Below are 68,068 nucleotides of genomic sequence, written 5' to 3'. Positions count from 1 at the left end.
ACAGGAAGAGACTGAAGTCTCCTGGGGAAGACATTCCCATAGGCCCTTTATGGCATTCAGGGATTCTGAGCCCCTATGGGCCTTTTACTCCCTGATAAGGCAACATTATCTGTAGTGTAAGAGATTCATAAATAGCTCTCCACAAAAATGCTTTACATCAACAGCCTGCTGCAAGATATCTATTAGAAAGGTTTATTAAAAAAGAAAAGCCATCTTCTATAGAAGCAGCCAATCTGAGCACGGCACACTGGATGCAAACACATGGTGTTTGCTTCCATACAGTCTGTTTTGTGTTTATATATCCTCTATAAAACCAAGCATAAAATTTGGCATCTTTAGCCTTTTTACAGTAGCTTCAGAAAAAAATACGGAGAGTTTTTCTTTTTTTCAAATTCTTTGTATTTCATTGGGCCCTTGTTAGCTGAGCAGGATGGGGTGGGTCACGTAGGAAGTTTGTTTTCTCTCGAAGACGCTTTGAAATTCAATCCAAAAAGAGCATTTGTTCAGTACATCTCATCTGAGGGCACAGTGTTTCCACACAGTCTGCTTGTCCCTTGATGGGCACAAGGTGCTGCTGAGCTTTAAGCATAGAATTCATTTGTAGGGGCTTTCTTGTAGATCGGTTTCTTCCCAAGGTCGTAACTGCCTTCGTCCTTTTTCTTCATGCGATAGACTAAGAGGAGGATCAGGAAGACAGCAAACAGGAGGCCCACTGCTCCTCTGCAATGAGAGCTGGGGGGGGGGGGGGGGGGGGGGGGAGAAAAGAGCATGGAATAAGTCTAAACTCCTGGACAACTCCAAACCATCAGCTACATCTCAAAATCTGCTTCAAGAGTACCAGCCCCCAGAACTGCCTCCAGTGTCGGTGCTGTCCATGTGCCTGTCACCGTACGTGCTGGCATCTTCAGCCAAAGTAGATGTTATTGGTAAACGCCATAAATTGCTTTTCATCCAACCACAGAATAATCACATGTTCCACATTAACCAGTTCGTGTTAATATACCAGTTTAGTGCAAGAAAGTTTTGACGGAAAGACATCCTCCCCGCATGGAGACAAAACAGCAACGATAACAAAAAAAACACCTGAAAAAGCGCCACCACAACCCACAAAGAGTATCAACTCCAGGAAAAGGTATAGCTCTGATATGAATGCTTTGTTAACCACCTGTGTAAGCACACTCCGAGGACTCTATTTCAACTAAACAGCAACATCCCACTACCACCACCACATCCCTCCAAAGAACACCCCAACAACCATAAACCACAAACCCACAAAAAGACACCAAGATTTTTTTTCTCTCCTCACGCCAAGGGTGGCCACAAGGCTTCAGTGAAGTTTATCCTTTGCTGTGACACCCATTCACTGCACTACATCAGGTTCTTTGTTAGGTGGCTTTGCAACCCACTCTTCCAGCTGGAAGGATGGCTGCAGATCAGCGAGATGTGCTGAGGTTTGTACTCAGACCATCAGGCCAAGTGCTTGATGAAGAGTGCCTCAAGACAGATCTATCCCACATGCTGAGGGGAAGCCAGTCACTTGGTTTTGTTCTAAACAGAGCTACTTAGAGTTGACTGGACATTCAAATCCCTCAGAGGAATTGTTTGGTTCCTGGCAAGGCTCAGAAAAGGCAGGACTTGGGCAGAGGTTTGAAAGAAAATACCTGCATTTGATAGGAAAGTCTATGATGTCATTCATTTATGGCTATGTACACCTCTCCTCGAGGTAGTATCTGAGTGCAGAACAGCTGCTACGTGACTTACGTGGCGCTTAAGGCAACAGTCAGCTGGCAGGCTCAAAACTAGGCTGTTTACCCCAGCAAGGCAAACAGTAGGCTCTTCTGCTGTTTAAGGACTGGATGGCAGAAGTGACCCTGCTATAGGCGGTCCCAGAGGTAACGCATCTCACACCCCTTGTCAGCAGGGAACTGCTCCCCAGAGAAACAGAGAACAATAGAAGCCATTTTGATTTACAATATTAATGATTTACCAGGACAAGGTGGAGTATTACCTGTAAGGACTTCTGTTCTTTCAAAGATGCTGCTGTTGGCTGTGCTTGCCATGGAGATCTTGTTGGACAGGTCCTCTTCGACAGGTACAGCTTTGTCTGCAATGATTTCATTGTCCACCATTGTGTTTTTCTTCTCACCTTCTATCTTTCTCTCAGTATCTCCAGGGATATAGTTGTCAGATATCTACAGAATATAGACAAACCACACCCATCAGTAAGCAGCACCCAGCCTACCTACAATTGAAAGCAGGAGGGTGTGCAGGGAAAAGAAAGTTTGCTTAGTGCATTACAAGTACACTGTTCCTGCTCATGCAGGTAGAGTCATCTTGATGCCATGTCTTGCAGGGGGAAGGGTATTCAGAAAGCTTCACAGACAGAGCAGGGTAGCTACGTGTTGCTTAAAACATGCAGAGGCGATACCTACCACAGGAGTATCCACAGTGGTTAGATATATGGCATCTTCAGAGTCTGGGTAGTCTGCAGAGGGTGGGGGAAATAAACAAAATAAAAAAAAAAAAGGACACTAAATTTTTCTCTCATTATATGCCATTTTTCCAGAATTCATACACTTCCTGCAATATCAGCAGCTGCAGACAAACTTGGACTCTTGTTCTCTGCTGACTACAATTCCCTCATATCTAAAAGTACTTTCGCCACTGAATGGCTTTGATTGCACAAGACCCTGAGATGTAATCTTAAGATCAACACCTTGGGAAGGATCTTCAGCTGGATCCATTGGCTCCTGCTGCAGATTATCAGGAGCTGCCCTGCAAAGCAGGTCTGCTATAGCTTGCTAAACTAATGCCAGTCGAGGGCAATGCTCTCACCACCCATTCCTAGAGGATAGTTCGCCAACCCTCTAGTTACCAGATCTGCCCCAACATGTCAGGCACTGATTTCAGCACTTCTTTCCCTTTCAGGGAACAAATGTTCACATAAAGGGGGACACGGAGCTACAGAAACTCGTTTGGGCAGGGAGCTTTGCATGTCACAGAGAGTCCACCTGAGCTTCAGTTAGTCCTTTACCTTGTTTGGCCTCAGCTGAGACACTAACTTTAAGCCTTTTAACACTGCCTCAACAATAGTTGGAGGTTTTTTTTAATTTTTGGTTGGATTTTGGTTGGTTGGTTTTGTTTGTTTGTTTTTAAGTTTCTCAGAAGTTCTTTGGCATTCAACAGGAAAGAGATCCAGCCAGTGCAACGCCTTTTCACTTGCAGTAAGACAAGATTGGCTGGACTCCACCTGTCCTCCCCAAGTGATTCAACATCACGGTACAACCACTTTCACTGTTCTCATCTGTGAGTGCCTACGATTCATACGGCTTTCTCATCTCCACCTGACCCTACAGTTCCCCTCCAGAGCTCTGGTCATGTACTTAGCCCATCACTCATGACTGGCAGCACTGGGAAGAATTTCACAGTGTCAAGTGAGGGAGATCCATTTCCCCACTTACCTCCAGACCCAGATGCACCATCTATATCTAACCAGTCAGAAGTTAAGTGAGGCCTGAAATCACCGATGTCTTCATCATCTGGCAAGTCTCCGGAGGCAGGGTAGTCAAGCCATCGGGGGTCCATGGTCTCGGTTTCTCTCACCTGAAAACAGAGGTGGAGAAGTGTTAAGTATCAGGCAACTACTCAGAAGCATTTCACGAAAGGTCAGGAGTTCAGAGCTTGTGCTGAGCACATCACTTTCAACAGAAGAACATTAAATGCCAAACTTCCTCTCCTTCAATAGCATTATCTTCATCAGCCTTGAAATAGCTGAATTCCCCTACATCTTCTCAGAACAGAAGTGAGAGCCTGCCTGGGAGGGGAATTTCCTGAGGGCTACAGATTCAGGAGGTTCATTTGAACCCACAGGGTGAAAAATAACACAACAGGATCTTGGTCAGGAGTTCGTAGCAAAAGCATTTGGAAAAGCAATGCCTTCAGTTTGTGATAAGGGGGGATGATTTGGAAGGACTTGTTATTTCCAGAGAAAAAGCCTGGCACCTATAGGTCAGGTTTTTGCATAGCACTGACATCTCACACCAAGACAATTTGTTGCTTCTTGTATTGAGAAAAAAAAAAAAATATTTTATCAGCCAAGGGTTAAAAACTGATCTGTTAGTTCAGCTGAATTGCCGTGTAATATAGTGTGTAATATAGTGTGACGTTCAAGAGCACTTGCCGTCAATAATGAGTTGCCTGAAGGAAGAGCTTCCCCTGCCTCACCTCTTAAAATGCAGGTAAACAAACAAGTCTGTAAAATGAAGTCCGGGATCCTATGGCCGGATGACTGCAGCTACAGACACCTGTTAGCAAAAACAGCAGGACAGCCTCCCAGAGAATCAGCTGCTTGGCCATAATGGCAATTTACCCACCAGAGATCATTTGCACTTGGACCTTCAGGAAGCCACAAGCCCAAACCTCCTGCCCTCACCAAGGTTATGCAATCTCCCCGGAACTATTTCTCCTCACCCCACAGCCCCGGGGCCAGCCCCAGTGAGGGTACCGCAGGTATGAGCTCTCGCATTGCTCAACACCGTCTCGCAGATTCCAGCAGCTCCAGATGCTTCCACAGCCATGAAGTCATCTCTGTGGTGGGGGACTCAACTCCTTCCCCCACAGTGAGACGCACGACGCAGATGGATAGATCCCATAGCTAGGGGCTAAGCTGTCAATGTTTTTTCCTGCTGTCCCTACAGAAAGACTGAGAACATGTTCCCTGGATGTCTCCTAGAACTTAAGCCCAAGTCCTGAAGGTTTAACTACCCAGGAAAGCATTTTTAATGCACTCCACAGTCCTGCACATCTGAAAGCTCTTCTTAATGTACAGGTTTACCACGAGCTATAGCCTCACAGCGGGTGAGGATCAGGGACTCACAGGGACAGTTCAAGCTGGGTGGCACCACCCAAGTGCCAGCACTTGCTGCTTCATCAGGGCAGCGGTTAGACCCTGAGCATGAGGTAAGGGGTTTTGCAGCTCCATTGGCCAGGATCAGCCTTCCTGCTCACCTGGCCATGTGTGGCCCATCCTACTGCCCAGCAGTGACACCGACTGATGAATCACATCCACCATCGATCTTAGAAATGAAGGCCAACAATTAGCCACAAGCCATGTGTCAGCTCTGTCTGCCCACAGCTCCAGCCCTGCTTCCAGCCCAGATTTCCCTGCCCATTAGCATACTGGTTTTGCCACAAACAAGGTCTTGTGGTCAGGACAAGATGTTTCTTATTTTGCATAAGGAGCAGTGGCTACTAGATGTGCTTTTCGTTAGCTTATTGAGGCATCTTTGGTTTCCCCAGCAACTCTGCTAGAGGGTAACCAAATTAACAGCCTGGAGGGCATGATGTGGTGAGACCAGCTCTCCTCCTAGACCCCCTGTCCCTGTTCTGCCAGAGTCTGGCACTAGATGACGGGAAGGGGACTGGGGAGGAAGGCCAGCTGGGAAGAAATCCCCTCGCAGCCTGGAACCAAGCATTCCACTTGCTCTAAAGCAAATTTATTTTAAGATATGCAACACCCAGCCAAAGCGAGACCTGCAATGGAAACTGCTGCCAGCACGCAGTAGCCGTTCCCATGAGAGCTTCTGGCCACTTCATCAAGGGGCAGGAAGAGCCCAATTCCTGCCTGCCTGAGCTAGGGCACCGGGGCTGGGCAGCAGGTTTGCTGCAGATCCGCATGACCCAGCTGCTGCGCCAGGAAAGACCAATGTTGGCAAGAGCGCCGTGCCAAGCCGCACCCCTGTGCCAGCTCACACTGCCGTACTTCATTATGAATCATGGCTAGCTAATGTCCTAACAAGGGTGGCTCAAGAAAACCCATGTTTAGGCCACCGAGCGGCTGGACAGCAGGCTGGCCTTATCAGATGAGGCCAGCCGTGAGCAAAGCAGTGGCAGACAGCCACGGTGATTAGTACGTACTGCGGAACGCACCAGGTTCAGCTATCAGAAAACCCTATTCAAATCAGGACAGACAGTGTTTACAAGCCAGAGGACATAACAAGGAAATTACTGACTCACAAGCATAAATAAGATTATACGGGAGTGTTCCCTGAACTCACTCTTCCCTGTCCTTGCTCAAGAGTACGATGAAGTTCCTGGAAGCCACGAGGGCTTCTCAAACTGTATTGGAAACTTTTCTTGTTGGCAGTGAGCCTCATCTTACAAATTCATCTGTCAGGAAGTTAGAGGGCTGCTGGGCACCTCCATACTTACCCTCCAGGTTTCCAGCCATGCTCGCCTAGGGAGCAGGCTCCTCCTGGGAGCTGGGGCATGGGCAGCCCAGGAAGAGTTAACACTGGAGTGCTGTGCTGGAAGGGCAGGTCTGGAACAGGCACATTCCTCACATACACACCTTCCAGAGGGCACACAGGCACTTTCACAGACTCAGAACAAGGGCTGTGGCCTTCCCAAGTGCCACAGAAAGAGCTCCCTGGAGAACTGCTTAAAAAGTTCATCCCTTTCCAAGAGGATTCAGTCCCGCGTACAGCTCTGCTACTAGGTGAAGAGGCACCATGGAAGGTGTCCGTGCTTCCTCTGAGCTGGTGAGCTGCAGCCAAGAGGAAAAAGCTAGGAGACTGCCGCGGGACGATGGCGAACCCTTGCCAAGTTGTCTCTGGCCACATTCAGCTTAACACCTTCTGCACTCACCAGCTGGAGAAGGGCACCAGCACTGCTCAGAGCCTGCTTTCCACCACCTGTTATCCAGCACTGGAGCTGGGCCAGGGACTTGCTGGGAGAGTTGGACTGGGCAGCTGCACAGCCCCACCTCGCCCCAGCAGCTGAAGTCGAGCCCTACTATTAATATGCTCCTCTCTAGGAGGCATCTGTACCTTTTCTGCAGAAAGAAAAAGAAATCAACCTTTTCTGCAGGAGTCTAGTTCCAGGATTTCTTCCTCATGTTAAGCAGCTTTAAGCTGTAAGCTTAAAGGATGCAGTAAGCACCAAGGGGGATTAACCAATGTGCTGGGGAGCAGAAGCTTTTCCTGCCTGCCAGTGGCAAAGGAAAAAAAAAAAAGTTTATTCCCTGCCAGACAACCAGCACGTCAGGCACGTGAACTATGAGCGTCATTCCTGGAAAAGCTGGGCACAGAGGTCTCATGTTTGAGCCCGAGACAGGCTGCACTACTGCATGAAGCCAGACACTGTTTGCTCAGTTCAGGCACAAGAATTACACCCCTGGCACCCCAGGCAGGGCTTACAGCCTTGTTGTGCTCCATCCTGAGCCCACCCCACTCCATTTTGTGCTCCTGGAGCCTTCCCTTACAGCCCCAGCATACTATGAGCTTCTTCTCAAAGCAAGAACATGTATTTATTGAAGCAGCAAAGTTTCTGTCCGACATGTTAACTTCCCCAGCCGCTGGCTATTTCTGGGAAATAACAAACCCAGGCAGCTCGCCTGCCCCAGCCCACACATCCTCACCACAGCCTCTGCAAACTCTTTCAAAAAAACTCAACTGATGTTTTGGGGTAGAGACAAAGTTTTCCAGACATGGAACTGGCTTTTATGGCTGGCCCTTGTCTCTGATCAAATACATCAGAGTTCATTAAAAGTTTCTTTGAAGGGTCACAGCCAGCAAGCTGCAAAGGGAGTCAGAGCTGCAGAGTCTTGGGCATCCGAAGCGCAAGGAGCTCTTTATCAAGTTTATAACTTTGGCGTGGAGACCCGGCACTCGCTCCTGCGTCTCCCTCCCCAGCACTGTGTACACAAGTCTAGGAGTAAACAGGGGCAAGGTGAAAGTCAACCTTTCCCAGACAAAAGCACATGGAGCTGGGCCAGCCTGGGAGGTGGCAGAGGAGGGGGCAGAGGTGCAGATCTGTTAACTCTTTCCAGGCTGCAGGGACAGATAAATGCAAGCAGCTCCTGAGGCTTTTGTCAGGGGCTCTGCGCTAGGGGACAGTTGCATGGATCATCTCGCGGGCAGCATTATACAAAACATCTTTCCCAGACCTGTGCTGTCACAGGCAGATGTCACACCACCACAATGCACATCCAGATCAACTTAACAAGAAAAGGCTCCTGGACGACAGGAGCAGCTGCCTGCACGGCCCAGCCTCCAAGCCTGCTTATTAGAAGATGGTTCTCGCAAAGCCACCACCATGGCCCTCATGCTGCGACATGAGCCAAAGAGCAACGAATCCAGCAGGGCCTTTCCACCGCAAGGACGCAAAGCCCTGTAAACTACCAAGCCCCAGAGAGGGGATTTCCACACAGTTCACTTCCACCAAGCTCCTGTAGGAACACACAAACCGCGAAGTTTTCAAGCTCACGCAAAGTGTGCAAAGGAGCAGGGATGAGGAGCTGAGCTGAGCTCACCCCCTCGAAGCACGCCAGCCCCCCAAAGCCAGGAAAGTGGAGGAGCCATGCAGCACTGGAAATTGGGCATCTCAGATCGGCGTGGGTCAGCCAAACAGAGTGACCACCAAGGAGGGAAGCACACAGCAAGGTAACAGGCAAAGGCAGCTCTATCTTCCCGTCTTAATAAGCATTAAAAGAAAATTATTAGAAGTGACATGAGCTTCCAGCAGAGGCGGCTCCTGCCGGACTAGTAAGGAAAGGGTCTATGTTTCCCCCTCAAACCACCCTTTACTCTCTCCCCTCCCTCCCACTGTGTGTGTGTGGGGGAACCACACAAAAGTCACTTTTGTCCTGAGAGCAAAGCAAATATCAATATTTCAATCTAGGTCGCACCTAACTCCTTCAACACATCAGCTACGATAACAAATCCACTTGTGCTAGCTCCTCATGCCCATGCTTGGAGGGCACCATTTTAACTCTCGTTCCTGGTCAGTCTGTCCCACTTTCGCAGAACACACAGTCTGCACTGGCCTCTGTGCCAAGGGACGGAAGTTAATCAGCTTCTATCTAGGTACATGTGTGTGTTTAGTTGCATGACAGGCTCACCCCAAGGCTTCCAGACACAGCTAAAACTACTGTGTCTTTGCTCAATGCTCTTCAAGCAGTCCTAGAGCAGGACCACAGGCACAGTGGCTTTGGGCAAAGCCAGCCTTGCCCATCTCCTCTCTGACAGCCGCTGTACAGGTGCACTCCCATCACAGTGAGCTGCAAAGGTAAATCCCTAACACCTCTGAGGACTAAGTGGGAAATCGGAGACAGAAGCACAGACCAGGGCTTGCAGGCAGGTCCTGGCTGGCAGCAGGGAACAGCACTGCGTCTCCAGTACCCCAGGAGCAGTTATTGCATGCTATCTCTTTGTGCCTCTTACCAAAGAGGGGAAAAATAGATTTGTTTATTGAATTGTGCTCCAAAATGCAGGTAAGGAGCAGGGTCTTGCTTAATAAGATAGAGCAAGAGCAACACGCAGGCTGATGAACTGTTTGGCTGGTAAAAGCATCACTCATTCAAAGTGACTTAAGAGAAGCCTCCCCAGTCCCTGTCCAACCAGGCATCCGTCTCCCTGCAGCCACATCACCAGTCCTGTGTGCTCAGACTTGGCAGCCCACGTGCTACGCGGGGCAGGTGCAGTAATGCACGTCCAGCACTAACACAGCCTCAGCCTGGGTCACTCCCCCACTCGCCCCCACTCCCTGTGTGATTCTTTAAGCTGTGTTGTGGCAAGCAGCTCTCCTGGGGGCTCATGCGGCAGCAAAGGCATAATCCCCATGACAATTACTCCGTAATCCCAGGCTCTGGAGAGCGACTCGCTGTCATGGGTGCCTCCTCTGAAGCAGGGATGAATCCTCCCGGGCTCTGCTTGCTGAAAATAGGCTTCCTTGCACTTACAAAGTCAAACCTCATCTACCTTTTAACTTGCGTGTATTTGCTTACGCACAGCCTGCTCTCTTCAGACCACACCGTATGTGCGTGCCTCTCGGGCTATGCCATAGTAGAAGCAAGCAGGAGGACGGAGAGATTACAAAGGAATGAATTCTTGTTTAACTGCTCTTGCCTGATTATCAACCAAGAGCAAAGCCATAAAGATTGAGTCTTTTGCCAGACAAGCACATGCTGGGATCTGTTTACTCCAACAGTGGCAAAATAACTATTCCAAATACTGAATGCCCAGCTCCAGAGACTGAGCGGGAAGGGAAGGAGATGACTGCATCCCCCCTCCAGCTAGACAGATAAAGCTCAGCAGGCAGTTGCAGATGGCTGTGTGTCAATCACTTGCCCTGAAGCAAATAAAGATAAGGTTCAGAGGAAAACTGCAGGAGGGAAAAGCAGAAGCTTTCATGCTTTCATGTGACTCAGAAGGAAAACAACTGCAGCAGAGCCATTCTGCACCCCTGAAAGGTTCTCCAGCTCACAGGCAGCAAAACACATCTAGTTTATAAAGAAATTATATTTTTTATGGTAATTGCAAACCCAATCGTAGGTATTTCATACACTTCACTAGCCAGGGCTCAGCTCTGAAGTTGGAGAAATCTATTGAAGGTTAAAAAAAAAAAAAAAGGGATTCAGTTTTTCCAGCTCACAACTCACTTTGAGTTGCCTTACTCTGTACCAGGAGGCTCCTATTACATCCCTGTCTGTGGAAGAAAAAAAGGACAGAAAGGCCCCAGCAAGGCAGCTTTTTCATCAAGGATGATTTCTCATGCTGATACTTCATGCTTGGGATATTTCATATCCTATTTCCCCCTAATGCTGGGGAGAGGCCTGCCCTCACTGCCCTTTCCTAGTATACAGCTACACCCCAATATTTCCCTGAACACATACAAGAGCAAGAACTTCCACTTGGCAAGAAACTCGTGTCCTGCATTTTGGAGATCTTCATGCTACTTCATACCAGAGCGTTAGCAAAATTAAGCCAGACAGACACCACACTTCAAAGGGTGCCTTTCCTAGCTGGCTCCCCATACAGCTAATCTCAGCTTGTTTGTACAACCAAGATTCCCAATGCTGTGCCCTACAAACGCTTCGCCTCCCACAATCCATTTTAATCTAATCAGAAGTAGTAGCCCAAAGATTTAGGCTTAGCCCAGGCCGTTGAGCTCTGCCAGCACAGTTACGCTATTTAGAGTTGTGCTCTGTTGGCAAAGCAACCAGTAAAAAATTGTAGCAGAGGAAGTTATCAGCACAAAAGCACTCAAGACAGAGTATCTGTACGACTCCACTATCAGGCCGTACTTGTGTAAGCGTTTATACAAACAAACATTTCAACAGCAGGGATTTTCCTAGTCAGCCACAGCAGCAGAGGCTGGGGTTTTGGGGGGGTGTGTGTCAGGGGTTTGTTCTGTTTTTTAACAGAGACATTCCTGACTTGTGCAGAGGTTGCCTTGGGCTCAGAGAGCAGCAGACACAGCATGTGCTACTGGGGATAACACAGCTGTACTTTGGGAAACCTGTCACTCCTGGGAGCATTGTCCTCTTCTTGCAGAGGTGTGGACTCTCAGCCAGGCTTCCTCCCCACTCCAAGCCAGGGGCGAGCAGCTGGCAGCAGTTTTCCAGTCCTCCCGGACCACATCTCTGCACCCTCACTGTCACAGCCAGGAGCAGAGGAACCCAGCTCTTGTTTTGGTCACTCCTTCCCCGGCTCTGCAAAGCCTGCGCTCGGCTGGACTAGCAAGTAGTTTAGTAAGCAACGCGCAGGACCAGCTCCTCATATTCAGCCTCAGGAAATTTAGAATCAGCGCCAAGAACAGCCCACACATAAAAACAGTCTCTTGCAAGATCCTGGCTCCAGAGTCTGCTCCACGGCACGCTGTGGATTTGCAATAAATATTTACCTCGCTGGGGAACAGAGTCTTCCAAGAAAAAGCTCCTGACATCAGTAAGGACTATATTTCCATTTGGTGGAGAGACCACTAGAAGCTTCTGTTTCTAAAAGGGGACATTTGCCCACGAAAGAAGCTTCTGCCACCCTCCTAGCATCATGCTGGCCAGGATACATCCCTCTACTTATGGGTCCCACTCCTCTCCAGGCCAGCACAGCAACACCCCAGCACAGGAGATGTCCTCCCTCCCCCTCAGTTACCTTGCCTTATGTGCCGAGATTTCTGGCTACTGTGCCATGCAGGTCATTTGGGTACAAGTCCAAGGCACACAATTTCACAATCATTAATGCATGTTTTTATGGCTATAGTTTGACCGTAATGGCTGCTAAAGGGCAGAAGGCAGGGCTGGCCTCGCAGCAAGGCAAACAGGGCAAGGCCACGGCGCTTTGTATCCGAGCTTTGCAGCAAACAGCAGCACAGTTTTAGTTGTACTGTGGTGGGGACACCTCTTCCCCTTGTGCTGGTTTTGGCTGGGATAGAGTGAATTTTCTTCACAGTAGCTAGCATGAGGCTACATTTCGGATTTGTGCTGGGAACAGTGTTGATAACACAGGGATGTTTTCATTCTTGCTGAGCGGTGCTTACACAGCATTGAAGCCTTTTCTGCTTCTCACCCCACCAGCGAGTGGGCTGGGGGGGGCACAAGAAGCTGGGGAAGGGGGGACATTAACAGTGGTGACATTTGCCTTCCCAAGTAACCATTACGTGTGATGGAGCTCTGCTTTCCTGGAGATGGCTGAACCCTGCCTGCTGATGGGAAGGAGTGAACGAATTCCTTGTTTTGCTTTGCTTGTGCATGTGGCTTTTGCTTTACCTGTCAACCTGTCCTTACCTCAACTCATGAGTTTTCTTCTCACTTTTACCCTTTCGAATCTCTCTCCCTTGACATGGCACTAGCTGCTTGGGTAACAGTGCTATGGGTCTCCCAGTCTCCTTCCCACCCCAAGGAGTGTCTGAAATTTTAATTAACTGCTTCGATTTTTAAGTTATCCCAATGATTTGTCTAACAAGAACCACTCGGCATTTTATAAGCAGAGTCTCAGCCTCAAAGGATTTAACGATAAAACTGATGAGAGTGCATATTTCCAGAAAAAATAAGACTTTAGCAAGAAGCGTATTTCTGAAGTCAGCCAGCCTTCAGAAATTGAGGACATAGCTACATCTTGCGTGTTTTCCCCTCCTACGCCGACATTTTCTCCAGATTCAGGATTAAGTACTTAACCCCCTCTTTTGAGACTTTCCACTCCTTTAGCTTGCTTTGAACACTTTCAGTCATTTCAGATAATACCGCTGCTTTCCTCTCTCGCCCATGCAACTCTTGTTTCCAGCTGTATCTGTCTGAAAACACAACCACCACAGAGCTGCCAGTGCAAGTTAGTGGGTGCTCGAGACAAGGCCATTTTCTGATCTGCCTTTGCCAACACCAACTCAGCTACTGGCAGTAATCATGTATCGGAGGCTCGTAGGTTTTTGCCCACCCTAGCCACAGCCCATGGCAGATTAGGCAACAGGCAGCAGTGAAGGCACTCGGTGCCAAGGGCAGCACAGACCGTCTGCCAAGCAGCACTGGTTTTGCTTGTCACTCCTTTTCTAACCTCATAAGAAGAGATCCACCTCTGTGCTGCAATGCCTCAGAAGTCTGAGTCATTGCTTTAGGTAAGGGGCCAGGGCAGTTACTCAGAGGGTGACAGCAGAGTCTCCGGGGGCTGTGAGCCCAGGCAAGTGCCAGAAACCCTGAGTCAGTGCATGACTGCTCCGAGTCGGGGCTGACGGTGACACACAGCAGAGCTGGTCAGAGGCAGCAGCAGTTACTGGACACCATTCAGGCACCATTCAGTGTTTGTCCCCACCGTTTTTTTAGTGCTTCAACCGCATTAGCTTCTAGTTTGAGGCCGCAAAAGCAGCGCAACCCTGCTATTACAGGGCACAGAGGAACAAGCTGTACTGAGTGCAGGGGGAGAATGGAGCTGCAAGGACCTAAGAGCAGGCTGAAGAGCATATTAACTCAAGAGCAAATAAGTGTTTTGAAGGATGGACACTCCGTTTTGTCTAGGCAAGGCGATAGCTGGGGAGTTCTGCGGGATGAGGAAGCCACAATAACTTAATCAAGCAATCTTATGAGTCAGCTTTAGTAATTTACATTGCAGACTGTAGAACCACAGCTATCATGCCTCCTTTATTGGTACAGTTACCATCATTGAATTAAGAAAAAAAAAAAAAGATGGTTTTAAAGACAAAGTCTATCAATCCAACCATTTGAGGCAGAAAAACTTAACGCAGATAAAATGCAACACAACCTACTGTTAACTTATAGCCAAGTGGATCCAAGCAGCCAGCACATTTTCAACAGAGCATTTACCAGCAGCAGGAGTCAGAGGGAAAGGAAAAGCAGCTGCAGGAGTTATGCTGAAGTCTGCATGCTGAGCAGCCAGCCGGAGTCCCTCCTCTTCATCATCACTCTGAAAGTCAAGTTAACAGCTTCCAGCTAGTGGCAGATGCTATACAAGCGTATCAAGACGGCCGTAAGCCATCACAGGAGAACCACGGCAAGGTCATTTTAGGCTCCACTTCAGGCATTTGAGAGCAGCAAATGGCCTCCCCACCCCAACCATTCGGATAGCTCAAGGCAACAGTAAAGCCATTAACAGAGGCTTGGAGGGGAGGGGGGAAAACACACAGGAAAAAAAAAAAAAAACATTTTCACTGTTGTTGGACTGGATACAGGCCCCTCGAAGTGCCAAGGCATTGGGACACAACAACAGGAGGGGCAAGAAAGAGAACAATCCCGTTGGCTAACAGCCTTAACCTTCTAGAGCAAGTAAGTCTGTGGTATCAGGAGTCTGAGAAGTACCAAGTTCAGCCCCGATTTGCCTCTTGTGTAAGCTGTTCCGAAAAGTGAACCACAAGAAAGTGCTCTCCAGCATGGGAGAACTGGGCAGTAGCACTCTTTCCCTGACTGTGCCCCAAAGACTGAAGGGGAGACTGCTCCCACCATGTGGGTACCTCCGTGTCTAGTACGGGCAGGGTTCTGGGCTGCAGCGGGACCATGTACCCCTGAACTCCCACCCCATGAGTTGCACATGCAGTTTGACAAGGTACAAGGTGCTAGAGAGGCTATTTCTTTCTACACATTACAGGTGTTTAATCTTGACAGCTCTAGGTGCAGCACCAGAAGTCATGGGCTCCTTCCCTTCAGGACTAAAGGGATGTCTTAGATGCTGTCGTTTTGCTCCTCTGTGTTTCAGAAAGGCTGAAGCAAAACAAGGATTTGCTCTACATGTTCAGCTGCCCCATGAATTTGCCAAGTCAGAAGGTAAAATAAAGTAAAACGTGCAGATAGCAATGTCTTGATTTGATTGGGAGGGACAAATGAGAAACTGGGCAAAGAGCAGAAAGAACAGGCCTCAGGGATCAATGGCAGCAGGACAAGCCAAACCGGTTTTAACATTAATAATGCTGCACTACTTTCCAAACACAGCTATCATCAACAAGACACCAGCTTTGCCAATCAAGAGGCCTCCAAGCATGATTGCTTTAAACCAGCAAACAGAGCCCACAAACAGCACACAGCCTCCCCCCTCTCCCCGAGCAATCCTCCGCCAGCACATTCTGGGTTGGATTTCTGCTTGCCTGTACTCCTAGGGACGCACAAACACGACACTGCTGCACAGAGACTTTTCCTGCATGCTTCAAGGCAGAAAAGGAGGACAGCTGCAACAAGCTTGCAGCCCATTAGCACCACTACGGCCCTGCTGAGCCTGGGCACTCATCACAGCCCTCCTGCAGCTCAGACAAATGCAGGAACAGCCCAAGCCTGCAGCAGCCAGACACTTCTGCTGCAGGGAAATACCCCTGGCTTCCCTCCTGTGCTGCCAGGGGCACTTTTAGATGCTAAAAGAACAGGGAGAGCTCAACAACGCTACTCTGCCCAGGGCAGGCAGACCTCAAGTCCTTCGTCAACTCCACTGATGCCATGTCTTGGCCGCACTGGTGGCTTTATGCCTATCCCCAGCTGCAGGCCTCTAAAGCATCTTCTGCAAGAACCCCATCCTTGCACAGCACAGGCAGAGGGGAGGACCAGCGGGAGACATCAGCCTTCAGCTCCAATCTCCCCCCACCCCACAGGAACAAGAGGATGTTCTCACAGAAAGCTGCTGGGCTGTTGTAACACAACCCACCCACAGCCTCAGCACCAACGTCACACTTCGGCACTTCAGTAATATTCCCCACCCTTTTACACATCCAAGATTGCTTCACACAGAGAAATCCCATCTACACCAGAAAGCCAGGCAAAGGGAAAGGAGCCAAGGCATTTTTGTTTGTACAGGCTTGGGGAAATATTCAAGCACGGAATCACTCTCAAAAGCCGTGCTCTTACATAAGCACAAGAAATACAATCCCTGTCTTGTTAAGAAACAGCTACCTGTCTTCACCCTGCCTGCACGGAAAAACTAAGAGCCGCATGCTGTGCAGCCCTGCACGTTTTGGCAGAGCTATTAAAAAAATAATAATAATAATATGGGAGGAGCGCCAGCAGAGCTCTCTCAAACAGTGTGTCATCCTCACCTCCCCAGCAGCCCGTAACCCAAACAATTTGTTTGGATAAGGCTTTATAGTAGGCCAGTGTTACTTGTCAAGCATACACACTCCATCTTAGGTAGCTTAAAAGATACAGATAAATACTCCGTACAAGTTCTATATATGGATTTCCAGAACACATCTGTGCAAAATTTGTTGTCTTTGCAGAAATCCGACGCTTGCAGACCACTCAACTCCCCAGGGACACCGAGTTGCATTTCATACCAAACATGGTCAATGCAACTTCCAGATGCTGTCTGCCCCAAAGGTTTGCCCTACTAGTTTGGGCCAGTTCTCAAACGAGCTATTCACGTGCTTAATGGCAGGGATAAAGACACCAGATTAGTATAAAGTGGAATTGGGCTGGTTGGTCTTAGCAGAAAGTAGCTGACAATTACTACTGATGCTCTCTGTGGGAGTTTCCTACTCTACAAGTAAACCCCCAACCCCGTGTCCCTATTAGAGAGCAATGGAGCAGCAGAGCCTTATCAGTTCCGATCTGCCCACCCAGCCTTCAGTCCAGAAGGAAGCTATGTGGATGATTAAACCTAGTTTGGAGAACTCTTGATCTTCTGCAGTTACCTTAATCTCAGCAGCTCTTTCAGACTAGCAGAGGAATCTGCCCTGACTGCACTATCAGCAAGATGGACACATACAAAACCAAACAAACAGCAGGAAAGGCAGAATCCCAAAATCGCTGCTTCACCACAAAGATCCCACGTGTGTCCCGGCTTGAAGCATCCAAATTGTTTCACCTCGTTATATATTGAGGACACTCTTAAACCTTCATGGTAACGCATCGTTTTTCACTCCTACGTGGAAGCGAGGAAGGTTCAATACACACAGAAAGACACCAGGTACCAGCACGACCAAGCTCAGGTGACTGGAAAGCCTACCCAGGCACATATCTAACCCATCACACACTGACAATAAAAGAGGGATTAAAGGACTGAAGTCCCTGACCAGCAGTTAAGAGATCAAAGCTGTAATGGAGAGCAGTTCGTTTCTATGGCGTACCCTGTACTGCTCTAATTCCGCCAGCCCTGATCACAGAAAAGCAAGACGGGGCTCAGCAGTGCTCTGGGGGAGGAAGGGACCTGTGCGGAGCGGCACAGCGGCCGGGGCAGCGAGAGACGGGGCACGAGTCCACCCGGGGCACGACAGGGCCAGGACAACGCTGCTTGGGCATCAGACGGAGGAAGCAGCGGGCACGCCAGGAAGGAGGCCGGAGAACCGGAGGAAGGAATGGGAACTGCCCTATTGTCATTAACCCATTTTGCCCCCCCTTCTCCGGAGAAGGACAAACGGCTGGGGGGGCAGAACCCCGGGCGGGCAGCGGCGGCATTAGCTCTCAGGCTACCGGCGAGCGGAACCCACCGCAAGCAGCCCGGCACGGCGGGGAGCAGCCGGGTCACCCACCCACCCCGGCACCGGGAGCACCTTTCCCTACCGGGACACGCAGGCGCGGGGGGGGGGGGGGGCGGGCCGGGAAGACCCTCTCCCACGGCCCCGCGGGACTCACCGACTCGGCGGCGGCGGCTTGCAGGAGGCCGAGGAGCAGGGCGGCGCGGAGCACCGGCGGGACGCGGGGCAGCGGCATGGCTGGGCGAGGCGGACCCGACCGGAGGGACACTGCGAACGCCGGAGCAGGCTCTGGCCGCCTCCCCCCGCCGCCGCGGCTCTTATAGGGACGGGGCAGCCCCCGCGGGGGCGGAGCGCCGCCGCCGCCCGCCCCGCCGGGAAATCCCGCGGCCCCCGCCCCGCAAGGCCGGCACCGCGGCGGGACGCCGAGGGGGCTGCGAGCTGCCCCGCACCGGCACCCCTGGCCGGGCGGCGCCGGTCTCACCGCGGGGAGCCCGGGCGCCGGGCGGCTCGGCTGGCACAGGGACCTGGGGACACTGTCGGGCTGATTTCCGAAGCACTTCAGGCCTCCCGTGAAACTCGGGAGGGCCCGGGCCCGGCTCTGCCCGTGCGGCCATGGCCACAGCCACTAACCCGGGGAAAGGGGGGAGGAAAGGGGGGGGGGGGGGGGGGGGGGGAGGGAAAAGGGGGAGCAAAGGGAAAGGGGGGGAAAGGGGGGAAAGGGAAACAGCATCCACTTTCACAGCATTTCATGAGTGACAGTCTCACATTTACAGAAAACCGAGAATAATAACGCCGTGTGGCTCACAGCATGTCATCGCTGTGGTTATCAGGTGGGGTGTTACATCACACAGTTCTTGTCGGAGATGGAAAACGAAACTGCTCCGTCTGTTTTCTCTTTAAGTGGCAACTGCAAAAAAACCACGCAGATAAAGAAGGGGAAAAGCCCAACAGCACATTTTAACTATTTCAGTTTTTCTTCTCTCATTAATAACTTTGCCTGACCATGAGAATTTGCTTGAAAACATCCATTTCAGCCCTTTAACAACCTCAGGTGCACCTGAACTACCATACCAGCACATCCTCTGTGTCAGTCCCTTGTTCACACTGCAGTCACATCAGTTTGCACTTGGGCTCAGAGAATAAAATATTTTCTTAACAGGGAAGCAACATGGAGACTATGAAGCCCATGTGCCATGATCCCGTCTGCCAGGTTCGGATGCAAACTCTGCTAGAGCTGGTTCTCAGCCTGCTCCAGCACTACAAAGCTATGCGGAGAGACCTTGTAGCCTTCTGGCTGTGCCATCTTAGCACGCCAACTCTCCAACCAAACAGATCCCTAGGGTGAAGCAGCCGTCCTAACTGTCTACTCCTTTGGGAATAAATAGGTATAGAGGGTGCAAGCTGAGGTCAAGAGGTCTCTGCAATGTTTGTTAGGACTGCACCTGCACACACGACTGCTGACAGGAAAATCCCCTGACAGCACCATGCTGAACTGGCTGTGGAGCTGGTTGGCATGATGTGAAGTGACAAGGAGCACTGCTCGGAGTTTAAAAAAAATAAAATAAGATCTGAAGACAGTGTACATCCAGGTAAGGGTAGGAACCAGTCTGGAAGAGGCTGTGGTAGAGTTTTCTGTAGCACATGACCCTCTGTGCTCAGGACAGCAAGGTATCACTAACCCTCTAGTTCATCTCAGCATCCAAGGCCACGAGGGAGGGATCTGTGCCGTGGGCTGTGTTACTACCCTTCCTTATTACCCTCACTTCATCACATAGAGGAGCTGATGAAAGTCACTCCTGGTGCAGCTGGGGAGCTCAGCTCCAGTGAGTCTCCAGCTCTACACACCCAGCAGAGGTGGACAGCAGGAGATGGAGAAGAACAGGAGCACATAGGCTGGGTCGAACATGCAAAGACTGGTCCATATCATGACAAAATCTGCCAGACAGGACACAGCCTCAGCAACAGAAGGTGGCCAGAAGCACTCCACTCCTCCCTAACCCTCCAAATGGCACCTTCATTTGTGTGTATGTGGCCACCACCCCTGTACATCTCCTTCCAGGTAAAGCAGCCACCACAAAGACACTTTCAAAATCAGCTGTCTGTATTGTGGCTACAAACACTACTAACTCACCTGTTAACTTCCTCTTCAAACAAGCACAATACACCATACTCCTGGTTGTCATACCCCTCAACATACATCCCCTCCATCAAGAAGTCCCCTTGCATGGCACAGGACACAATTTTCCCTCCCAGTGAAGTTCTGCTTTGACAGAATGGAGAGGAGCCAGTCTGCCTACCTGGCCCAGGGACCATGCAAATTGTCGCTCAAAGTCACACCTGCATGCACAATCCTTCAAGCAAACTGACAGAAAGCTTGGGCTTCTGGAAACAGAAGAAAACTAAACTCAACCTAATGTATTTTCCAACCTTGAGAACAAATTTACGTAACTTTACTGACAATATTTTCAAAATGCATTGTGTAGATCCACCTCCCTGACATACACACACACAAACTTTCTGTGACTGTCTCAAGAGAATTCATATGAGAGGAAATGCAGCCACAAAAATCATAATATGGTTCTGTAAACGCATGACATAAAATAGCCTGCTTCATTTTGCCCTTCAAATGTCCCCTCCTCTCAAAATGTTGACATTCTTCTCTCTCTGGAATAATGCAGAAGAATCATGGGTATGAGACACTCACCGAGAGCGACAGGACAAACGGGCCCAGAGAGAAAAAATGCACAACTGAAATGTACTTTCCTGAAACCTCACTACAAGCAAGGGAAGCACAAGAAAAATGAAACACATGTTGAGCCACACATTTGTTCTGGATAATGAATTCTCACATTCAAGGTGTGTCAGTTCCCTTCTCCATTTAAAAATTATGGCTGGCAGAGAAATAACATAGGCTGGCCACCATTGTTCCTAACCCAGTGTTCAACAGTGAAGTTACCCAACTCTTGCGTTGAAAATAAACACCTGCAAGTTCCCAATACAAGACACAAACGTGGTGGAAGTGGAATGGAGCATCCAAACACAATGCATTTGCAGGGTGAGGGAAATCACATTTTTACATGACACAAAGAAAAGTCTAGATAATCTTGAGAAGGTTACAGGCACAGCCCTTTAGATACTCAAGATGATAAACGCTGCTGCACTGGCCCCAAAAAGAGATTCTTTGGCCAAGCTCAGCACAGCTCCTACAGGCAGATTTTAAAACAAGCTTAGAGCAGGATTCTCAAGGACTAAGAAACCTATCTCGACTCCCAAAGTCCGTTCAGTATATTGAGCTCTTTGGAAAAACACATCTGCACACTGGTAGAGGAAGAGGAGCAACTGAAAACTCTCATCCCACATTTTCAACTACTTAACACTGAGTTATTCTGGAAAAGTATAATCTTAGCCTTACTGTTCCTTTAGAAAAGGTCACCTTTGCACAAATTCCACCCGCCTGGCAAGAGCGAAACAAACCCCAGCAAAAGTCAGTTCAGGCAGCACTGCCCTTTGTACACCACCTAGTAAAAAAGGATCACCTAAACAATCAGCTTCCTGTTTTAGGCAATGATTCCTGAGGAGGAAAAACAATACTGTTCTACACAGCCATTTCATATAGAAAGAATCCCTGGCTAAACGGGGCGTTCTTTTTCCACACTCCTGAAAAAGAAGTGACCACGATAGTTGCATGTCATCTGGGTACATTCTCAGAGCATCTGCTATGTCCTGGGCATATCATCACTCTTTCTTCCATCTGCTGGTTTTCACAACACGCAGGTGTCACCCACAAAACAGTCAGCTGATTACAAAAAGATATCCTAACCAGAAGCCAGGCAAGCAGTACCTACTACAGCACCCTGCAAAGCATGATCTCTGTGTTTCGACATCCTTTTCCCCTTTAACACATCTTTCCTTCACAGCTGTTACTGACTTTCGTCTGAACTAAAGAAGAAGAAAAGGGAAACTGAGAATGCCACTTAATTCCCCAATAATGTCTGCTTTCCAAATCCACTTTAAACCCTTCGCACAGAGCAGGGGTGTGGGGTGAAGGTCCCCGTGGGGAGAACACCCCCTCTTCCAAGAGAAGGACACAGTCCACTAAGCCGGCGCAGCGTGGAGAGCAGGGAGAGCTGAATTCAGGAGCACAGACGCACAGACGTGACCATGCAACACGCCGTCACAAAGTCAGCCAGGAAATGAATTCACGAACGGGGCTGCAGCTGAGTTGCAGCACAAATGTCTTTGTGCCACAGCGCTTCACTGTGTCCATACTGGTACACTGCCTGCCCAAGGCAGGAGGGAGCCTCAGCTCACACATCTGATGTGACTGCTGCTGTGCCTTCAATCTGGGGCAGCAACCAAGCAGGGAGGAGTCTCGAATTTGGAAGGAATTGGAATCAGCACCTCCCAAAACAGCAGCTTGTATCTTGTGATCCCAGGGACTATTGGATAAATCAGAAATATTGTTGCCGATTACTTTGGCTGTGGAAAGACACCCAGCAATTATACCAACAGTCCTACTTTATATTAGCTTGGAGTTTTACTTAGCTATGACTAAACAACCAAAATTTTTGCTGGCAAAAGAAAGTCAGTGAACACTAATATCTATGTGGTGGGTCGCATGTCTCAGAGAGCCAAGCACAGCAGATTTCAGGAAAGGAAACCAATTTCTACCGAGAGTTAACAGAGGAAGCGTTGAGTCTCACAATTTCTGCTCAGCAACGTGCTGTCAGCAGACAACCCTGAAAGGGTTGGGATTTCCCCATGTTCATTTCTGCACTTGCTAAGGCTGGTAAGAGTCTGCAAAGATAAATTCTCTGAAGGCCCAAGTCAGAACTCAGCAGTCCATGTCTGCCATCCACCACTTCTGCCTTGCACAATCTTTTCTAGCAGTGGCAGGTCTGGGAACAAGGAGGAAAATGTGTCAAACTGGCCTCGGCGCAGTGACATCCGCAGAAGGAAGGGAAAACACGCAGAAAAGCTGCACAGAGAACTTCCCATATGGGGACATGGAAAAAACGTCATCAGTGAGTGTCAGAGATCATAATCTGAGGTCCCATAGCCAGAAACATTCCACACCCACAACTGATGAAAGCCTACCACCGCCCATAAAAGCTGGGTTCCCCTTTTTTCCTCCTCCTCTCTTTTTCCAGGTGACAAGAGCTCTGTGGCAACTCCTCCCTCCACCGGAGCAGTCTGGGGGTGCCTCCTCTCCTTTTTCCAGCTAAGAACTTGTCTCCAAAAGGCTCTGTTGTCCCACGCAGCCTTGGGGATTTTAGTATTGAGATAGTGACAATTCTCATACCTGAAGCCAAGCGAGCAGGACAGCTTATTAAGGCCACTAAAACGAGTTCCAGCAGCCAAGAGCAGGTCATAGACGGGGTATGGCTAAGCACAAGGGACTCTGGCACCTGACTGTTTCACGAGGCATAAAAAGAAGAAACCACCATGCACCAGAAGAAACCTCCCAAAAGAAGCCAAGCCCTACGCACAACCATCCCTGTAACGGAAAGGTGCTGCGAGGGCACAGCAGGACTCGTAACAACATCTCAGAACCCTCCGGCCTAGAGATGAAGGAGCACAGCTATAGGCAGCCGCTACCGACAGCCCCAGCGCCTACGGGAGCTGGACTAGGGATGAAAGGAAATATCCCAGGACAATTATTTCTTGAATAGTCGGTATCTGTGTTTTTTTAGCAAGGGCTGCTGAGACAAATTATTGAATTCACTGAAACAAACCCCGACCGGCATGGTGCAGCACGCGGGGAAAGCCCAAAGCACGGCGGGATGAAAGGGAGTCGGGTGCGGGTCCCCGGGCGGACAGGGCGCAGCCCGCACCCACCGCCGACAAATTATCCCGGGGAATAAACCAGACACGTGCCGTGGCCTCCCGGGGACACCCGCCTCCCCGCCCGCAGCTGCCCGGCCCTTGCCTCGGGCCCCGGTGCGCACCGCACGGCCCGCCGGGCACCACCGGTCCCGCACGGCGCCGGGCCGCGTCACCCGGCGGGCTCTGCCCCCCGCGGCCCAGGCGCTTACCTGCCTCGCAACGGGGGCGGAAGGCAGCGGCCCCTCGGCCCCCGTGCCGCCCCGCCGGGACACCGGGCCCACCGCCCGCGCCGCCGGAGCGCGGGGGCCGGGGCCGCCCCTCGGCCCCGCAGGCGGCACCGCGCCCTCCGCCGCGCCAGGGGGCGCTGCCGCGCCGCGGCGGGCGCCACTTCCGGCGCGCGGTGGCGGGCGGGCGATGGCGGCGCAGTTCCGCAGCTACGTGTGGGACCCGGCGCTGATCGTGGCGCAGATGGTGCTGCTGCAGGCGGGCTACTACAGCTCGCTCGGGCTCTGGCTCGCCCTCCTCGGCACCCTGGGCAGGACCGGGCCCTCCCTCCACCAGGTCTTCAGCGACGAGGTGAGGGCGCGGGCCCGCCTGGGCCCCGGGGAGCCGCCGCGATCGCAGGCGCCTGCGGCGGGGGGGGGGCTTTGCTCGGGGCTCCCCTGAGGGAGGCAGACCCGGCTGCCCTCACAGGCATTCCGCAGTATGAGAGGCAGCCCCGCGCCGTAGGTAGCGCCCCGGTAGAGAGGCAGACCTCCCCCACCCCCAACATAGAGACAGACCTGGTGTAGGTGCCCCCAGTATGGAGGGAAACTCCTCCCTTGATTAGGTGGTACCCCCGGTATAGAGACAGCAGCTCACTGTATAGGTGGTACCCCCCAGTATAGAGACAGGCACCCTGTATAGGTATCCCCAGTATAAAGACTTGTCCCTCCTTCCCTCCCCAGTATGGAGACACAGACACACTCCACACCCTGCTTAGGTGGTGCCCCTCAGTATAGAAACAGACCTGTCCCTTTTCTATAGGTACCCCCAGGCAGAGAGATAGACCTCTTCCAACAGCTGCTGTAACTGCTCAGGCTCCTCTCATGGACGATAATCAGCGCAGGGCCCTGCCGATGTGGCTGGGCCACGGGAGGAGATTACATGCTGTGGGCTGTGATTTGTGCCGTGGTTTCCTACTAATAGTCCCGTGTAGATTTTAGGCTTCTCAACCCCGCCTGGAAGGCTCTCCATGATGGCTTTCATCCTCAATGCACTCACCTGGTAAGTTGGCAACTAGCTGGAGAACCTGTGTCATTGTCTGTCTTAACATTACACTTCAAGAGAATTCAGCGTGAGCTACTGCCTCTCTCAAAACATCTCCTGAAACCCCTGTGCCTGTGGTTGAGCATGTCCGCTGAGGGCAGTTGGGAGCTGCTGACTCCTGACTTTCTAAGCCTGGATAAGTCATTTCACTTCACTGTCTCAATTTCCCAGCTGGGAATGAGATTTGCTTCCAAGAGAGGTTTTACTGAAAGTTAGAATTAATAGATCTCAGCAAATGCTGATCTATAAACAAGAATGTATTTTGCCCCTGATACTGGGCAAAGATTACTGGGAGAGGTAGTTTAAAAATTCCTGTCTACCTCTCTGCACTAAATTTCCCTGCCATCATATAACTAGAAAGCTGTAAGCACATAAGTCTTGCTGCAACAATCAGGAGAGAGGTGAGAAGCAACCTATCCTTAAAACATTTAAGAAGTTTTAAAACAGCTAAATCAGCACCAACAACTGCTGATAGCTCTTGCTGCATCTCCTTCTCCATGGGTACGGAGCAGCTTGTTATTAATCTGTCTTTATTTTGCAGTGCTCTGGGCTTGCTCTACTTCATCCGCCGAGGGAAGCAGTGCCTGGATTTCACAGTCACAGTTCACTTCTTCCACCTTCTGGGCTGCTGGATTTATAACTCACGCTTTCCCTCGACCCTGACGTGGTGGCTGGTGCACATTGTGTGCACCGCACTGATGGCTGCCATCGGGGAGTACCTCTGCATGAGGATAGAACTCAGAGAAATCCCCCTCAATTCTGCCCCCAAATCCAACGTATAGACTTGCTCTGGCAACAACATGCTGCATCGCGTCATTGTTTCCAGCACAAGTGCATCCAATGCCCAAGAATCATCACCGAAGAAGCACAGCAGGTCTGTTTGGACTTTTGTTTTTTTTGGACCTTGGTGGTTGCATGAGTGCAAGCGTCTCCTTTGGCATCAGCCGGCAGCAGGGGAGGAGCAGATGTTTATTTTGTTAACCCAAAGCATTTAATATGACTGTATGGCAAACGTGCTCTTAAACTCTTCACTCATGAGACTGTTAAAAGCCAGGTAGCAGAACTTGATGCATGAGGAGCATCTGGAATTTAACAAGTGTGGCAATGCAATGGTCAGCTCTTCTTGCAGGAGCTGGCACAGTGAGCAGCGGGGCTGGGAGCTGCTGCTTCTGATCTGTAACTTGTTTGTTTGGGCTTGGGTTGGTAAAAAAGTCAAGGAAGTGAATGATGAGGAGAAAGAAAAATAGTTGTACTTACCTGAATCACCAGCTGAGACCCTAAATAACCTACAACATTAAATGGGTTTGTTTGCTGTTTCCATGTTTAATACATAGAGATGTCAGACAGCAGTTTGCTGAAGAAATCTTTTGTAATAATAAAAGTATTATGTTGCTGTGAGTGTGTTATTGTTCTCCTGGGAAGCTGAGCACTTCAATGAATACCATGAGTGTCTGTATCATGGCAACAGGAGGATACAGCCAGAGAACATGTGGCTGTAAGATGCCCACTGTCTAGGGCACATCAAATTTCCTACAATACTTCATTCCTCTGCTCTGAAATGAAGGCACCAGTGAGAGGTGTCTTGGGAAGTCAGCCAGCATAATCCTTGCTTCAGGAGGAGTATCAGCAGTCTCGGGTCTACCACACATTCATCCCAAGGCTGGAGCTGTCCTGGGGAAGCCTGCAAAGGTGTCCTGGAGCTGCACTGCTGTTCCCACTTGCCTGGGTCTTCTCATCAGGCTCCAAAGTCTAGCACCAGATCTGGTCTGGTGGAGGTGATGTTTAGCGAAGTGACAGACTGCTGCTTGCTTCTCAGAATAACAGGATGTGCCTTTATTTAGAGGCACCTCAGATAAAAGCCACATGCGGACAGGCAGGGACACCACCTTACTGCTAAGGGGCCAAAGCTGGATGGTTCTTCCAGATTCCGCAGCCCAAGCAAGCAGACCTGCATCCTGCCTGGTTTCCACTGCAGGATGGCCAGTTTGTGCAAGCCCAAAGGAGGGCAAAGCCAGTTCCAAAGACAGACTTTCCTCCTGTGCAGCATCATGCTGCAGTAACTTTCCTTTGTAGGTTAATATTTGTAAGTGTTAATTTGCATAAATTATTTGCTAATTCAGCTTGTTGAAAAGTGGTGGGATGATTCAAGATGCAGTTGATAAACCCTTTGAAGCTGCTCTTCTGACTTTTGTTACTGGAGGAGCTCTGTTTCGTTCCTGCTCTCATATTTAGCCACTATAAATCGAGGCAGGATAACATCTGGATGTTTTAAGTACTTGGCAGGTCTGCCGCCGAGGAGGATTGCCGGTTACATTTGTTTAGACAGAGCTTTTTATATTCTGATATGTTGCCAGGACCTCTTCCTGAGCAAAACTCCTCTAAGCACAGTCTTACAACAGCAGCAGTTTTCCAGAAGGAAGAGCTTACACGAGTTTTCTTCTGGGCAGGAGCCAGCGCTTGTGGAGGGACACTCAGAGGTCGCTTCCTAGGGCTTCCCCTGCAACCCTGCTGTGGAGCCAGCAAGATAGTTCATCTCTTCTGAAAATCTGCTAGCTTCCATATGTAAGGATACTTGCCTTTCTTTCAGTCACCTTCAGCCTTGATATAAACTGGTCTTCCAGCAGGTGCCAGTATCTCCTTCAGAAAAGAGCGGTGAGCGTTCTCGCCATGGAGGCGCAGCAGAAGCTGCACCGCCTCGGGGCTGACCAACACTGCCTTGGTGTCAGTCGTATTTTAAGACTTTCAGGGTCATTTTGTCCTCTCCTGCTTTTTGTTGCTGTTACTCAGAAGGAACATCCCAATCCTGCACGGGGAGAGTTAGCGGGTTTGACACCAAAGCGCAGTGTGAACCCCTGTGTTCTCCTAAGGCAAATGGGAACCAGAAGACTACAGTGAGTGTGAGAGCACAGAGGGAAAGTCACATTCGTCCCATTAAAGGGGAATGGGCAGCTGATCCCAGGGTTGCTTTGAGACCGTTTTAAAGAGGTGCTCTCTTTGTTCCCCTGTAAGAACTGGGAGGAAAACTTCGGGCTGAGGAACACTGACCTCCTTACTTTCTGGATGCATGCGGCATGCTGTTCACTGCTTCAGCAGCTGCCCTTGCAGGGGTGGTCGGGGGGTGAAGTCTGGGAGCAGCTTTGTGTCTGAAAACACTCAGAGCAAGGCCACAAGAAGAATCCTTGACAAAGGTGGATTTAACACCGAGGCTGCGGAACAGCCAATGAGCTGCACTGCATCAGCATCAAGTGTGCTGCAGAATTAGAAATTCTTTCTGAAAGCTGATGACTTTGCCTTTGAGGACTGAATCTGTATGTTACTTTTTTTTTTGTTAAAGGAAATCTACTGTAATTGTCCTAGTCATAAGGGAAGTTCTGCTAAAAAGGAAATACTGATTGAGGAGGGAACATCTGAAGCTCATCACTCCCATACTGTGAGACCTAATTTTTCACTCACATGCTTTCAGTCAGATTTAGAAGCACCTTTGACTTTAAAAAAAAAAATCTGATGCTCCATACCTGAATGGTGGCAGATGGTCTTTGTTTCTTGATGAATCTTTGGGTTTTGTGTGCAATAGAGTTGAGGGATTTGCTTCCAGGGAAGATTCTCCCCAACACCTGCTCTTCTTAGAGACAGCAGTAGTGTTAGCTACCTATTTGCGTCCATCGTTTTGCAAAAAGACGACTTCTTGGAGATCTCTGCTGAGACTTTAATATTCCCCTTCCCCAAAGCTGTTTAAAAGGAGGAAACTATAACAGAGAGGATGTTGCCAAATCCAAAGCAGCTAAGGGTTGCGAGTTTGGGGGAGGCTGTGCTTATTTGTTTTCCTAAAGGCACTAAACACCTATTCTAAACAAAGAGCCGGTACAGCATTTGGATCCAAGAGACTCCAGCCTTGGTTGTACACAATACCACCTGCTCCAGCTTTCTCCAGCTACAAACCACAGGCAGAAGAGATAAGAGGGAGAGGGAGGAACAGGATCAAACAGCATACACTGCTGTTGGAACGGAATAAGAAGAAAAACTGAAGCAGCTGAGTGGTTCACCCCAAGTTCTGCAGTGCTCTGGCTTACCCTTTCTCCACTACTTACCACAAGGATTTGTGCCTGAGATGCTGAGTACGTAAGTAACAACTGTGTTGCCTGTAGAAAGCCTAGATGCGTCGCACTGAAGTTCTGCCTGAACACCAGCTGCTCCTCCCTGACTTATTTCTTGGAATTTGCCTCAATTTATTCATTCCCTCCTGCTGCTGCAGGAGCAGAGTGTTAAATGATAGGGAAGGTAAGAGGAAGAACACGTGAATGCCAAAGGAGAGCAACATGACCCATCATTAAAAACACCCAACACCACTGTTAGTAAAAAGATTCCTTGCTGTAGGAAAAGCTTGCCCATGCACCTGTAAATGCATCCAATGGGTTCTCTGGGGCTAGCAAGGCCCCGAATCCACTCCTCACACTGTGAAGCACGTTTCCAGGTTTGGGGACACCATTTCACAATCTCCCAATCCATTTACTGCTGGTGGTATCTACTGCTGTGCCCACTCCCGTGGCAGGCAGCACTCAAACCACCAGTGCAAGGGCCTCGTTCAACATCGCTCAGGACCATGAGGAGCCATGAAGCTTACCCAGCTCTGCACAGGACTCCCCTTCACTGTTGGCAGCTGCCTGCCTCTACTGAAGACAAAGCCAGTGCCCTGGTAAGGGGACAGACAGTCTGTGAAAACAGCCAAAGTGATGCGTGACACATCTAGGAAAGTCAGGCTGAAATACCCTGCTAGTTAAACAAGGAAATTTCAGATCTAATCAAACACAGTTGGGTCCCATAATTTGAACATGGAGCTCACCACCACATCCAGCTGTTGAGCCCTGATTTAGAGTATGATGAAAACCAGCTCCTTCCCCATTATGGGGTGGCAGCACCGCATAGGGAACACGTTGGAAGCGGTCAAAGTCCCATCAGGACTCGCTGTGCTTCCTCTTAGCAAGGAACTGCCCACCCCAAGGTGGTGACCCTCACAGGAACAGGTTACAGACCCACACTGGGTCACCATGGCTCCTATGGCCCTGTGCAGCCAGGCAGGGCACAGAGCTTCATTAGCATCCGTAAAGCACAGATTTGCACCATACTGCCGAAAAATATTACCAAGATTTTCCTGACATACCCAGAAATCACTTGCAAGCACCTCTCTATTGCAAATACTTTCATGCTTGTGCTGAAGCCGCAAAACTAACAGCACTCTGAGCTGCAAAGGAGACACCAAGAGACTGTGCTATCAAATGAGAGCCAGGACAAATAACTTCTGACATGCTGTAGGCTCTATAACAAAATTTAATACTCTGAAATTACAGACTGCCACCCACAGAGCTGCTTACAGGTACCCTGAGGAAAGCTTTAAAGCAAAAGAGTTGCTATAAATACTTTTTGTCCTGCTAGCTTGACGGTCTTTCCCCTCAAATATTTTTGCCCTCTATTTTCTTAGAAAAGGGATTTACACATAACATGGGAGTTACTCAGGAATCCAGATGTGTGCAAGAGAAGTCATGCACCTGTGATTGTTCTTCAGCAGGGATTTCACCATGTCCTCAAAGAAAAAAAGGCCAGTACAGGGTGGTAAGGACTCCTTTCTGCCTTTGACAGGACATAACACCATCCCCTGTACCTCACAAATCAGTGGTAAAAACGCCCATCTTGTTTTCAGTGCCCGAATCAAAAATCTGGAGAGTGGATCTGGTAGAAGGAGTCAGCAAAGTAAGCAGGTTCCCTTCCAGCAGCCATAGAAGAGCACAAAAAAAAATCCAGCGTTCATGACCAGTTTATCATTTTTTCCCAAATCTTCTGCCCCATAACTACAAGTTCCCAAATTCTGCAGTCAGATGGATCTGTGCCTGTGCCTTGAGGCAGAGGGGACAGGCATTATCCCAAATTACAGACAAATAGCAGAACCCAGGAGATGCTGCCAAGCTCTTCTGCATCTCATAGGCACAGGATGGATCCAAGCGTTCACCAAGTGCCGCACAGCGTATTCCTCAAAGGCTTGGGAAAGTGATCAGAAAGACGCCACGACACATGCTGCCACCACCTTTGTTGCGATACTTACAAGAGCTGCAGTTTATAAGTTCAGCCAAACAACGATGAAGGGGATGCTGAGGACAGAAACATTGGGAACATGGGTCCAGGCAAAGCTTTGGGCCATGCTGGGGCTGCAGAGGTCAAACAAGCTGCCTTGAAATTTGATTTTTCGAGACTCACTTTTCAGCATCTCCCAGACAGCCGCTGCTTCCTTCTGGCACTCCCAGAGCACCGTCAGGGCACACGTGTGGAATTCATCCCAGTACCTGCAGCCAGGGGAGACACCGCACCATCAGTCCCTTTGCAGTAGCACACCACCAAGGAGTGGAGCAGAGCTTTGCTGCCCCAAGCCTGTCCTTCCAGCAGTGACAACCTTGGTATTTTGTCGTTCCCTCCATCATCTCCCACAGCATCTTGGCTAAACCTCAACACACACTGAAATTATTTAATGCTTCCCCCCCACCCACCTCTGGAAGTCAATAAAATCCATTATTTTCCATCAACAAATGTTTCCCTTCAGCACTGAGCACACTGAGTATGTAAAACAGGCTACGAACAAAGTCCAAGTGTGTTTCATTCACAGCTTTCTCCAAGCTGAGTCAAGGGCAAAACACGAGCACAAAGCAAGGAGAAGGAAAACGGCTCCCGCAGACCGTCACAGCTTTGTAACTCAGGTATGGGCAGGAGGAGCTATTCATCATGTTCTCATCAGACACTTCTCCATTTATCTGCTGGGTATTACCCTGCGCAAGCAGAAGCCATTCAATGGAAGGACGCTCTTGGGGAGCACCAGGGAAAAACAAGACGATGGGCAAAGATAACCCAGAGTCCTGCAGTAAGAAACCAGGAGCTGCTTGCTGAAGACTCCTTGGCTGCTTCCTCTGGGGACAGTGACTTGGATGGATTTTTGTTTGTTTGTTTTTTCTCCAGAGCTAGAACCATGCAGGGAAAAATCCCAGCGGAAATGGAGCTGAATGAAAATCACAGCCCCTGAGAAGACTCTCCCAGGAGGGGCATGGTGGACACCACCTCGATGGTCTGGCATGCTGGGGGATGCCAAGTGAGATGAAACCATGCTGTATTTATCCAGTGCGGTATTCAGCCTGCCAAGCTTTATCCCTTCCCTGAGCTCCTTCTTTACCTCTGGTGAAGAAGCATGGTGGCTCTGAAGAAGCTGGTTTTGAGCCATTTCCAACAAGCTCCCTGCCCACAGGTGTCAAGATGAGCAGAGAGGGGCAGGCTCCAGTTGTCCAGGGACAAGGACAGCAGGTACCAGGCTGGGCCGTGTCCCCCTACCCAGCATGAGGAGGACCAAAGCAGGTACCTCGCCCAGGTTTTTTTGGCTGCTAAGTATCTGAGGATAGTGGGGCCTTGGACTCTGTACTGGACTCCCCAAGGGCTGCTGTAGATCCTGCGATGGGGAGGGTACCCACAGCCTGGCAGGTTGCTGCATGCACAGCAGCATATCCGTAAGTCCTGACACAGCTGAATTCACACACGAGGTCTCTGTTTTGTAGTTACAAACCCACAAAAGAAGACAGCAGGAGCCAGAAAGTCTCAGCAACTGCCATGGGCCACCCTCTCCTCTGGAAGTGGTTCCTCTCCAAAACAAAAACTTCCCGAAAGGACAGATAAGGCTCTATGGCACTCAGAGGGTTTCTTTTACCTGAAAAGAGCTTTGCAAAAGCATTTTGTGTTGCAGTTTCTTTGGAGCAATGCACATCCTGGCACCTGACACTGGGGCAAGGCAGAGACCAGCCACAGGCAGCACCCTGCTGGGTCCTAGCCAGCTCCCCAGCCTCTGCCAGCCCACAGCACCAAGTGACTCACACCCCAAGGCACCCTCCTTCCCTCCCCCCCACCTCACTTTTGCTGTCCTGTCCCACATTTGCTGGGGCTGGGCACCACCTGCAAGCTGAGGAGCTGCCTAGAGGACAGGAGCAGTTGCTCTGCCACCTTCCCTGTGCCCACCAGGACACCGGGCACACGTGCCACCCCTTGGGAAGGGGATGCAACCCAGCCAGCCAAGCAGAGACTCTGCACATGGGAAGGGGGTGGTTTGGTTTTGTCCAAGTGCCCTGTGCTGGAGACAACCCCTTGTGCAGACACATGGACCCGAGCACTCTACTTGCTTAGTTTTCCTACCAGGGCTTACATCAGAACACCAGCTGTGAGGGAGTTCATTAAACCGAGTCACTGTGGCAGAATAAATGTCTCCAGATAATGAGAAAAGCTGGTACCAACCTAGGTAACCTCCCGTGCTCGCTCCCGCAGAAGCAGCAGGCAGCAATGCCAGGTGAGAGTTAAACCTGGCCGTGTCTTCAGGCAAAGGATGGCTGGGGGAAGGTGGAGGGGGATGACAGCTCCTGCCTGGATCTGCTTTCAGCCAGGATGGCAATTCCCAATGTTTCACCCTTCACAGCCTCCATCTGCTCAACCAGGCAGGCTGCTGTCAAGCGACGTGCCCAGGCCAGCTCTGGGGCAGCATGGCAAACACAGAGCCAAGACACCACCAGCCCCATGCTGGCTCCCAGCTCCATGTCCACCCCTCACCCATGCTCCTGGAGAGGGGACCATGGCATCAGGAAAGCATATGGCAGTGGGAAAGGCTAAGGGTTAAAGGCCAATAATTCAGAAACATTTCCTGGCAGGAAGCTGGGCCATCATCAACTTTTTCCTCCAGGCACGGCAAGCCTGGATAGCCTTCCCCAGCCCTGCCAGTGGGGAAGATCCTGTTCTATGATGGTTACTGCCCCAGAGCCTGTAAAAAACCGTCATCTCACACATATCATGTGAGTTTCAGCAGAGGAATCACTCCTCTGGCAGTCAACCACAGCACATGCTGCGCTGCATCATTGGTTGTTTTCCAATACCAAGAAGACACATGTTCAAAAAAAAAGTACATAACCCAAACCAGAGCAGTTCCCATTTCAACTCCACCTTCAGCCATGTCCCAGAGAGGCAGCTCATCCTGAGCTAGGTTGTCCTGCTCAGAAGGAGGAAGAGCAGGTCACAGCCAACCTCCCATCGGCATGTTTTCTGGCAGGGAAATACACGGACAAAAATAAACAAATTAAAAAAAAAAAAAGTTGCTAGTTAGTTTTCTGTTCTCCTTGAGTAAGAGAGTTTTGTTGAAGTGTTTGCCACTTCTGGGAGGAAACAAAGTTAGCTATTTCAGCTGGGGAGGTGGCAGAGCTGAACAGCAGCACCAGCTCCTTGCCCCAGCTCACTCAGAGCCTGACCTGCCTCCACCAACAGCAGCTGTCCCATCCTAGCTGCCCCCCATCCTGCTGCAGCCCTGACAGATGCCAGCCAGCTGTGCTGGCACCTCGGAGCAGGTCCCAGAGCCTCCACACCCCATCACTAAGGGCAATGCCTTCCCGTCCCAGCCCCAGGGGTGGTTTCCAGCAGCTTGGAAATCCTGCCCTGCTGGGCACCCAGCCCTCTGCCTTGCCCTGGCAGGTTTCCACCACCCCAAGGCACATGGGTTTTCACTTAACCGCTTTCCTTAAAACTCCTTTTCACTCCCCACAGCTCACTGCTGGGGACACAGAGCTGCCTCCATTTACCTCTGCAAACATTTTATTTCCACCCTTCACCTGCCTCCCCACCCCACCTCGCAGCTTCTGCTCCTTTTCTTTTTGAGGAGACCTTTCCCCAAACCCACCCAACACCACCCCTCATTACCCAACTCCTTTTACTATTATTTCAGTTCTGCTAAAGTTAACATCCTCCAACACCATCGTCTTGGGGCACTTGCTACAAACTCGACAAAATCAAAGGTGAGACGAATTCATGCCAGAAGGACGAAGGGTCTCATCAGGGAGGGAGGAAGCTTGGTTTGGGCAGCAGGATCCAACTCGATGCAGGTGAAGGCTGCTGCCTGCAGCGCTGGACCCCAGGACAGCCCAGCCATGTGCAAGTCACTGGCTGAAACCCGGGGGTCCAGAGGAGCCTTTCCTGGGGGGCAGAAGGGGTCAGGTCCCACCAGCCCCACTCCTCCCAGCTGTGGGCATGCAGGGGGTTGCAGGACAAGTCCTGGGGGCTGGAGCTATTGCTAAGGGCTGGAGATGCAAGCTCCAGCTGGAGCCGTGCAGCAGACAGACGGATGAATGGAGCTCACCAGAGCTTTCTGAAATCAGAGCAAGGTGGGGAGCACACGCGTGCATGCACACAGCAGTGGGATTCAGGAGCACAGGAGAAGACTTTAGACAGCAGCACCCCACACACAGGCAATGCCAAAAAGCCACGCCAGCCGTGTACCACAGATAACCCCCACAAACTGCCCTCCTCTGGGGACCAGCCCCATGCAGTGGGTCCTGGCATGGGGCCGTACTTACCCACAGACTCTGTGCAACCCCTGCAGCTCCGTGCCATCGGCCTGCTCGTATGTGGCCATGTTCTCCCCCAGCTTGAGGACGCAGTCCGAGAAGCCTTGGTAAACGTTAGCACAGGCAGTGCCCGACGCCAGCAGCCCGGCCAGGTGCCCTGCCAACCATCGAGGGGGTCGGCGTGAGCACTCAGACCTGGGGGGACGGACCCCAACCTCCCTGCCGGAGTGACCTGGGCACCCCTGGGCCACCACAGTGCCGGTGTCACCCAGGCACGGCGGGGTCTCCCTTCCACGCAGGATGCACACGAACCACACGCCGTCCCTCGCCAGTGCCCAGCCCCGTCTGCGTTTGCAGGGAGCCCAAAAGAGCCGCTCTGCCGGGGCAGGGAGCCGGTGCGGGGGCAGTCAAGGCACCCCGCTCCCAGCACACCCGACCCGGGGCGGAGAGCAGGGACAGGCTGGGGGGCACGGCCAGCTCAGCACCGGCAGCCAGGACCCACCGGGAAGAGACGCACGGCACCGACCCAGGGAGGACGGACGGGACCCCGCCTCCCGCCTGGGCAGCAGCCCCCTCCCAGCCCGGCCACCCCAAACCCCCGCCCGGGCAGCCTTACCCAGGGCGAGGAGCAGCACGGCCGTGCCCCGCCGCTGCCCCATCCCGCCGCCGGCTCCCTCCGGGCTCGGGCTCCAGCCCCGCTCCTGCTGCTGCTGCCGTGCCGCTGCCCGTACCCCCATGGCCGGCAGCGCTCCCTGCCCGCCTCCCCAGGAACAGCACCCGACCCCAACCGCCGCTAATGAGCTGCTTTGGCCGCGGCTAATTAAGGAGGGGGCGGGGCTGCGGCTAACGAGCGCCGGGGGGCAGCGCCGGGGGGCCCGTTGCACCCCGCCGCTCCCGGGATCCTGCACCCCTGGACCTCACGGCATCGCATCGCCTCGGAACTATCTGCCAGCACCCGCGGCTTCCCACGCGCTGCGCCCCACATCCTGGGAACGTGCCCCCATGGGTCCCATGGTACTCCCTCACCAGCACCCGCCCCCCCGCAGGCTGCGTTCGTTGCCCGCTCCGCGCGCCCCCCCGATGGGGAACAGGGGCCGGTGCCCGCTGCCAGCATCAGCAGGAATCTAGGCAGGGCAAGGGTTGCTTTGCCTCGGGTTTAGTCTCTCAGTGCACCCACTCTCTGCCCTTCTCGCTCTCAGGGCTCTCCCCCAGGCCCAGCATCACTCCCGGGAGTCTGCAACGCTCCAGGGCTGAAGCTCCGGGCTGGGAACGTGCCAGCTGTTGCCACCTCCATATGTGGGACCCGCTCTGTGTACAGGTAAGCCGGTCCCCGGGGGCAGCAGTGCCAGCAGTGCCAGCACTGCCAGCCACCTCCAGCCCCGGGAATCCAGAGCAAGTGGAAACAACAACTCTGCAAATGCTGCATGTGCCCAAAGAAAACACAAGGCTGAGAAAGAGCTTGGCTTTGAAAAGCTTTAATAAGTATCTTTACAGAAAAACAGTTCTGCACAACAAACTACGAATCTTCCTCTGGGAGGCTCCTCTCCAGCTCCACCAAGCCTAGCATCTCCGTCAAGTCTGGAAGAAAAGTAAGTGACATGGCCATTTGGCTAACGAGCAGCACCTCGCCGAGCAGAGCTGGGGCTTCCCAAGCCAGCTCAGCAGCAGCAGCTGCCTCGGGTTGGGGGGTTCATCCTGATGGGCATTAGATTTACCATGGCTCTGGGACACACTGGGGAGAGCAGGACTCCGCCACCAGTGCTAAGCCCTGGATGGGCTTAGCGTTAGACTTGGACTGTCTGGCCCTAAGAAATCGCACCCTTCCAAAGTGGACGGGTGCTCAGGGCAGTGCGGTGGTGACAGTTGTGCCACTAGGATGAGGGGACTGGGCACCATGTCCCACTGCAGCAGGGCCCACCCACCCCAGCCCCAGCCCGGTGGTGGACAACCCACCCTCCCTGTGGGCAGTAGATGGGGAGCACATGCCTGTCCTGCTGCTGGTGAGTCCACCTCCATCTCCCAGTTGAACTCTGGATACATCTCATAGTCCATGTTCACCTCAGTCCCCACACCCATGCTGCAGGCAGCTGCCTCCGCAGGCTCCGGCACAAAGTGGCGCATTCCAGGCCAAAAGCCAAGCAGAAAATGGCATTGGTCCTGCCCGGGCCAGCCAAGCGGACCTGTGGGATCTTGGCACCCCTGCCCCATCTCGCTGCCCAGGGAGAGCTGTGGGGCAATGGGTCTTTCGGGCACATTGGCAGCAGGAGCTGGTTGGAAGCCTGGCAGCTTCTCCAGCATCGGCATCCACAAGCACAGACGGGCCAGCACCTGCAGCCAGACGATCCTGCACTTCATGAGCTTCAGCAGCTTAGCGGGCGGCAAGGTTTTGCGGACCTGCCGGAACAGAAAGGGCAGGGGTGAGCGGCCCTACTCCCTGCCCCACGGGGCCTCATGCCTGCCACGCGCAGACCCCGGCCCTTGGCACCCAGAAGGTCCTTACTCTGTGCAGGTGGCTTTTCCGCTCTGCTTTGCACCGTCGGTGGGTCTGAGCTCTCATGGCTCCAGCGTGGAAAGCTGCAGAGGAGGCACCAGCTCAGGCTCTGGGCAGGACCTGGGTGCTCCTGGCAAGCATTCTTCTGGCACGAGCACCTGGGCACCTGGAGCTCCCACAGGGACACGTCCCCCCCCACCCCGGGCAGGGATGCTCCATTTCAGCAGGGGAGGGGCAACCCAGAAGGGCTTCTCCCAGCCCGTGGCCTCGCAGGGCTGGATGGAGAGGGCGAGCCAAGCTCACGGTCCCCCGAGCTCTCCAGAGTAGGGTCCCCACCCCGTTCCATCCCCATGATGCCCGGTCCAGCCTGCCCAGGCTGTGTAACCCCTGGGTGCCCACCTCTGCGGAGCAGGACTGCGCGTACAGCAAAACCAGCATCCTCTTCCTCCAGGCCTTCACGATACCACTGAGATGGCAGCTCCAAGACAGGGAATGAGGCGCTGGGGGCAGGCGAGAAGTGCTCCATTGGGAACGGGAGAAGGGCTGCGTTGGGAGCAGAGAAGGGCTGCGTCAGGATCAGAGAAGGGCTGCGTCGGAAGTGGAGAAGGGCTGCGTTGGGATCAGAGAAAGGCTGCGTTGGGATCAGAGAAGGGCTGCGTCGGGAGCAGAGAAGGACTGCGTCGGGAGCAGAGAAGGACTGCGTCAGGAGCAGAGAAGGACTGCACTGAGCTCGTTGCTGGGCACGGGCAGTTGCAGGTGGAACTCAGGTCATGACATCACACCTCTGTGACACGGGAGTTCCAGTGCTGGCTGTGCAGCGGGGGATGGGGACGACCCCTTAAGGGATTGCACCTTCATGGAGAACATGGGGAAATTTTTACGTTGACCCTTAAGACGAATTAAACACACTTTTATGCTTAAATATTAAATAAAATGAACGAGCACTGCGTTGGGCAGAGTCCTGTCGCCATCAGCAGTTCTTCAAGGAGTCTGCAGAGATGTTATGAGCAGATCCCTTATATCCACATGCCCCAGCACCCATCCCTGAGCAGCTGCATGGGGCACCTCAGCCCGGCCATGGGTCCATCCCCCAGCCCAGCTTTGCTGCCCAAAGGTGGCCCCTGAGCGCTCCTATCCAGGATGGCTGCAGGATGATGCCATGGCTGTTTCTTCTCTCATTCCCAAGGGAAACTCAACTCCCCTGCAGGGAGTCCACCTGGCTCTGGCACTCCTGCTGTCAGCCAGTTTAACTCCTTCTGCAGCTGGGCCCTCTTGCCCTCCATGCCAGCTCATTCCTCCATCACAGATTCCTGCTGCTGAGCCGTTACAATCTGAATTTCCCCTTGAGGGATCAACCTAGGAGGGGGACACATCTCGAAGCTCAGCTGGGAGCAGGGCTCCCCCTCCTGAGTCCAGCACCCAGCCCTGCAGCCCCAAGAGGGCAGTTTTTGGCATCTCCCTGCGCCCAGCTGGGCCCAGGCAAGGGGGCAGGGGCAGCCCAGGATGCTGGGGTGGGCAGAGGGAACCTTCCAGCCCACCATCCGCTCCCCACCACCTCACCTTAACAGCAGCACAGATGCACCAAGCTGGTCCAAGCTGCAGAAGGACCAGGGTGTAGGGCCAGCTCCGTGGGTCAAGGACTATCTCCTTCGCTCTTTTGTTGTCCCACAAGCGGCCAGCGAGCCGAACCGAGCACTGGCAATGTCCTCCAGCATGGGTATGGCCATAGGGGTGGAATTCATCCATGTCTGGCCTCTAAGTGCAGGTGGTGGTAGAACACGGCTGTGCTGCCACGTGCTCCAGCTGGGCACGTCACGGGGTGAGCCCGCACGAGGACCTGCACCCAACGCGCACTGAAGGCTGCCAAGGAAATGACAAGATATGCTGCTATCAGCACATGGCGAGGACTGCCTGGTTTGAGAGTGATCAAAAAAGCTCAGGATGGCTGAACTCAGACATCCCTGTGTGCGTGTGCGTGTGCACTTGCTGCAGGCAGCAGCACCCCTCCATCCCCACCTGCATTTTCCTCCTGGAAACTCCCCCTCACTCCCCACTTCCGCCAGCTCCCCCAGCCACCTCCCACCCTGGGATGTGGCCGGTGGGACTCACGCCAGTGGCTGGTGGCTCTCAAGGCAGGGGGAGGAAAGGCCAGCGAGGGCATTCGCTGCAGAGCGGAGGGAGCACTGCCGGCTGCATCCCTGGGGAACCGGCCCTGGGAGTCAACAACCCTGATCCTGTCACTGGCGTTCCTGGGGGAGGGCTGTAAAGGATGTCCCCAGTGTCAGCACCTTCCTGCTGCTCTTGGAGGAGGAAAACCAAGCCAGCCATGCTGCAGGGCTAACAGGCTGGCAAGAAGCAGCACAGCAGAAGCAAGCGGTTGTCCCTGCCTTGCACGGTGGGTCAACATCTCCTCTCCTCTGCGGTGCTTCTGGCCCTGGGCATCTCTCTCAGCCCTGTCTTGTCCTCAGCACCGTGCTGGGCATCTCTTGGCCCCTTTGAGCTAGGGCTCGGTGCTCGCCGCCAGCCACGCTTCCCTCCGGTCTGGCAGCCTCTCCCACATCACTGTCTCACTGTGCGTCCCCGTCACCATCCCTGCTTGCAGTGCCTAGATGACTGTGAGCAGCACTTTGCCAAGCCAGGGAAGGCGTTTTCACCCAGCCTTGTTTAACCACAAAGCAGAAGCAGAGCATGTGCCTTAAATGTCCAGGGCTGGACAGTGCCCGCAGCCAGTATAACACACACACAGGTGTATTACGGACTGTCTGCCCCTGGCTTGGCAGTGGGTACAAATGAACAGAGCAGGCAGGGGACCAGCCTGCAGGATGCTGGGGCTGCCCCCACCATACTGCCCGTGCCCTGCCCAGCAGCCAGGCATCCCCCACCCAGGCCCTCAGAGCCCTCCAGCCCCTCACCTCTGCCTTCAGCCAGCGCTCCCCCTCGGCAGCCATCTCCCGGGGCTGCTTCTTCGCATGGGAAGGGCGAAGAGAAGCCACCTGCCAACACAAGGGATGTCCCCACGATGCCCACACCCATCCCTAACCAACTGTGTGCCTCCATCATGCTGTCTCCCATGTTGGTCTATTCCCAGCCACTCTGCCCCGCGGCCGACAGCGAGCACTTCCAGCTGGGCTGCCTGACAGTGCTGCCGGGGGGCCGGCAGAAGAGGGTGGAGGAGCTGCAGGCAGAGGATTTCCTGGGGTACACGGCAAGTGTGGAGCTGCACCTCAGCCCCTGTTTTGTGCAGGGCATCCGGAGGAATCCACATGCTGGCTTCGCCTACCTGCAGGTCTGCCTCGGGGACCAGGACAGGCAGGTGCATAAGGTACCTGGAGAAAAGGGAACACTGGGGGAGCCGGGGACCCCCTGCCCGCCCTGCCCAAACACTCAAGGTACGTGGCAGCCACCAACGCAAGCAACCATCCTTTGTGCTCCCGCAGCTCTTGTTACTCAAAGCACCTTCATGGGCTCCACAAATGTTATTGCAGGGTGGGTCTGGCCAGTCCTGAGTGGCTCCTCGCCTCCTGATGGCCATGTCAGTGGCATTTCTCAAGGCCAGGCTGGCCCAGTCCCTTCAGCAGAGAGGGTCAGGGAGGGCTGAAGCAGGTGAACCCCAGCTGTGCCACTGACATGCTGCATGGCCTTGGGCACCTCCCTTGATGTGGGAGGATAAAAAAGAGCTGCGGGGCCCAGTGGGGCTGATGGGCTTACTGGTAGCAAATGCACCATGACTAAGCATGGCTGTCAACACAGCTGGGAAGGAGCCAGCCTGCCCAAACTGCAGGGCAAGCAGGCGAGAGCAGACAGCAGGGGGGCTGCCCTGCCCCCACCCCATCCTGGCACTGCACCTCTCCTTGCTCTGCCCAGGTGTCTGCTGAAGTGCTCCAGGAATACCCCTTCTTCGCCTGGGGCCGGGGCTCGGTGTCCTGCTGCCTGCACATCACCTCCCAGCTCTACCAGCTCCCGTGCCAGAAGCTGGCTGTTGGGGATGTCTGCATGGTGTGGAGCCTGAGGATGGGGGGACATGACACCGCCGGAGCTTGGCAGGAGTCTCCCCTGGCGCCATGCAGGGACCACTAGTGCTGGGACCACGCTCCCTTCCCTCGGGGAAGGGCATGGCCAAGGAGCTGGCTGGCTCCTGGCACGGAGCTGAACCTCGGCCAGGTGGCACTTCAGCACGGTCCGGCTCCCCCGGCCTTGCCTCCCTCCCCGGCTCTGCGGAGATGCTCATTTCTCAGCAGCCACATTCCTTCGAGGGTTTTTATGGCTTTTCTGTCTCCCCACTGTCCCAGGCTAAAATCGACCCTTTTAAGGGAGTGGCAGGCCGGCGGGTCGCTGGAGTCTTGCCGGCTGCAGGCCGCGAGCTGCTCCCTTGCAATGTATCACCTCGTTTACTGGGAAAGCAGCCTTGCCTTGTTTTTCTCTCGACTCCACAATTTACGATCGAGTCAAGCTGCAGCTCACTCCCAGCCCCATCCACACACGCCTGCTAGAGAATAAGATGTATTTTCATCAGTGAGTGATTCACCTGCCTGGCACTGCTTCACCTTTCCCTTTGCAGCCGACTCCTCCCCAGCTCCACGGTCGGTCCACAGCTGCCTGACTCACCTCCCAAACCTCTAATAGATAGGAAAAACCTGAGCGGGAATGGCAGGAGGAACAAGTCACGTTACATTTTCTCCTGTTGACGAGTGCACTTTGATGCTGGCTCCCCTGGGGACTTCTGGCAGGAGCTGAGCTCTGTGTCGTGGAGAGGAGAAGAGGCATCGTTCCTACCTGAGCTTGTGACCCGGATCTCCAGGGGACACCTCCCAAGGACCTGGGCATTTGCAGTTAGGGCGAGGGCTGTTGACACAAGATGGTGTTGTCAGCCTGCGCTGGAGGCACAAAGGAGTTGGGGATGCTGCTGCGGCCGAGGCAGACCCTGCAGGTATCTGGCAAGGCTTATTCTTAGGGCTCCTTATCAGAAGTGAGGACTCTCCACCGACTTCAGCATCACCTCTGTCCCCTCTTGCCTTTTGGCCAGAGGCAGCCACGCTTGGCCACGAATGAAAAAAAAATCATTATGTGGAGCTGACTTGCCTGCGTTGGTTTAATTGGAATAAAATGGGTGCCCTGCTGAGCGGCACGGCTTGTGCTGAAGAGCCAGGATGAGTCAGGCTCCGTGTTGATGATATCACTGCTTTTCCAACCCCCTCTCAGCGAGGCAGGACTGGGGCCACAGCAGCAGGGGCCTGGGTGCCTGTCACTCCATGTGGGCAGCACCCACATGAGCCATCCTCGCAGTGGGGACTCGGGCTGCAGTGAGCCCTTGGGAACTTGGGGTGCTCCGGGCCACTCGTGTGCACAGAAACAGCCTCCACGCCTCGCAGTAGTAACTGGTGCCAATCGGCACAGACGTATCACATAGCAGAGACCTGAGCTAATTCCCCAGCCCTGACTCCTCGCCTCCCCACTGGCAGGGCAGGGCAAGGGTTCAGTAGGGAGAGACGGCAGCAAACGGCTGATGCTGCCCAGAGGCCATGCCAGACCATGCAGAGCAGTGACCAAGCCAGTACCCAGCAGGGATTTGCTCCTGTGGCTCCTCAGAGACCATAAGCCCACCCTCCCGCTACACCAGCCTGGCCCCTTAGCCCTCCAGGGCCAAGCCACAGTGCTGTCATCCCACGCTCTGGTGGAAACCATCAGGCAGGACTGAGGGTGCTTTTGGGTATGGATAAACGTTCACATGGACAAAGCTCATCCCTCGGAACCAGTGTGTGAGCTGAAGCCAGCAGTTGTGGGCAAGTGCAGAGGGTACGGGCAGAGTCCCCAGCACAAAGCTGTTTTTTGGCAGCAGGAGCTCCCAGGAGGTAAGGGGGCGACAGCAAAGCAACAGTAGCCAAAACAGAGCTGGGACACAAACAATACCCAGTTATCTTTAGTCATCCAGACAGTGAGAGAAACACACTGAGAACAGGGCAGGCGGGACACGCCACAGACATTGGAAATTCCCTTTCAGCCAGAGAAAAGGGCAGAGTGGATGTGGCCCCCCCCATCCCAGCTCGGCAGTGACCAGGCTGCGGGCAGAGCTGGCGTTGGGCACGGCAAGGCACTGACTCACCCTGCTGAGATACAGGAAGGAGGCGGGCGGCCAAGTCCTCTTCTCTGCCAAGGAGCAGCCCTGATGTGCAGGGCTGAACGTGGGAGAAAATATCCCAGAGTGGGATCTGCTGGGGGATGAGGGTCTCGGAAGGCCTGGAATGAGCTGGGAAGGGAGCCCACAGCCCAGCCACGCAGTGTGCTGTCGTCTCTCCCGCATGATTGCGTGAGCTGGGCATTTAGAGAAAAAAAGCCAAAAAAAGAAAGCATGGATGGTAACTGTGCTCCCTGCCCAGGCACAGAGACCCCTGCCTCCAGCCCTGCCCACCCCCACGCGTGGCAGAGCTCCTGTCCGAGCGGAGCACCTGCAGCCAGGCCCGGCGGGGCAGAGAGCTCTGCCTGCAGCGGCTGTGGATGGGGTAGGACCCTCTCCAGGGACCCTGCCTGGGAACCAGGGACCCCGCATGGAGACTCTCTACTGGTCCCGGGAACGCAGCGACGCTCCGTTAGCATCCGGTACCGTCCACGGGCCACTGCCCGCCACGGGGGCCAGGGACCCTGCCCGGCGACCCTCTGCAAGGACCCTCGTTGAGACTAGGCTTCCCCCTCGCCCCCGCCGCAGCACTCCCGCATCCCGGCCCCCAGCCTCGGCGGGCAGCCGTGGGCCGGGACCCCGGCAGGGCAGCAGCCTGTAGGCGCCGTCGCCTCGATGCCGCGGGGCTGGGCGCGCTGGCACCGCCCCGCGCAGCGCCGAGCACCGCCCCGCAGCGCGCAGCATGGGCGAGCGGCGGCCGGCGGCGGGGGGGGCAGCCGCCCCGCGTTGAGTCCCGCCGCTCCGGCCCGGCCCGACCCCGTCCCGACCCGGTCGCAGCGGCCGCCCGCCTCATGTCGGGGCCCGGGGCGCAGAGCCGCAGCCGGCGGCTGCCCGGTAAGTGCCGGCCGCGGGGCGCGCTTGGCGGGAAGGGAGCGGGGCACCGGGAGGGCAAGCAGGGCTCGGGGTGCCCGCATCCCCTCGCCAACACTCGCCCGATGCCCCTTACAAAGCAGCCGTGGTCTCCCGCGCTACTCCCGAGCCCCCAGCCCCGCACGCCCCGAGCCCCCGCACGCCTCCCGCTGCACCAACCTGCTGCGCCGGCACCGCTCCGCGGGCTGCTTTGGGCAGGGGCTGTCCGGGAAGCTCCGTGCCTGGGATGGGGATGCTCAGGGGGGAGCACCTGCCTGGCAAGCGGCTGAGCTCGGGGACCTGTTGGGTCACGGGCTTGTTGCGGAGCGGCGCCGGGATCCCGCGGAGCCCCGGTGCCCCCGGGAGGAGCGGATCCCCCCGCACCCGCAGGGTTTAGGGGAAGAGGAGGCTGAGCAGAGCAAACCCCTTAGTGAGCGGCGGCCGGGGTGACGGGGGGCTTGCAGGGGAACAGCCTGCCACGGATCCGTGCCCGGGGCTTGCACGCTGTCCCTCGGGCACCGCGCTGCCCTCCTGGCTTCCTCATCCTCACGCTTCGTTCTGCACGGATCGAAGCGGGGCCCCGTAAATAGCCCGGTCTTATGACACAGCCTCTGCCGGGGAAGGAGCTCCGGGCGGCAGAGATATTTTTAGTGCTGAGACGCAGGGGATTTGGAGACGGCTCGGAGGAGCGCCGGCGATGAAACCGCAGCACAGTCAGGGGTTACAAGGTGCCATGTCCTCTCTCTCTAGTTTCTTCCCTCCCAAACCACTGCCTCTCTCGCGCTCGCCTGGTGCGTTTCCTCTCGCCGGGGCTACAGCTATTTTTTTGCTGCGCTGCAACACGAGGTCAGACGTGCCAATCGAGAAAAGGCCGTGCAGGGAATTAACGCTCAGGCAGCCAGCGTGTCCAGGCGTCCTGTCTCCGCACAGCCTGATCCTGCACGATTCTCTGGGACGTTCCCAGCTCTCCACGCCAGCTGCTTCTCCCAAGGCTAAAGATGCTGAAAGCCCTTGGGATTTACCCTTGCCCCACAGCGGTTTTGCTGGGGCAGAGTGATAGGGAAAGGCCTGTGATCTCTACAGGGCCTTCTGGAAGATGCTGTGGCAGCCCAGGAGCTGCGTCTTCCTGCCACCTGATCTCCCAGTACTGCACACAGGGAGCAGGAGCACAAGGCACAGTCCAGCAAGCCGGGCAGCGGCAGGGTGCCCTGGGCCTCTCTGGAGGATCAGAGTCAGGGATTTGGGCTCTGGTAAAGTGCGTGGAGAAGAGCAAAAGCTGGCTGAGAAAGCCTGCCCCAGCTCTTTCCTTTACCAGGGAACTGGCCCATGCTTGGAGTGACACCTTTGCCCACCTCCCCATCACCCTCTGTCCCTTTCCACAGCCCAGGTTATTTTTCAGGACCTTCTTTAAATCCCTCAAAATCTCTGCAAGGTATTGCAGAGCCATAGCCTCAAGAAAAGGCCATCCCCATCCTCTCTTGGCCTTGTGCCTCCGCTAACAAGCCTTCTCCCACCCCCAAATACACCCCTCCTATTCACCAGCAAAGAGAGGGGGTTGTACCGGGATCCCGTGGGCCAAAGAGGAATGAAAAGTGCATCCCCTCCCAGTGGAAACACAGCCAGATAGTTGAACTGTGCTCCGCTCCCGGCCTGGACGCTGGGTCGGAGAACACCCTAAGCTGGTGCTCTCAGCACCCTCAAGCCCTGTCTGGCCCTCACCCGATGGTAACTGCATCCCAGCCCGCTTCAGTGAGGGTGTGGATGGGAGAGCTCAGAGCATTTTGCTTCGCAGCCAGCCCTCCCACGCCTTTCCCCACCGTGGCGGTGGCCGTGAGCCCACATCGTGTGCGAGTCGGCTCCCTGGTGCACCCCAGCAACGTGGAGGGACCAGTGGGGCAAGGATCCTCACCCACAGCCCACCTTGTGGGCAGCTGCCTGGGAGCAGGCAAGAAGGAAATCCCTGCCTGCACCTCCTGGGGGGGATCCTGCCTGCCTGCCCAACCTCCGCACCAGCGTTTGGCCCCGGTTCCTCTCCAAGCTGCGCTGGCTAATAAGCCATGAGAGCCGGAAGGATTTGAAGGCAGCGGGGCGCTCGGTGCCGTCGCAGCCATGCTGGGCGGTTCAGCCAGCGGGGAAGAGCCTGGCTCTGCATGCTGATAAGCCTCCAGCCCCTTGGCTGAGCGGGCTGTAGTAATAACCATGACAATAGTAATAAAAGCCAGGCCACCAGCAGGTACCGACAGATCCCCCACGGTGCACAGGGGCCGCATTGTGTGAGCGAACGTGTCCTGCGGTGGGAACATGCCAGCCAGATGAGACAATCCTCACGACTGACAGCCGGGGAGTGTGACCGGCCGTCACATGGGGAAGGGCCGCGGCAGGGAACGCCGCTCTCCTTTATTTCCCTGGTGAGGGTTGCTGAGAGGCAGCTACACTAGCGGGGCTGTTTGCTTCCCCCAGGCCCGGAAGAGCCCGGGGAGGGGGGAAGGCTCCGTCCCCGACTCTCACCGCGATCATGGGTCAGGCAGGGCCAAGCACAGCCCAGCTGCTGTCTCCCGCTGCCGTCGTTCCTTACATAATGGGATCTCAGTGCTCGTGCCCAACTCCCCAGCGAGAGCTCAAAAACAAGTTCATAAACAGGTCCTGCTAATTTCTCCCGCAGGAGGAATCCCGGCACCCGCAGGAATGCTGCCACCAGCAGCTGTCTGACTCTCCCCAAGCACCCTTAGCCCAAGTATTGGTCACGTGCTGGGGAGAGATGTGCAGTGAGAACATTAATGGCGCAGATCAGCCACACTCACGGCACTTGGGGCAGCGCCCACTAGCATTTTGGTTTATTTCATATTTGCACTGCAGGAGGATTTAGAGACTCTCCTCCTTACCTCCACACTGGGGTCCCTTTGGCAAGATGCTGCACGGAGAGCCAGTGTGTTCCCCTGAATCTGGGAGCCAGCACAGCCTCTGCCCCGACCCCAGCCTCCCTACAGCAGGAGCCCGATGAGCTCTTCCCGGAGTGGTGATCTGTGGCAGTTTGCCATGGATTTGGCACAGCTGGGCTGGGGGGCAGAGCTCTGCCTGGGACAGACAGGACAGGACTGACTCCAGCTGCTGAAGGGAGCCAGCTCCATAACCAGCGAAGCGATCACCCCCTCCTTGTCCCTGGCTCCATTCTCTTTTGCAGCTAGCACAGGGGAGGCAGGAGTTTTTTGCCTTACCCCAGCAGCACTGGGCTCCCGCTGCTGGTCAGCCTCACAAGGAAACCTTCACCAGCACAGTGCGTCTGCCACGGTGGCTATTAGCCCGGGTGCTGCACAGCTCACCAACCCTCTGCACCAGAGCAGGCACCCAGCGCATAGGTCAGACATACCAAGGCAAAGGCCCCTTTCAGGATGCCAGGATCACTGCCCCGGGCATCGCAGGAAGATGCTGAGCAGCCAGAAGAGGACCAGAGCCTCTTCCAGAAAGCACATGGTGAATGGCCTCAAGTCACGGTGCATCCCCACACTGTGCTGCAGGCACAACCCGGCCTCCTGGAGACGATGGGGTTTAGCTGGAGGATGCCCCAGAAATGGGGAGCAGAGGAGCCCTGGAAGGGCTCTCAAGAAGATGTGACGTTGATTTCCAGGACATCTCAAGGCCCATCACCTCTCTCGTGTTTGGGTCCTATGCTACTACATATTGCTGACAGCCAGCCCCCCTGCTGTCCTCGCCCCTGCTCCTGCCAGACAGGGTGGGGATGCTGGTCGCTCTGTTCCCTCCTCCCCAGCCTGGAGGAGTGGAGGGTTTAGGCGGTGCTCAGGCAGAGCAGAGGATGTTTGTTTGGTTTCCTTGGTTACTGCACTGCCTATGCTCCAGTAATCACATTTTCCTTGTGCCGGCTGGGCCAAGAGAGTAGAGAGGAAATCTGGAATGGCTGAGGTCAAACACCAGCCTGGGAACAGCCAGAACCACGACCACAGCCCCTCTGTCCCATTTGGGTCCTTGCTGTTGTGGGTACCCAACCCGAAAGGGATGTACCAGGCCCAGGGATGTAGCAACAAGCTGCTTCAGTAACAGCCCAAGGGCTCCCATTGCTCCCTCCCGTAGGAGCCAAGGACACAGGCACCGGCGTTGAACTGCGGGAGGAATTACAGGAATGAAAATGTTTGTGCAGGCAGAAGCCAAGCTGGCTGTGCAAGTGAGGGATATGAACGGGGGAGCCTTCGAGCGTGGGTGCGGCTGTATTTATAGCGACGCTGGCAGCAGGGGTGTGCGTGTGCAGAGGTGACAGGATTGCTGATGCCTTTTGTTCCTCATGCATCCCTCATCCCAGAAAGCCCGGAGCACTAACGCCAGTTTTTGTCCCTGGGAGTTTCCCCTGCTCGTTAGCATTCGCAAACAACCCTCTATTTTATAGCAAGGAAACTGAAACTTGAACATGTGCAAACCATGGCTGATCTCATAACAACACCCTTTCCTCCTCGATAATTCACTTCAGCAGTTGTGACCACAGCATATGAGCTCTCCACTCCTGGCTGCCCTGCATCTCGGAAGTGAGATCTGAGGCTCCAGCACAGCAAGTGCTGGTGACGCTGCTGTTCCAGCGTGTAACATCTATTCATGGTGACTAAATCAATGTGCGCTGGTAAAACAGAGCAGAAGGGAATCACCTGTCCTCCAGCGTGGCCATATCGCGTGAGCTGGGACAGAAGAAGGGCTTGGACAGCCCTGCCTGGTCCAACCCTCCTCACCTTTCTCCCCAGCTGACATGGAGCAGGCGCAGCGGAGCCTGGATGCAGAGCAGATGCAGCAGCAGCAGCTGAAACTACGGGACCGGCAGAAGTTCTTTGAGGAGGTTTTCCAGCATGACGTGGATTTCTTCTTCCCTATGTCTCACCTGCAGATAGAGCATCGGAGACGTAAGTGCTGCAGGCACCAGCATGGAGCTGGGGGTGTTTCAGGGAACAACGACACAGGCGTTAGAGATCAGTGGGACATGCCCAGTCTACAGGCTGCCGGGGACACGCATGTCCTGTATTGAGATAGGACCACACACACTGCGCGTGGGTGTGCTGTGGATTACTCACACCACTTAACTGAAGTCACTGCTCGTGGGTACCCAGGCTGACGCCCTGCATAGTCACTGGCTTCAGACAAGCTCCTCCAGATGGCAGTTTAGGGCAGGCACAAGGACTGTGGTGAGACAGCAGGGTCTTCCAGAGGGATGTTTTAAGGAAACATGATTTTCCTTGGGGCCTCTTACCAGCAAGTAGAATTCAGTTCCCCACAGCAAGGCTGGCCTCCCTCCTCAGGGTTGTGCCAGCATAAGGGGCATGGTGCCCTTTGCCTGGCACTACCACTCACCTTTTCGCTGGCCTCTGTCTCTGCAGCCCCTTTAGGTAGCATTTCCTCCATGGAAGTGAACGTGGACATGCTGGAGCAGATGGACATGATGGACCTGTCAGACCAGGACACTGTGGACGTGTTTCTGGGCTGTGGGACAGAGGAGAGCAGCATCACTGGGCCCCTGCCAGGTATGTGTAGTCCCGAGCCTTTTGTGGGCCAGGCTGGGAGCCCTTCCTGCCCCCAGTGCCCACTTTAGCTTGATCCTCAGCCCTGGCCAGCCTGCGTGAAGATACACAACCATATAAACACATGGTGCTGGGGTCTGTGAGGTTGGAGGAACCTCACCCTGCGTTGGTCCATGTCAGTATCCACCTCCGCAGCCCAGAGGTACAGATCCCAGTAAATACCTTATGCTGCAGAAGACAAGGAGAGCCCAGGCACTTTCCAAAGTCTGTGGGGCAAATTCTCTTGTTCTGAAGCTCTTCTGGAGAAGCCAGTGTCTTGTCATAATTTCCCAGGTCCCCACCGCGCTGCAAAGCTTATGACCCTGAGCGGAAAGGCTGCAGGACCCCTCCACCTCCCAGCCAGACCCCAGGGAGCTGGGCTTGGGTCCCTCAGGGAAAGCCTGGGGTGCCAGCACCTTCCTGCCCATGCACACATGCTGTAGTGATTCACCAAGGCCAAGCCAAACATCTCCTTGCCTGCTGCAGCCAAGGGCCTCACACAGTATTTCTCCAAGCCATGTTTCACGCGAGACAGAAAAGGCTCCACTACTGAAAACAGGGAAGGAATGTGCCCAGAGACACGCTGGGGAGGTGGGAAACAGTCATGGCAGCCACATGGGGAGCAGCCAGGAGAGCATAGCCTGCCGAGGAGTAAGACGTGTGTTGGAGGGGCTATTCAGGAAGCTTAGGGAGCAAGAAACCTCTGGAAGCCTTTTTCTTTCTCTTACCACTCTCTCTTCCAGGGGCAGATGCCAGCCAGTGCCCAGAGGAAATCACCCTGCAAGTGCCCAGCGCAGCCGAGAGCAAGTCACGCATTTCCTCCACGTCCTCTGTCTCCACGGATCTGAATAGCCTAGACACCAGCGAGGAGGGGGCTGAGACCCCCGTGGTGCAGTCGGATGAGGAGGACCTGCAGGAGGACAGTCCCAAAGAGCAGGTGGCAACAAGCTAGCAGCCAGCTCTGCCCTGCTCCCAGCCTCTTCTGTACGGACCTGCCAGCCCAGAGGAAGGAAAGCTGCTGGCGCCCAGTGAACCCCATTCTGGACTGCTGCCCTGCAGGAGGGGAGAGGTGGTTTTCCCCTCCTCTTTCTCCACAGGTTCTCCTGGCAGCCAAAGGAGAAGGAAAGGAGTATTGTAGGCTCCCAAAATTAACTCTTCAGGCTTTGCTGCTAACACTCCCCGCTTCACTCCCCTGAAATGCTCAGCATCCCACTGCCCTACCATTCCCAGAAAGCCATCCCTTGGGATCTCAGCTCCCCCACCCTACTGACAAAGGTCCTGTCCAGACAAGCATTTAATAATGGCATACAGAGAAATAACACTCCGATCTAAACAAGCAGCGGGTGTGTGTGTTATTGGGCGAGAACAGCACTGGGGGTGAGGGTTAGGTGGGGATAAAGGAGGGAGAGTGGTGTAAAGCCAGTGTGCTAAGGGTGCCACGCAGGAACAAATGAAGCTCAGCTGCAGCACAGGGACAATTCCTGTGCCCAGGGTGGAAGCAGGCAGTGCAGACCTCAGCGGAGAAGGGCAGCTGTTAGTGGAGCAGATGATCATACTGAGCATCTCAGGTGCTGCTTCCAAGAGGGAAAGAGCCAGCGGCTGCAGTACAGACACAGCTGACCTAAGCAGGGCTGCTGGTGACCTGTAAATACCTGCCATGAGTACACCGGGGGATTTCCCGTGCAAATTGGCCGAGTGGAGAATATCAGCACACGCAGCACCAGCAGCCGCTGCTCCCCCAGCACAGCACAACGACAGCAGCCCTCGCTGGAGGCTGCTTTAGAGGAGCGAAGGAAGTGCCATCAAAGTGACGCCACTTTGCAGCCTGCTGCACTGGCTCCCTGCAGGACAGGTCAAGAGGAGTCCGGCACAAAGCTGGCCAGAGGCCCGCTGCCACTATCAGTGGCTGCAGGCCAGGAAAGCGCTGTCCCTGCTTGGGCTGTGTCAGCACAATTGCGGTCACCCCCACAAGGAAAGGAGCCTGGGAGATAAGCGATGCGAGCCAAGGAATGTTCCTCGTCCTGGCTGCTTCCCAGGGGGTGCTCAGACCTTACTGCACTCCCTCTGTGTCAGCCAACCCTTTGCTACACTGGCTGCGGCACCCCAGTTATCCAGGAACGGCCAGCCACAGGGGGGGCCACTGTGAGCTCTATCAGACGGCTACCTCCAGCGCTGCTTTGCTGCAGCTGGCCCCAGGTTGGCCAGGGCTGGCACTGGTGGAAGTCGGGTGCTTCCGGACGGCTCTGCGCTCTGAGATAGACGCTGCCCTCCATAAAGGAGACGTCAGGGAGGGACAGAGCAGACATCAGCAGGCAGAGCCGAGAAGAGGAGGTCACCCCAGCGACGGGCACCGGCCTTGCAGAGCCCTCCTGCACGGCAAAGCCCCGCAGCGAGCCGCTCAAGCTCAGGCTGCACAAGAGCTGCCCCTGCAGCACCGATTTTAAAAGCTGGGGGAGGGAAGCCCCGGGGAGCAGCCCACGAAGCGGACGCCCTCGCTACCCGGTGCTCCCCTCCGGCCGGGCACGGGCACGGGCACGGCTGGGCAGGCGCCGGGCTCCGGGCCTGCTCCTTGCAGCCGCTCCTCAGCCCCCGGCCGGCTCCAGGGCCCGTGCGGGAGGAAGAGCCCCACCGCCGGGGAGGAGGCATGGCCGGGCCGGGGCTGCGGCGCCGCGTCTCCATGGCGACCTCGGAAGCGGCCGCCATTGGCCGGAAAACCGGAAGCGGAAGTCAGCGGAGGGGCGGTGGCGGCGGGATGCGGGCGGCGGCGCTGCTGCTGCTGCTGCTGGCGGCGGGGCCCGGGCGGGCGGGCGCGGGGCGGGCGCGGCAGGACGCGCTGCGGGAGGAGCTGCTGCTGAGCCCGCTGCCCGCCGGCGACGTGGCCGCCACCTTCCAGTTCCGCACGCGGTGGGACGCCGACCTGCCGCGGGGCGCAGGTAGGGAGGGAGGGGCGGGGCAGGGCGGGCCGGGCCGCTGTTGGCTGGGGCGCGGCGCAGGGGGCGGAGCTATGCCACAGGGCGGTGACGCGCCGTGACGATTTGCGCTGGCGTGATGACGTTACCGCGTTGGGAATGGCGTCAGCGGGGCTCATGACGTCAGAGGCGGGGGTAAGGCCTTGGGGGTGCATGGGGTGGGGGGGGGCTGCGGGGGCTGAGGTCGCAGTGACATCAGCACGAGGGAGCTCAGCGCAGTGCTGCATGTGACGACGCGAGCAGGAGCAGCGCCGGGGATGATGTCCCGTGTGGCCAGGCCAGGTGTGACGTCAGGGGCGGGGGTAAGGCACTGGGGGTGCTGAGGTGAACAGGGCAGGGGGGGCTCTGGGGGCTGAGGTCGCAGTGACATCAGCACGAGGGAGCTCAGCGCGGTGCTGCGTGTGACGACATGAGCAGGAGCAGCACTGGGGATGATGTCACGTGTGGCCAGGCTGGGTGTGATGTCATGCGCAGGGGCCGGGAGGGCGGGGCGGAGGCTAATGCTGCTTGCAGCCTCTCACTACAGGCTCTTCCCGAAGGCGCTGGGGCGGCTGGTGGCAGCGCTGGGTGTGCGGGAGCTCCACCTCGCCCTCACCCAGGGCTTCTGGCGCACCCGCGCCTGGGGGCAGCCGCCCCTGCAGGCACCCGCTGGCGCTGAGCTGTGGGTCTGGTTCCAGCCCACCGTCACCGAGTAGGTACCTCAGCCCCTCGCTGCACTAATACAGCAGGGTTACATCTTGACCTCATCCGTGACTCACTTCCTTTGACTCCTGTCCAGTACCTGTCACCGTCTCCACACAGCCCCCGGTTGGGCAGCAGCAGCTCTGCGTGGACATGCAGAGCTTTCTCCTCCCTACAAGTGGCCCATGCCGTGTCTGCTGGTCTGGTTAGCCTTCACAGCTGCACCAAGGTCTTGCTTTAGGTCTCACAGCCCCTTCCCCATACACCGCACATCACGTCCCACATGCTCCCTGCTCCCCCAGCCCCTCTCCTCGCAGCCATCACCAGGTCCCTGGCTGTGTAAAGCTCAGGGGCTGCCCCTGCGGTGAATGTCCCCCAGATCTCACGCATTAGAATGAAATACCAAGAGAGCTGGAGACTGCGTGACCAGCGGCCTCTGCCTGCATGCTCCTTGCAGCTTCTGAAAGCCAGCGTGGTCACCCCAGTATATTTACTGAATGTTACTGACTTAATGCTTGTTGTTCCAAGGATTCGAGCTGCTGAATAATCTCCGATATCTGTTCTTGCACAGTGTTGACAAAGCCTGGAAAGAGCTAAGTAACATCCTCTCAGGAATATTCTGTGCTTCTCTGAACTTCATTGACTCAACCAACACAGTCACTCCGACGGCATCCTTCAAACCCCTGGGCTTAGTGAACGGTGAGCCCAGCCTGCGCTTGACCGCCTAGCTCTGCCCTCTCACTCTTGTCTCTAGCTTTACTTCTGCCCCATGACACTACGAGGACTCCAAGGGCAGGTCCTGCAAGGACTCTGGGGCTGGGTGCGTACCACAGGGCCTGTTCACCTCCTCTTGGAGGCAGTTCCTCCCCCTGCGAATGAGGCTTGAGTTTGAACAGAGGAAACCCACAAGCAGTATGTGGCAGATGCTCCCAGGCCCTCATCTGTCTCTCTGAAAAGCATTCTGCAAAACAGCTAGTGAGGACTGGAGGATTTAAAGCGCTCAGGAAAATAATGTGCTAGGAGATACCCTTACCTGTTCTTTCCAAATCACTCTGAACAGAGTGGGATCTATTCCTGATTAAGCTTATGGCATTTCAGGCATATTGAGAGGGTGGTGGGCTGTGTTGTACACTGGGAGATGGAACAGGTCTGCTTCTGCTCTGCCCAGGGACAGATCACCATCTCCTGCGATACGCCGTCCTGCCCAGGGAGGTCGTCTGCACGGAGAACCTCACGCCTTGGAAGAAGCTGCTCCCATGTGGCTCAAAGGTAACAGCAAGTCCTGCTGCCCCGTTGGGCTGCTCCTTATGGAGCTGGGTTTCCAACAGCAATCCAGGAGCGTGCACTGAGAAGTCTCAGCAGAGGCTTCCTCTTAGTGGGAGTAAAGAGCAGACCTGGGTCTGAGTTTCTCCGTTTCTCCCTGCAGGCTGGGCTTGCTGTGCTGCTGAAGGCCGAGCGCTTGTTCCACAGCAGCTACCACTCGCAGGCAGTGCACATCCGCCCCATCTGCAGGGTAAGCGTGAGGCTCAGGGTTCCCTCCTTTAACACCCCCAAGAGAAAAATCAGAAGCCTTCTTGTGATACTGCAAGGTGACACACCAGTTTGCCCAGCAACCCTGCGGTGGGTTCACTGTGTCTAACACAGCTGTTGTCCTGCTTCTCTGGTCTCACCTGCATCCCAATGGTATTCTTGCAGTCCTGGTGGAGTTGCAGCTCCCTCCTGGTGTCCTGCCCCTCCAGAAGGGGTGATCAGAGCCATCTGTCTCTCTCTTGTCCAGGATGCCTCCTGCCTGGCTGTGTCATGGGAGCTCAGACAGACCCTCACTGTGGTCTTTGACACCTTTTCCAGCGGCCAAGGAAAGAAAGGTAGGCTTGGCAGCCGTGCGCTGTGGTTGTCAAGTGCCCTCAGCCTGCAGCACTTCGCTCTACCTGCCACTGACTTTGCTTCCTGCAGACTGGTCCCTCTTTAAGATGTTCTCTCGCACACTTACTGATGCATGTCCTCTGGCATCGCAGAGCAAAGTCTACGTCGACATCTCCCCTCAGAACAAGGTAATGCTCATGGACCAGAGAACACCCTCTGCTTCCTCAGTTCAGCCACTTTCTGTGGCTCCGAAACATCCTTGCCTCCATCCCCTGCATGGCCAGGAACCCCCAGGAGCCCTCTGGGGCTAATTAGGAGAGGTGGTTTCCTTCCTCTGAGCAGGGCTGAGGGGATGAGCGTGGTGGTGTTAATAAGAGCCCTGAGCTGGCTGTTGGGTGGGAAAGTTCAGGGCCAGCTGGAGGAGCTTTGCCCAGTGCTGCCAATTACTTCAAGGGGCACTTTTCCTTTCACGGTCTATTTGCTTTCTCAGGAAAAGGAGTTAGTGGAAGTGACCCCGCCTCCAGCATCCGTACATGAAGCTGTTGTCCAGGGAGACAGGAGAACCTATGCCGTCTATGACCTGCTGAGCCCCTCACTCTTCAATACATCTCGCAGCCTCAACGTGCAGCTGAAGTGGAAGCGGCCCCAAGACAGCTGTGAGTGACCAGAACTTCACCTGCACTGCTGGCCAGGGCTCCAGGCCTAAAAATCACCTGGCATGGCCCCCCATTCCTGCGTCCTTTTCTCTTTTGCAGCAGAGCTGCCCACACCCGTACTCCACGCTCAGCGCTACGTGAGTGGATACGGGCTGCAGACCGGAGAGATCAGCACGCTCATCTACAACACTCACCCGTACCGGGCCTTCCCCGTGATCCTGCTGGAGACCGTGCCGTGGTATCTGCGACTCTACGTGCACACTCTGACTATCATCACGAAGGGGAAGGAAAACAAGCCAAGTAAGTAAACCCTCCGGGGAGCACATGCCATCCGATTCCCTTGGCACAAGTGGCTCATTCCAAAGATGGTTTAGTCCCTCCCTTGGGCCGCAGTGATCACTGGGAAACTGGACATCTTAGGATGTTTTCCTAGCCTTCAGTTCAGCACTCACAGCAGATGAGATTTTATTAAGCCTGTTTTGTAAGAGGCACATGGACAGCATTTCATAATCCAACAAGGGCCTAAACCAAAGTGAATTGATTCTTGTAGTAAAGGAGGCTCGATTTAAAACTGATGACTGGGTCTTATTTTGCATTTGTACCTTTCCTTATGAACACCTGAGTTTCACGGGTCATCAGCTCTAAAGGCCAGCCAGATTTAGCTTTAACACATGATTTTTGCTACTTGTGCATCTTCACTTGCCCAGAAAACCTCCCAGGACAGTGGAAGCAGGAGCACCCACCCCGTGGGAGGTGTCCAGGCAATGTGGGATAGGACAAGGTCCCCCGGGTGCCACTGACATGTGTCTTTGGATTTAGGTTATATCCACTACCAGCCAGCCCAGGACCGGAGACGGCCTCACCTCTTGGAAATGCTGATCCAGCTGCCAGCCAATTCTGTCACCAAGATTACAATCCAGTTTGAGAGGGCCTTACTGAAGTGGACGGAGTACACGCCTGACCCCAATCATGGCTTCTATGTCAGGTAATGACATACCTCAGCTCCTTGTCCCCTTCTGAGCCTTGTGTAGGACTTGCTGCCCAGGTCTCTGGGGATGGGAGAGACTCCTGCTGTCGCTTTGCTGGCAAGACTGACCCTAGCATGTCCTTTGTCTCTTTAGTTCATCTGTGCTCAGTGCCTTGGTGCCCAGCATCATTGCTATGAAGGACGTGGATGTGGAGGAGAGCCCTCTCTTCACCTCGCTGTGAGTGTTCCTGCACTGTGGAGTGGGGCTGTACCAGTGCCTGCGGGCTGCTGGCCGCTCTCATCCCATCTGGTGAGCACAAAGTAGTGGTCCTGCATGGGCTGACACTCCCTTTCCTGCTTCTGCTCTCCAGGTTTCCTTCCTCTGATGGCTCCAGCTATTTTGTGCGCCTGTACACAGAGCCACTTCTGGTGAACTTGCCGACGCCAGACTTCAGCATGCCCTACAACGTCATCTGCCTGACCTGCACCGTGGTGGCAGTGTGCTACGGCTCCTTCTACAACCTGCTCACCAGAACGTTTCACGTGGAAGAGCCCAGCCGGGGTGGGCTGGCCAAGCGGCTGGCCAACATCATCCGCAAATTCCGCGGGGTGCCCCCGCTCTGAGATAAAGCAGGGCAGCCGGTGCTGGCCGTGGGGAGACCCAGGGAGCAGAGCACTGCTGCCTCTTGTCTTTGCTGGAAGCAACGTGCTCCATTTTGCTGCCTGGATCTCTCTTTGAGGTCCAACAATCCGAGAGGTTGCTTCTATCAGGGCAGAAGGGCTGGAAATGGCTCTAAGCCCATTGACTACTGAACTGCACTGCTCTGGGACTGGGAAAGGTGTAAGACATCTGTTTGGGAGAGGGGTAACTTATGTGCTAGGAACGATGCTGGAAGTAAACTTGAGCTGTTTGTACATTTGTGCTGCTCTTGATTGGTTTTACTTTCTCTATATCCCACAGGCAGAGTTGACCCTGTAAGACTCTGAGCTGCTGTCTCAAGCACGCTGCCAAGTCAGCTGGGAGGAGGAGATGCAGACATGGGAAGGGGAAGGGGTGTGATGTACAAAGCTGGGTTCGTCTGCTCTGCTGTCTCACCTTCCACACTGCCGTGTTTCACAGTGCCCACCTGCCACGCTTCACTACATTTCAGCCAGTTTGCAAATTAATTTTGGGTATACCAAAGGTTTGTGCATACCTCAGCCATACCAAGGGTTTATTTTCTTTCTCAAGAAAAAGCTTTTCTTGCTCCCAACTTCTATTTGCAGCATTTTGAAACCCTTCCACCTGCTCACCCTGCTGCTGCAGCACAAGATCCTCCTCTGCCTCCCCAGTATGATTTCTGCTCGTCTCCCTTATGGCTCCCTTGCACCCGTGGTGTCCCCAAAGCTTCAGGGAGCCTCTGGGCTCAGCAGACCCCAAGGGTTGAGCTGTGGCCAGGATCTGCTGGTGGGCAGCTGCCTCAGCCCTCCCAGAGCCCTGGGCTGGGAACGCAGGAACACCGGCACCTCTGCGCTCTTCGGTTATTTTCACAAAGTACAAGGTGACTACCTTGCTGCAGTTCACACAGAGCAGCGAGAGGACGCTGGTGGTGCTGCTTGGCTTCTGATGGCGCTGTTTTCAGGGATACGTCCTTTGCATCTTGGATGTGGCTTTTGTGATAGGAACAGACCACTGGCTACAAGCAGCTAAACAAAGCACACGGGAATCATTAGCGGAAATGTTCCCTAGAATCAAAGCAAAGCACAGCCAGAGGTCCTTGAAAAGCTTCTGCTTGAACAGAAAGACCATAAAACCACTGTTGCCTCTTGTCCTGCACAGAACAGTGTGTTCCCGCTAGCCTGGGATTACGTTTCCCTGCCAGTGATGCTCTTCTCTCTGCAGCTCCTTACAGATCCACTCCACTGGATGGCTCCATGCAGCCTGTAGAGCTGCTGAAATACGTGATTTCGGGACAATCCTTCTCTGTCCCTGCTTGACGAGAAGGACGTCACAGGGCTGGGAGCTCCCGCTGCTTCCAGCCACAGGACTGCTGCTACGGCTGCACCAGCCAGGCTTCAAGCGCAAAACAGAAATTACAGAAAGCAAGAGCTACCACCAAACAAAACCCGAGCGAGCACGCAGCTCCCGCAGCAGCGCAGGGGCGGGGGTATGCGGCCAGGACTCTCAGACGTGAGGGTCCACAGTGCAGTTTACAAAAGGATCTGGAGACCACAAGTTGTTTCAGGTTGGATCCAGGATAAATCCTGCAGATTGCAACCATCAGTAGGTGCCAGAGCAGCTCAGAGCAGCCAAGGCACCCACAGCCCGGCTCCCTGGGCAAAGCCTGCGTGCTGCAGGTATTCAGTGAGATCCGGCAAAGCCTCCCGAGTGCTGAGGCCAGTGCCCACGGATGCAGCTGGCACTGCAAACAAACCAGCCAAAAATAGTGCAAGAAACATGGCACTGCTGCAAACCTGACCATCACTTCTGCAGGAAAAAAGGTCCCTGTGCTGAGGATGACAGGGGCAGCTTGTGCCGGGGCTGGCCGGGAGCTGCCACAGGCAAAGGGTGCTGGAGTTGGCATCAGCCAAAGGCTTCAGGGCCATTCCCATGCAGTGCCATAAACCAGGAATTTAAACAGCCCATAAAAAGGTCAGCCCAGAATAACGGCAGCGCAGGAGGGATTCAGGCTGGATTCACCCTGCAGGGCCATCGCGGGAGCCAGTCTTATCGCATCCATCAAGCGTATGGGCCAGCCAAGCGGAAAACCCTGCAGTAAACATGCGTGACCCAGCAACCACAGCTGGGTGGGGTTTAAATGGTGGGAAAACCCCAACATCTCAGTGTTTGAGGTTTTTTTCCTGGGCTGTTTCTCTCCGTTCCCTGCACGGCCTCTTTGGGAACCCAGGCAGAGCGGGGCACAGCTGAGCGGTGCTTGGTAACTTGCTGTTGGGTGTCTGCAGAGAGAAGGGCAGAGCTGGAGCTCTCCCAGCAGCCCACACTTTGCTGCCAGCCCAGTGACGCCTGGCCAGAGGGCTGCCAGCACGCGGCATCACAAGTAAAAGTGTTTGAGGCGGGAGGCCGTGGAGCTGCGTCTGCTCTAACTCTCTTTGAGGCATCGCACCAGGAAGGGTGCAGGTGCCCGCTCTACTGCGGCACAGCAAACTGGGGCCTCTTGGGGCTGGATGGGCCAAGTCAGCAACAAAAGCGCACCGCCGTGCGTAACAGGCAAACAGGACACAAGCAAGGCCAAAACCAGTATGCAACGGAACGCAAGAAAGCATGAACCCGGCATGCCATGCAGTGCAAACACTGTGGGCATGTGAACAGTGTGCAATGGTGTGCAACGACACGTGCCAACTACATGCAAAGAAACGCCTGTAAACAGCATGCAACCACTTAGGAAAGCATGCAAAAACCAGGCTACCCTGCAAGCTGCACACAAAACCGCAGTGCACACAAGCAAGCAGGCAAACAGCACGCAAAAACCCCTGTGAACAGCGCGCCACCCGTGCAGCAAAGCACGCTGCACCGTGCGAGCCCCCTGCGGCACCGTGCGAGCAAACACGGCGCGAAGTGCAACCCCGGGCAATGCCACGCGCAACAAGCCTGCAGGAAGAACGCCGCCACGCGGTGCAGAGAAGCGTGAAAACGGGACTTTAAATTTAAAAAAACCCAAACAACATGAATACACCCATTCTCGGTACAAAACACACCCCGAGAGCTGCAGCTGCACGAAAGCGGCGTGCACCCCGCGCAGGCGCACTGCCGCCCTCTCGGCCACCGCGCAGGAGCGCTCTCCGCCCCGCCGGGCTGCCCGCGGCGCCGCCTGACGGAGCGGCGCCCCCCCCCGCTCCCGCCACGCTGCCCCCGGCCGCTGCCGCGCGGGCGCGCGGCGGAGCTGCTGCGCAGCGCGGCCGGAGCGCGCCCGGGCCAGGCGGGCGGCGGGCAGCCGCGGCGGGGTCCTGGCGCGGCGACGGCGGCGCGCTGTCGGGGGGCGTCCCCCGGGCGGCGCGGCCTCTCCCTTCGCTCCTCAGGGCACGGCGCGGACGGGCCCGCGGCGGAGGCGGCCCCGGGATGACGGCGTGAGGTGGCGGCACGTCGCCGTGAGTACGGGCCGCGGGGGGGAGCGGGCGGGAGCGCCACCGGGGCCCAGTTGCGGGCCGGCGGGGCGGGGAGAGGCCGCCCCGCAGCCCGCCCGGCCCCGGCGCGGCGTTGGCGCTGTCAGCGGGCGCGCGGAGCTCCGCCGGGGCGGGAGGAGGCGATGCGATCGCTCCGGGGACCGGGAGGACGCGCTCGGGAGTTTCTCCCAGTGCGGCGGCGGCGGGAGAGCCGCGCTCTCGCAGCCGAGCGTGCGCGGGTTATAAAAGAGCCGTTTCAGCTGCCGTGAGGGCGCCGGGATTATTGCCTGCCTGCCTGCCATGAAGATAACAGCACTGGATGCTTCCCCCCTCGCGGTTTTCTCCTCCACACCCTTGTTCCCAGCCAGGAGCACCTCACAGCTCGCTCTGGCACCTTCCAAGAGCAAACCCAGGCCCGTTTCTCCCCAGAGCAAGAGGACTCCCGGACATCCTTTTGTCCATCAGGGAATACAGCGCTCCGCAGTGCTGCCGTGCCTGGCCAGGCACCTTCCCTGCCCCCCCGCAGGCGCTTTGAGCCAGTTGCAAAGCGAGTTTACGAGCCCTTCAGTTGTACGAACGTTGCTCATTGCATCCCAAACGTACAAGTACAAGAGAGGATGAAAAACAAAGCTCTTAAATGCAGTCCACAACACACTGAACTCCTGTGCTTCGTTACTCCTGTACTGAAACATTAGAATTGATCTCACAAATACCGTCATATTGGAGTAACTTTTGCCTTTCCAACCTATATGTCATAACTCCCCAGAACCCCTTGCCAATGCTGCATTTTTTTCCCTCTCTTTACTTGAGATACAGAAAACTGGCCTTTTGTCAGGCTGTATTCAGAATTTGGAAGCCTGCCAAAGACACAAAAGGTAGAGAAGAGATCCAAATTAAAACAAAATAGTTATGTTTTTCAGGGAACTTGGAATGGGCCTGGAATTCATGATCTTTGGCATTTAAACAAAGGCAGAAGGTGGGAATGAGGACTGTTGAGAATTAAGAAGTTAGTACAAATGACAGCAGTGATACTTCAGATGACAGCTGTCAGTGTTGACATCTCTTCCCACCACAGAGCTGGCTGACTTAAGGTTCCGCTCCTGTGATTTACTGTGTAGAGAAACATGGATCATGCTGCTGCCTTCCAGCTCACAGGTGATTTATTCACCCTGGAGTTGGGAGTGCACCGTGGTCCAAATGAAGTGGGCTAATCAATATCCCAGTCAGTAACAAAACTCGGAGAGCCGCTATGGAAGTGATGAAGAGAGTGGCTCAACAGAGAGCTTCCACTTTCCATGAAATGAGTTGCTTTGGCTTGTCTCTAGCTTGAGAAATCAAAACACTGCGTAACCCCGAGGCTTGGTCAGTCAAGGATTTGCTGCTCTTCTGAAAACTGTTTGCAATTACATTGCGCCATTTCTGAGTCTACATGAAGTGTTCAAGGCACGAACTTACCAAAGGCTGGGATAAGGCCTTTGCCAAAAATTGAAGACTTGCTTTTTCCAGCTGAGTCATACCAGCAGATAAAGCTTTAAAGAAAGAGAAAAAATAGTGGCAAGGCACAAAAAACCCAACCTTGAAGAAGTTAGATCCCTAGTACTGTAAATTGGTCTTAAAGTTTGAACAGTCATGGCTCTTGGGTTTTTTAAGAGAGGCGGTTGGCATCTAGAAAGCTGGCCTGCTGTTGCTTTTCTTAGCTGAACTCCTCAAACTCATCACTTGATAGCTCTTTTGCTTCTTTCCCCCCCCCCCCCAATACTTTAGGTATTGTGTATTTTTAGCAGCTGTTTTGGGTGCTACGTGATATTTGAGAGTTGGTTTTGAACATGTGCTGGCAGCATGAGGCACTGCCCACACACACCAGTTTAAGTTACGTGGCTGTGACAGGGTTTTTGATGTAAGCAATTTTAAGCAAACTGTACTACAGGTGAGCCTTACAGGTAAGAAACTCAGTGCAAGTCCTGAGACTTGCTCTTCAGTTTATGTGCACTGTGTAACTTGAGAGATTTTTATCTAGACAGCGTGGCTTTTAATTCCCAAGCAGAAACTTCAGCTTCAGGGAAAGGGGGAGATGGGCACCACTGTCCCCCAGTAAAAAGGTTACTTGGTCTTTTCTTGCAGACCTTTCCACTGCCAGCCTGGGTGACTGTTTCTGTAGCATCTGCTGGGGAAATTCCTTGCAGACAGCACTGACTTAACAGCTGCCTTAGTAAGGTTGGAACAAGCTTACCTTTCAAGTGCCTGGTGAAAGCCAGCTGATTATTCTCCCCTGTCAGGGTAATGGACTGCTAAGGAATTAGCACGTTATTGAGGAAGGTACAGGCTTGATGTTGGCATACTGACATATAAAACCTACGGTGTAGGAACACCTCTTGGCCTCTAATTCAGCAATTCAGCTGAATTAGCTTGTAGAATACCAAGGAACAGCTTGCTGTCTCCTCAGATGGATTTATTCTAAAATGTGACAGACCCATTGCAAAGCACTACAGACTCACGCTGCGCTGCTCCCTTTTGACTCGTCGTAATTGAAGTTTTGTTTCTGGCTGCAAAAGGTGTGACACTACCCTCGCACTGGAATTTGAAAATCCTTCTCACAAGCGTATGCCAGTAGTACCTGCTGGTTTTGAATGGTCTTGGGAGGGAAGATGAAAGAAGGAAGGGCTGTCAACACTATGGAAGCCGATTAATAAGCATGTGGAAAAGCATTGGTGTTTGCTTACTAACAAGGTGCGCAGGGAACCTCCCCAGGCTGCTCCTCTGCCTGCAGGAACAGACAGGGAGGAGGCTCCAGCAGCACATGGAGATCAGATGGAGCCGCTGAGCACTGACTGTGGGGAGAGCAGCAGGAGCATCGCCTGCTCTCTGCTGCTGAGGGGTCTAAAGCGAGTTCAAGTGGCTCTTAGGAGGTGTGGAGGAGCGAGAGGAGGCAGTGGTGGTGTGATGAAAGGAGCTGCGTGGTAAACACGAGCAGCTGCCAAGTCAGATGACTTGAGCAGGAGAGCAGTCTTGAGGATAGCAGGACACCAGGCTGGCTAAGGAAAGAGATGAGTCAGGCAGGGGAGAACAAGAGCAACTGGTTGAGGAAAAGCAGGATGTGGTTGTGAAACAGGGAGCTGGTAGAAGTACTATTAGGTGACAGGTTCCTCTTTGCTCTGAGATGTGGTAATCTTTAGCTTGGATCATGAGGAGGGGACAAAGACAACAAGGTAGGAATTTCTCATTTGCAAGTTTCACCTTGCTTGAGAATGTAGGCAAAACTTAATATTGTTACGGCTTCAAGAAGGGGCTGCCTACCCTGGGCACCAAGGAGAGTGACAGTTCCCTGCTCAGTAAAGAGTAGATAGCAGGAGATGCTGTTTCTCTTTGATAGGTAGCATGGGAAGAGAAATCGGTCTTGTTGCCAGCTGTATGTAAAGGAATCTCCAGTGAAGAGCTAGGAAGAGTATGTGTCTTACTAGTGGAAGGTTGAGCCGCAAAAGTCTCAAGGAGAAGGTGCCTTATCTAGGATCAGCTATGGGATACAGCAGACAAAGGGTTTTCCACCTTGAACTGGTGGCTAGCAAAGGGGCACATGAAAATACAAGCAAACTGACTGTTGAACATCTGCATTTGTTAAAAGTCCAGGAGGTTTGAAGGTTGAAGGGCACTGACATTGAAACTTCATAGTAAAAATAATCACCATTAAATGGTTCTTTATTTTGTAGAGCAGTTGCATGGATTAGTACAAGCAGCTGGCTCTTGCAGGAAATCCCAATATTTAAAAATGGGTTGTTCTGAGGTGGGTTTGTCTTTGTAGGAAGCATTTAGGTAATGCTTACTTGCTCAGAATCAACTCGCTGTTTAGAGCATTGTGGCTCAAGGCTTTGCTGTGGTGAGGAGGCCAGACCATGGAGTGAAGTACAGCTGTGTCACAAACTGTGATTAACTGTAGGCAACTGTGAAGTTTGGGGGCCAAAAGCAGCATGTGAGCTTACTAACGCCGAGAGGTTTGTGAAATTAGTCCTGGCAGATTCTAGAGCTGTGTTCCAGCCTTGTGCTCTTCTGACAGACACATTGTCTTAGGTTGGTTTTTGTCCATTTCTTTGGTGTAGAGACAGAAAGCCCAAAGAAGTTGCCTGTAGGCACTTTCAGCCAAAGATTCGGGAACAGGTGACCCAAAGAGTGCAGCATGTGTCCAGCCACACAAGTCAAGCTGATGTGATTTCAGGGCTGGATCTAGCAAAAGTATGACATCATGTTTATGCAGTGATTGGTACTGCTCAATGTTTGCACCACTCAGAGAAAGACTGTAGGAAGCTTCAAGGAAGGAATGTTTCAGGAGGATTAAGGCAGCTGCAGATCATGGATTTGGTACAACTTCCTTGTATTCAATGCAATCTGAACTGAAAGGCTGGATGGTGGGGTTTAGTTGCCTATCTGTTCAAATCTTTGTTCTTAAATATTTTCTATTTTTCCCCTTGGAAAAGAGTTATCTAATACTCCTGCAGTACTTTCATGCCAGAAACATCTAAGCAGTTCACAAAGACTAGCAGACAGCATGTTTTGTTATTAAATAAGTAATCCTTATTTCCAATTCATAGATGGGGAAGCAAGCTTGGAACTAGACTTGCCTGTGAGATACAAGTGAGCGAGCTGCATAAAACAGGACTAGCATTGGGAGTTTTATTCCTTTCACTTTATCCATATTGCAACGTAAAATAACTTCTTCCTTGTCCTTTGGCTGCCTAAGGTCAGCTTAGTTTTACTAATTGAACCCCAGCCACCCTCTCTGCTGGAGAACTCTCTTGCAGGAGCACCAGTACAGCATACTTTTCCCAGATGCTCTTGATCTGTTTGCCCTGGTGGCGATTTTGGCCTAGCTTCTCTCTCACTAACACTAAAATCGATCCTGCTGCTGAGAACACGGTGGATGGCAGTGTGCTGCCTGCTTCTGACAACAGAGCTGGTTGGTACCTGCGAGCTTACAGAGCTAGAAGACAAGTCTGACCTCAGTGGTTTTTGGAAGTGAACCATGTGTGGTTTTCTCTTGGCTTTTCTGTGCAGTCTCTCGTTCTCCCTCCTTTCACCCGGAAATCCCTTCTCCTGCCAACAGGAGCCAGTGGAATGTGCTGTTTGTTTACCTTCTCACTCCATCCTACTAACTTTCCCCCCACCCCCCCAGGTTGTAATCCTAACAAGCTCAGCTCAGCCCTCCATCCTTCTGATGGAGTACTACTGACTTGAGTATTTCCAGATAAAAGAATTGCTGCAGGAAGCTGTTCTGGCCAGGCAGGGTCTGTTCAGCGGGGATGAGGCTGTGGCATTCTGCAAGGCTGGGGCTGCCCTCTCGCCTGTTTCTGTGCCCTGGCTGGCAGCTGCTTCGCTCAGTGTCACTGCATGTCATCATGATGTGCTACAGCGTCACAGGGAAGAGCATGCTTCCCAAGCTCTTCCCTTTTCCAGCATTCCCCTGCATGGTTTTGCCCTTTTGGGGTAATAAGGTAGGAGCCTCTACATCCCCTCTTCTCATAGTTGCCCTACTTCATGAACTGAAGTAAATCTCACAGTTATTCCCTCCTGCTAGCATTGATATCTTCTTGCCTGATTTGCTGTTGCTATCCCAGACTCCTGAACTCCTTTCTTCTGCCCCCTTTCAACAGTTCTGGCTCTGGAAAAACACCTGTAAGGCAGTTATTATTTTTAAAGCTGCCTGAATTTCTTGAAGATGTTTGAACTGCTTAGAAAGAAAAAAGTCTCACACACTTAGTGAAGTTGATATTGTTGCTAAAGGTTGAAGTGTGTTTTCTGGACTTCTAGTGTACTGCCATCCCTGGCTAGAGAAGTCCTTAAAGCTGAGTGTTTCCACAGGATTTTATAATAATCCAAGTGAGGAAATCCTGTGTTTACAGCACTTATGGAAATTGCCATTTTGAGACTGTCCCCTCTTTGATCTATTCACATACTTTGTTTTATCTGACTTTAGCTGATTGGCAAGGATTGTAAGTCCCTTAAGCAGGAACTGTCCTCCCCTTTGTTTCACAGCCTGGACATTGTCGGGGCTTTCCTGGTTAGCTGCATGCATGGCTTGAATTTGGTGCTGTCCTGCTGGAAGACTTTATAACGGGTCTGGGGAGGAAGCAGTTTGTGCGCTTAACACTTCCTAGACACTTCTTGCACTGACACTTCTAGCACCTAACAGTTTACCCCTCAGTTGCATTTCTTTATACCATCACTCAAGTCTTTGGACAGTCTTGAATAAATACGTGTGTGGGGAAGGCTGTGGCAGCTTGTTTTCCATTCTGTTTCCCCCTTCTCCCTTTCTGTTCCTGCGCTGTGCTAAAGAAAAGGGTCTCACAACTGCTAGCCTGGGTGAAAGCCTGAGAAGTGGAGCACACAAGGAGTGAGCTTTTACAGCAGTAGTAGGTAATTGTGCCCCAGCTGAACAGTTCAGAAAGCAGGAAACTCCACCAGCTCTGAGAAACATCACAATTCACTACTGGGAGTTCAAGCATCAGCATACGATGCTCGGGAGTAATTGAAGCTGTGTGAGAAGAATGTCTGTTATTTTTTTCCGCTGTGTTTCTCTA

The 68,068-nt window shown here is 53.9% G+C and overlaps 5 protein-coding genes across 6 annotated transcripts in view; 3 read left to right on the top strand and 2 right to left on the bottom strand.

Moving 5' to 3' along the window:
* Positions 1-17,914, bottom strand: part of SDC4 (syndecan 4) — a 19,421-nt gene extending 1,507 nt beyond the window's left edge. The window contains exons 1-6 of the mRNA XM_086623043.1: positions 17,831-17,914; positions 3,462-3,603; positions 2,433-2,485; positions 2,009-2,192; positions 1,140-1,152; positions 1-720 (exon numbers count right to left, since the gene is read on the bottom strand). The exon at positions 1-720 is cut by the window's left edge and continues 1,507 nt beyond it. Of these exons, the coding sequence (XP_086479169.1) occupies positions 582-720; positions 1,140-1,152; positions 2,009-2,192; positions 2,433-2,485; positions 3,462-3,603; positions 17,831-17,908 (609 nt within the window). The 5' untranslated portion in view covers positions 17,909-17,914 and the 3' untranslated portion in view covers positions 1-581. The remainder of the gene's footprint in view (positions 721-1,139; positions 1,153-2,008; positions 2,193-2,432; positions 2,486-3,461; positions 3,604-17,830) is intronic.
* Positions 17,915-23,913: 5,999 nt separating this feature from the next.
* SYS1 (SYS1 golgi trafficking protein) lies at positions 23,914-26,200 on the top strand. Its single transcript, XM_086622949.1, has 3 exons — positions 23,914-24,075; positions 24,698-24,765; positions 25,349-26,200. The coding sequence occupies exons 1-3, from the start codon at positions 23,914-23,916 to the stop codon at positions 25,587-25,589; spliced, it is 471 nt and encodes a 156-aa protein (XP_086479075.1). The 3' UTR covers positions 25,590-26,200.
* Positions 26,201-30,902: 4,702 nt separating this feature from the next.
* Positions 30,903-35,863, bottom strand: LOC104380441 (neuritin-like). Its single transcript, XM_086623073.1, has 3 exons — positions 35,821-35,863; positions 35,214-35,361; positions 30,903-31,139 (listed from the first exon to the last, which is right to left on the bottom strand). The coding sequence occupies exons 1-3, from the start codon at positions 35,861-35,863 to the stop codon at positions 30,914-30,916; spliced, it is 417 nt and encodes a 138-aa protein (XP_086479199.1). The 3' UTR covers positions 30,903-30,913.
* Positions 35,864-44,658: 8,795 nt separating this feature from the next.
* On the top strand, positions 44,659-51,558 carry DBNDD2 (dysbindin domain containing 2). Its single transcript, XM_086623041.1, has 4 exons — positions 44,659-44,701; positions 49,459-49,614; positions 50,086-50,229; positions 51,009-51,558. The coding sequence occupies exons 1-4, from the start codon at positions 44,659-44,661 to the stop codon at positions 51,215-51,217; spliced, it is 552 nt and encodes a 183-aa protein (XP_086479167.1). The 3' UTR covers positions 51,218-51,558.
* A 1,459-nt stretch (positions 51,559-53,017) lies between these two features.
* Positions 53,018-58,316, top strand: PIGT (phosphatidylinositol glycan anchor biosynthesis class T). Of its 2 annotated transcripts, none has more exons than XM_086622773.1 (12): positions 53,018-53,198; positions 53,748-53,925; positions 54,487-54,614; positions 55,084-55,184; positions 55,342-55,428; positions 55,693-55,780; positions 55,869-55,966; positions 56,269-56,434; positions 56,534-56,734; positions 57,254-57,419; positions 57,556-57,639; positions 57,773-58,316. In XM_086622773.1, the coding sequence occupies exons 1-12, from the start codon at positions 53,018-53,020 to the stop codon at positions 58,023-58,025; spliced, it is 1,731 nt and encodes a 576-aa protein (XP_086478899.1). In that variant the 3' UTR covers positions 58,026-58,316. The 2 variants fall into 2 exon arrangements, with proteins under 2 accessions (XP_086478899.1, XP_086478900.1); XM_086622774.1 differs by lacking the exon at positions 53,018-53,198 and adding an exon at positions 54,013-54,144 and having other exon boundaries at positions 53,913-53,929.
* The last annotated feature ends 9,752 nt before the right edge of the window (positions 58,317-68,068 follow it).

Source organism: Tauraco erythrolophus, chromosome 18 (genome assembly GCF_009769465.1).
Source record: "Tauraco erythrolophus isolate bTauEry1 chromosome 18, bTauEry1.pri, whole genome shotgun sequence".
NCBI lineage: Eukaryota > Metazoa > Chordata > Aves > Musophagiformes > Musophagidae > Tauraco > Tauraco erythrolophus.
Note: the sequence above shows the minus strand (reverse complement) of the source record. Positions and strands in the feature narration are given on the sequence as shown.

Excerpts from the sequence above, each read along its gene's own strand:
- SYS1 (XM_086622949.1), top strand. The coding sequence starts at position 23,914 with ATGGCGGCGCAGTTCCGCAGCTACGTGTGGGACCCGGCGCTGATCGTG. Across the intron at positions 24,076-24,697 it reads ACCAGGTCTTCAGCGACGAG|ATTTTAGGCTTCTCAACCCC; the intron begins GTGAGGGCGCGG and ends AGTCCCGTGTAG. Across the intron at positions 24,766-25,348 it reads ATCCTCAATGCACTCACCTG|TGCTCTGGGCTTGCTCTACT; the intron begins GTAAGTTGGCAA and ends TTTATTTTGCAG.
- PIGT (XM_086622773.1), top strand. The coding sequence starts at position 53,018 with ATGCGGGCGGCGGCGCTGCTGCTGCTGCTGCTGGCGGCGGGGCCCGGG. Across the intron at positions 55,185-55,341 it reads TGCTCCCATGTGGCTCAAAG|GCTGGGCTTGCTGTGCTGCT; the intron begins GTAACAGCAAGT and ends TTCTCCCTGCAG. Across the intron at positions 55,781-55,868 it reads CAGCGGCCAAGGAAAGAAAG|ACTGGTCCCTCTTTAAGATG; the intron begins GTAGGCTTGGCA and ends TGCTTCCTGCAG.
- LOC104380441 (XM_086623073.1), bottom strand. The coding sequence starts at position 35,863 with ATGGGGCAGCGGCGGGGCACGGCCGTGCTGCTCCTCGCCCTGG. Across the intron at positions 35,362-35,820 it reads CGTGCTGCTCCTCGCCCTGG|GGCACCTGGCCGGGCTGCTG; the intron begins GTAAGGCTGCCC and ends GATGGTTGGCAG. Across the intron at positions 31,140-35,213 it reads GGGTTGCACAGAGTCTGTGG|GTACTGGGATGAATTCCACA; the intron begins GTAAGTACGGCC and ends CCCTGGCTGCAG.
- DBNDD2 (XM_086623041.1), top strand. The coding sequence starts at position 44,659 with ATGTCGGGGCCCGGGGCGCAGAGCCGCAGCCGGCGGCTGCCCG. Across the intron at positions 44,702-49,458 it reads CCGCAGCCGGCGGCTGCCCG|CTGACATGGAGCAGGCGCAG; the intron begins GTAAGTGCCGGC and ends CTTTCTCCCCAG. Across the intron at positions 50,230-51,008 it reads CATCACTGGGCCCCTGCCAG|GGGCAGATGCCAGCCAGTGC; the intron begins GTATGTGTAGTC and ends TCTCTCTTCCAG.